This window comes from Benincasa hispida, chromosome 2 (genome assembly GCF_009727055.1).
Source record: "Benincasa hispida cultivar B227 chromosome 2, ASM972705v1, whole genome shotgun sequence".
Taxonomy (NCBI): domain Eukaryota; kingdom Viridiplantae; phylum Streptophyta; class Magnoliopsida; order Cucurbitales; family Cucurbitaceae; genus Benincasa; species Benincasa hispida.
The window spans coordinates 40,067,867-40,139,955 of NC_052350.1; the positions used below are offsets into that span (position 1 = coordinate 40,067,867).

General features: G+C 34.1%; 3 protein-coding genes across 14 annotated transcripts; 2 read left to right on the top strand and 1 right to left on the bottom strand.

Annotated features, from left to right (window-relative positions):
- Positions 1-12,005: 12,005 nt before the first annotated feature.
- On the top strand, positions 12,006-19,213 carry LOC120071465 (integrator complex subunit 3). Of its 11 annotated transcripts, none has more exons than XM_039023769.1 (6): positions 12,007-12,224; positions 13,226-14,262; positions 14,365-17,485; positions 18,103-18,538; positions 18,635-18,712; positions 18,788-19,213. In XM_039023769.1, the coding sequence occupies exon 3, from the start codon at positions 14,496-14,498 to the stop codon at positions 17,454-17,456; it is 2,961 nt and encodes a 986-aa protein (XP_038879697.1). In that variant the 5' UTR covers positions 12,007-12,224; positions 13,226-14,262; positions 14,365-14,495; the 3' UTR covers positions 17,457-17,485; positions 18,103-18,538; positions 18,635-18,712; positions 18,788-19,213. The 11 variants fall into 11 exon arrangements, with proteins under 11 accessions (XP_038879700.1, XP_038879701.1, XP_038879697.1 ...); XM_039023768.1 differs by having other exon boundaries at positions 18,644-18,712; XM_039023771.1 differs by having other exon boundaries at positions 14,365-16,956; positions 17,116-17,485; positions 18,644-19,213.
- A 1,714-nt stretch (positions 19,214-20,927) lies between these two features.
- Positions 20,928-24,709, top strand: LOC120072237 (annexin D8). The gene is made up of 6 exons (XM_039024652.1): positions 20,928-21,217; positions 22,003-22,148; positions 22,259-22,477; positions 22,638-22,850; positions 23,780-23,869; positions 24,300-24,709. The coding sequence occupies exons 1-6, from the start codon at positions 21,145-21,147 to the stop codon at positions 24,519-24,521; spliced, it is 963 nt and encodes a 320-aa protein (XP_038880580.1). The 5' UTR covers positions 20,928-21,144; the 3' UTR covers positions 24,522-24,709.
- A 674-nt stretch (positions 24,710-25,383) lies between these two features.
- LOC120070676 (mitochondrial fission 1 protein A-like) lies at positions 25,384-29,191 on the bottom strand. 2 transcript variants are annotated; one of them, XM_039022516.1, is made up of 6 exons: positions 29,021-29,149; positions 28,026-28,094; positions 27,282-27,420; positions 26,985-27,106; positions 25,904-25,967; positions 25,384-25,686 (listed from the first exon to the last, which is right to left on the bottom strand). In XM_039022516.1, exons 2-6 carry the CDS (start codon positions 28,026-28,028, stop codon positions 25,601-25,603), a joined length of 414 nt encoding a protein of 137 aa, XP_038878444.1. In that variant the 5' UTR covers positions 28,029-28,094; positions 29,021-29,149; the 3' UTR covers positions 25,384-25,600. The 2 variants fall into 2 exon arrangements, with proteins under 2 accessions (XP_038878444.1, XP_038878443.1); XM_039022515.1 differs by lacking the exon at positions 28,026-28,094 and having other exon boundaries at positions 29,021-29,191.
- Between the last annotated feature and the right edge of the window lie 42,898 nt (positions 29,192-72,089).

The window sequence follows — 72,089 nt, forward strand, 5'->3', positions numbered from 1 at the left end:
TTTCCTCGAAGAACCACAACGCTTGCTCCGATCTTCTTCATGAACGACTCAAAACTCAAACAGACTTTGAATATAGACTCAATAACGATTATTAATGCCCAAAAAAACATAGGGGCCTTTACAAACAACCGCAAAAGTAAAAGCATTAAATCAAACCGAGGCTAACATCCACGAAAACATCCATAAATCCGCACATCCACAGCAATTTAATGATTAAATAGTGTAAAAATGCACCCATTAGGAACGTATTTGCAATTCTTTTGCAGCAATGAATTGGAATATCAGAAAATCGAGTGCTCTGATACCAATTGAAGGAACTCTTATTCAAGAGTACCTACGAGCAGAAGCAGATCTTTCCAATTCATTGTGATAGAATTGCCACATATATATTCAAACATACTTTCATAATGCTAAAGAGATCAAGAAATCATACCAGATGAAGATTTCTTCTTCACAGCGAGTCTAAAACCCAATTGTCTACCTCGAACAATCACCACTCGAACAGAAGGAAACGAAGAAGACAACACCACTCAGAGCCCTCAGTATTTTTGGAGCGAGAATCCAAAGTGTGGGTTTTGTTCGGATTTGGTTGAGGGAAGGAGGAAGATCAACTGTACACAGCGATCAAGCAAGTGGGAGAAGAGGTTGTCTATCGTATAGACAAGATGCTTGATCGTTTAGGTGAAGTACACGATCGTGTAGGAAAAGTAAGCGATCGTTTAAACGATCATGTAAGAAAAGATAAACGATCGTCTAAACGATTGTGTAGGAAAAGGGTGAGCAATCGTCCGAACGATCGCGTAGGAAAAACTAAGCGATCGTCTATACGATCGTCTAGTAAATACCGAGAGCTAAACGATCGCTTAGGAAAAAGGTAAATGATCGTTTAGATAATAGTGCATGACGGTGTAATCGGTATGCGATCGCTTAGCAATATCGTATATGTAAGCGATCATGCAGTTATTATCGTATAGGCACTGCTTTTAAACGATGACACTATCTTTTCACAATGTCCTCGCACACCGAGATCAACACACCGTCTGCTATTTATAATGCACTCATTCGTTATTTAGAACAGAAGAGGCACCTTCCCATTTCCTTTATAACCGTCCAATGAATGTGATCTTATCACATTCATAACATATAAATTAATATCATATATTAATTATAATATTTTCCTCTACTAGATATAAATCATATTTAAATCCAATTTCCTCCAAATTAATGTATTTCATACATAAAGTTAATTATATCATATTTAATGAACTCGTTCAATTATATCATATATAATCTAACTTCCTCTTGTCAATTTGAACATTTCAAACTGACCCAAAAACTGATTCTCAACTTGTATCCAAGCTACTAAGGGGACCTTATGGACCTATGGCTTGAAGCTCCAACGATACGTGAATAGCTGACTAAACTCTTTAGTCACGATATCCACCATCCGTTAACTTCTAGGCATTTCACTAAAGACCGACAGTTAAACTTTTCTTGCCATAGATATATTTTTATGTCCATTGGATATAACCAATCATCAGTACGATGACCCTTCATAGATGCTCGTAATTACAGCAGGCCAATTTACCGTTTTGTCCCTGTAATTACATCTTCCTCCTTAAGTACCACTGATTCCTCTAATGAACAATACAACATAGTCCTACTATGGGTGAACACCTCTTAGGTCATGAGAAGGTACGCGACACCACATCGTTCAAGCCCTGGAACAGCCCTTAAAGAAGATATCTATCTACTTATCCCTGCCTCGGGGAAGGAGTGAATTCCATTTTGTGTAGTTGAGTTCCCAGCTCCCAAATCAGACAAATCCCCAAAATGGTAGGTTTGAGTCGGTGTTCTGGCCACTCGCACCCATGCAAATCAAAGGACCGCCCTCAATGGCAGAAGTTCCCAATTCACTCAGGATTGAGATCATGTTACCTATGGTCATCCTAGTGAAGTGAAGTCTCAGTCATGAACGATGTTATATGACAGGACATTAACACTTTGAGGTCAAGTATTATACAAACTCTTTGTATAGGACGTCCCTGCTCGTATGTCCGCTACATGAATGATCAGGATCAGACCATCTGTGACAAGTCACAACATTTGAACAATTCCACAAAGCGAGCCGCGTCCATAGTGTTACCAGGATAAGGTTTCCCTTCTATATCCATATACTACAGACTATTTTTTGTTGTCACTTAAGACATGATCCACTTGTATGTCACTACATACGTGCTTAAGTTACATAAAGACAACCAGAGATATTAAGTTTATTGGTTTGTGGTAAAATGAAAAACATCTAAATGTGCAAAGTCAAGTAGTGAAGTAAATATCATTTATATTATACATCAAAAGTGTTCATACAAAGTTGTTTACAAACTACTGGACACGAGACTTTAGGGCAAAAACCCCAACAGGCAGGACCTATCGTATAGGTCGATGCCCAATCGTTTAGGAAAAGCTAAGCGATCGTCTAGCAAAAACTATGCGATCGTTTAACTCATCGCTTAGCTGAGTGTTTATCGCTTACTAATAATCCATGATCGTTTACCTTATCCAAGCTCTCGCTTAGTAAATCCTATTTACTTGACAACTTCCGTAAGAATATTTCCTAGAGAGGAAATCACAAATTCATAAAATCTCAAGCTTTTTAAAATTAGGAAAACATTTTTCTTTTTATCTCACGGTTACCATGAAACAACCAATAACCTCCCACTCAATTGGTTATTAGAGAAAAAGAGTTAATTATCCAATAACTAATATTAAAATAAATATAAATGATAACTAACTTACCATATTATATTTATAACCTATAATTTTAATATTTCATCTCATGAAACATATAAACCATAACTCTTTTCCTATTCCATGGTACTTAATGTAAATCTCATTTACATTACTCATCCACTAGATATATCTCATACATCATACCGATCATATCATATATAATCAAATTACCTCTTGTCAATTTGAACATTTCAAATCAACACTAAGAACTGATCCTCAATTGAATCCATTGAGCTACCAAGGGGACCTTATGGACCTGTAGCTCGAAGTTCCAACTATACGTGAATAACTGACTAAACTCTTTAGTCACAGGATCCACCATCTGTTAACTGCCAAGCACTCCATTATAGACTGGCAACTGAACTCTCCTTATCACAGATATATTATGTGTCCATCTTAACCAATCAACAGTGCGACAACTCTTCACAGATCGCATGTAAGGATAGCTCAGCCAATAACCGTTATGCCCCTGTAGTTACATCTAACTTCTTAAGTACCACTGATCCCTCTAATGAACATAAATCATAGTCCTACTATGACTAGTCCTCTCTTCCAAAGAGAAGTTGTGGCCACTATGTTCAAGCCCGAAATCAGCCCTTAAGGGAGCAATATCTCTACTTACCCCTGCTTCGGGGAAGGAGTGAATTCCATCTTGTGTACTGAGTTCCTAGCTCCCAAAGCAGACAAGTACCCAAAAAGGTAGGCATGTTGAGTTTGCAATCTGACCACTCTCACCCATACTAATCAAAGGACCGCCCTCAAAGGCAGAAGTTTCCAAAACACTCAGGATTGAGGTCGTGTCACCTATGGTTGTTTAGGTGAGATGTAAGTCTCTAGTATCAACGGCGTTATATACAAAGTCTAGTTATCTCATGGTCTGATCTAATACAAACTCTTTGTATAGGACACCCCTACTTGCACGTCTCCACATGAATGGTCAGAATCTACCATCTGTAGTAGTTTACAACACTTGCAAACCTCTACAAAGTAGGTCGTATCCGTAGTGTCACCAGGATCAGGTATCCCACCTTAATCCTTATACTACATACCTATTTAGGTTATCACTTAAGGCATGATTCACTTGTATATCACATATACATGCTTAAGTTTACATAAGATAACCAAGGAGTTTTGAATATTGGATATGAGTAAATTCCAGAATGAAATAACAGTTATTTTATTCATGAAACAATGTGCATCATTACAAACAACGAGACTTCGAGAGAATTAGGACACCAAACCCAATAATCCATTTATCCCACAGGGTCGGGGCCCGTGGGGATACGTCCCGAACAGGACAGGGAATCACTGATTAGACGGGGAATGGGAGAAAGAGCGGGGATGATTTTTTTTTCTGTTGGCTAAATGGGGACGGGGACGGGATTATATTCCCCATCCCCAACCCTGCCCCGATGAATATATTATATAATTATATTTACATAATAATAATAATAATTTTATTATTATTATTAACTCATATTCTGTTTATTAAACAAAATTGAGTTTATAATAATAATAATTACTATAATTATTAGAATAGTTATAATAATAATAATAATTATTATTAATTTTATTATTATTATTAACTCATATTCTGTTTATTAAACAAAATTGAGTTTATAATAATAATAATTACTATAATTATTAGAATAGTTATAATAATAATAATAATTATTTTATCTATATATTTTTTACAAAAATTGTGGTATAAAAAGTTAGTTATTTTCTAATTTTCATTTCAACTTTTTCGTACTTTAATATATTTCTAAATTGTTTTAACATTTAAGACTTTCTACCTTAAGCCATAAATGTTGTAGTATTTAAATGGAAAGCAACTATGATATTGTAATATTTAAATTTTAACTTTTAGAAATTATATGATTAAATTATATTTTTACACATATAATAGTATTATTTTTATAATGAATTTTTATACTATTTTCTTTGAATGAAAAATTTATTGGAAATAACTCATTTAATATATATAATTTTATTTGGTTGAGGAAACAAAATTGCTAAAAATGAGTATATTAAAAAAAAAAACAAACAGGGAAAATTTCCCCGTGGGGAATCCCTGCGAGGAATTTTGCGAGAATGAGAAATGAAATAGAGGGGCGGGGAAGGGAAATTTGGGCTGATGATCTAATATTTCGGCCCATAATGCCAAATGACCCCATTTTGTAAAGAACTGTCAATTGACTCTATGCTTACGTCATCACGGTATGAGATTACAAAAATATCTCTCTAGTCTATACGATACTCGTGCGCTCAAACTCAACGGTCGTCCCACATTCAAAATTCTCGTGCAAGTGTCGTTCAATCTCGCTCTGCAAAACCATCGTCCATCTACAGCCGTAATCGAAGTTTTTGGGTAAGTGAATTTAATTTTTGTCTTGCATGTTGTGTTGCGTCTATTTAGGTTGATTTCGTTTGATTGATCGTCACGTTCATAACTGGTTTCGGAGTTTAATCGGTCATGTTTGTTTTTTATTTTGGGTTTCGATGTGTTCTACATTGGTTGAGGACAGAGAAGATATAGTTAGAGTCAGACAAGGTAGTGGATGAGTTTTGCGAGAGCGAGACGGGGCGAAAACGAGATGAGCTAGGGCGAGACGGGCGAAAGCGAGATGGGCTAGAGCGAGACGGGCGAAAACAAGATGGGATAGAGCGAGACGAGTGAAATCGAGATGGGCTAGAGCGAGATGAGAGAGAGCGAGATAAGCGAGAACGAGATGTGCGAGAGCGAGATGAGCGAGATTGGCGAGAGTGAGACTTTAACAGTATGTTTTGTTAGTGATTTTTAGTACGAACTTGTTAATTGATAAATTGAATGTTCATACAATGTAGGAGTAATTTAAGATGTCAAAATCTTTTAAAATTCGTGAAGTTGATATGTTTCCCGGGCAAGTAACGTGCCTGGCCCACGTTGCCAATACCAACAAGATTGTAAAGGAGAAGCTTACCGAAATGCAGTTAGAGATGTTTAAGAGAACATTTTTTGGGCGATTTATAGACACTGAACTTGTATTCAACAACCCACTAATCCACCATATGTTATTGAGGAAAGTGAAGAATTTGGGAGCGGACTCGATTAGTTTCTTTGTTAGAGGAAAGGTCGTCACATTTTTTAAGGATGACTTTCTATTGATCACTTGTTTGTGGCGGTCTCCTACGCGAGTTGTACGAAGTGAGGAGTCCTCACAAGAACTTTTGACTATGTACTTTGTTAATCGATCGACCTCATACGCATTCCACTAGAATTTACTGGAAAAAGAATACAAAAATTAGGTATTTGAAAATAACGATGATGCTATTAAAATTATCCTAGTATATTACACAGGGGTTGCGCCAATGGGTAAAAACAAGAAAAAAATGTTGTCGATCACACTCTATTTGACGATGTTGAAGACGTAGATTACTATAACAATCTTGATTGAGGTACAATTATTTGGGAGAGGACACTCGATGCCCTGAAGACTGCACCGAATGACAAGGTTGGTTTATACAAGGAAAAGGTGGGGGGAAATAAAAATTATGTTGTGAAGTACTCACTCCGTGGATTTCCCCAAGCATTACAGGTAGATGTTCCTTAACTTAACTTTATCTTTGGTTTATTTGGCTTAACATTAACATAGTTATAAATACGAGTTGTTTGGATTTAGGTGTGAACGTACGAGATCTTATCGTCAATAGCAGGGAACATTGCCACTCGAAAGAGCAAGGTAGTTATGCCTCGTATATTATAGTGGTCATGCTCGCACTCGGTGTCATTCAAAGTATTTGAAAGAGACATTTTTTAATCTCAAAATGTAAGTGTAATCTATCTAGTCAGAGTATGTTTATTCGGTTGTTAAATGTACACTAACCATCTTACTGGGTTCCTTAATGCAAATAAAAGTCAAAGAGGGTCTTGTCATGTCCTATGCTGAGAAGAAGTTTCGGAACATCCCAATTGATAGATGAGCCGTAAGACAAGTACACTCCGACACTGAGAGTTCAGAGAGCTCTAGTAGTTCAGAGAGTGGTAGTAGTTTAGAGAATAGTTCAGAAGGTGGGGAAGGTGAACAACAAGGTAATTCAGAAGGTGGAGTGAGGGACGACGAATCTATTGGGACCAAAACATCCACCAGCCTACTTACACCTCTAACGAAGATATGTTTCATGATGTGCTAGTGGGTGACGTACGTTCTGAGCCTGAGGGGGAGTGTTCTGTCCTGGAGGAGGATCGTTTTGAGCCTGAGGTTTTCGGGCCACAGGAGGGAGGCAATGTTTGATCCAATTGTGTATTTGTACCTATTAGAGCATTGATAGCTCAATATCGAGCTTGTGATGCCTATGTATTGAACCTGGAGACGGACACGAAAGACATCAAAGCACAATTGTCAAACTATTTTGTCTCTATTATAGTCTATGAAGGGTTCCACGGTGTTTGAAGCAACGAGGTCCCCCACTCCACAGATAGGCCACGATGCCACCATGTCCCCCATCCTGACTCTATCTCGGTCACCCACCCAACCTATACGTAGGTCACCTACCCCACCTCCACTTAAGTCACCTACCCTACCTTCACCTATGTCACCTAACCCACCTCTATCTCTCAATTCATCTGTACAACTTGATATCATGACCTCCTCTAATACCATACATCTCGATTCACAGGTATGATCATTATGTGATTCGAAAATTTCTTTCTTCATATTTTGTTATATTTCTGTAGGTTATGGTTGAGAGTAGAAAAACAACACGTAAGAGAAAGGTTGTTGATAAATGCACACCTCCCGTCTAACTAAAAAAAGAAAATAACAAAAGAGAAGGAAATTAAGGTTCAACTTCCTTTGGATCATCTAAATATTAAGTACTTTCTCCTTGGGGTACCTACGATACAGTTTAAAGCGACGATCCAATACTCCTTGAAGCATGAGGTTCTAGTTGCTGTATTCACGGAAATGATGAACTAGATTGTCGATAAAAATATAGACAACGAGGTTCGAGAAAATGTAGTAAGTCCTTTTTCCAGGAGTTGACCGAACCAAGTTCATGGGTTGAATGTGACGTAAGTTTACGATCCTTGTTCTTTTTACCAAGTACATAAAGTTTACTCCCCTCTCCTAATATATATCTTGTTCTGGATGCAGTAAATATCCTATTTCAATTCATAAAAGATAAATTCTATAGGCGACCAGATATGTGTATGACCAACTTCACCATCCTGCCAATTGGAATAACGATAACCATTTACTGCACTTCTGAATAGGAATACACTGGTCGACTATTATGTGTTTTTAATGTTCATTTCGCTGTGTAGAGTCATCTAAATTCTCGAGATGGGGTCTACAAACATATTAAGAACAAGTAGACTTTACATGCTGCCGTAGTATGGAAGGAAGAGATGTTTCCGGATTATGTCATGGGTAAATTCGATGTCAAGTGGTCAGATGTGGACTTCGTGTATACGACAATAAACATCGATCAACATTGGATGTTGATTGCATTCGATCTAAATAGAGGCCGATTGTTCGTATTTGATTCACTATCGTCCATGACATCGAAGAAGAAGCTGGAATCTTTCCTTGAACCGTTGACTTACATCCTACTATCGCTTCTTCACTACTGTGACTTGAAACGTTGGAAGCCAGACATAGAAATGTCTTGTTGGAAGATATCCCGACCTACCTCTACGAATACATAACATGGGTCGTTAGATTGTGGAATATTTGTTGCAAATTTTTTAGAACATTTAGTGACTAGTAGTGCCACATCTGAAATCACTCAGGAGAAGATGAGTGACTATAGGATGCAATTAACATGTCAATTATGGACAAACACTCCATATTATTGATGTACATGTATATTATTGATATAATTTTACTAACATGTTATTTAAATTATTAGTGTAGAACTAACATGAATAGACAAACATTTGAGTAATATAAATAGACAAACTTGAGGAAAGTTGTGTAAGTGATAGCGAGATTAGCGAGGGCGAGATCCAGAGAGAGCAAGACATTTCCAGGAAGATTCATTCATGAATAGCCAACAAGTTAATTAAACTTATAAAAGGGAGAGCGAGATAAGTGAGACATTTGAAAAGATTCGTGAATAGACAAAAATATCCCGGAGGTCACCGACATTTGAATCATTTGGATTAGAATCAGCAGGTCACTTGGACGTGAGCGGTTCACTGCAGTTTTGTCGATTATGCCCGTAGTTTCTACACCTACCACATTTTATTTGTCTGTGTTGTTCTCTTTTTGATGGTATTCTTTGTATTCTTCGTCGCCTGACCTGTACCACTCTTCTAGAAGGTGCAATATATTTTTCCACATATCTCGGAGGTCTCTTCCATTCAGATATGTGATCGAGTGGATTTATGGGCTCTGCATATGCAGCCACGAGGAAGCCAACGCTATAAAATGGACTACACAAACCTTGGATGGGGATGTTTCGTTCTCACGCAACCACAATTGCATGTGAACATGGGATACCGAGTGAGTCAAATTCCTTGCACGTGTATTCCTTCGTATAGAGGTTCACAATACTGTCCAATCGATTGTCCTGCACATGGATCCTATAACAATCAATTGACTCAACTCGATATCGTCTGCCCTTGTCACACTCAGTTGCTAATTGTTTTCACAATAGTCTGAGTGTGACGTCGTTTGAGATGCTCAATAATTTCTCCATTCATAAAACCATGACTGGATGAGGCCTCGAACATGTTCCAATAAGCACATTTGGGCAGCTGTCGATATTCTTTGGTCAATGAGTTGAAACACTATGCACTATTGGACGTCACGTTATCGTATCTTTGTTCTTTTTGGTAGACACGCGCCCACCTTTGAAGACCAATATCCTCCAAATATTTTGATACAACACCATTTCAAAAAGTACGTAGTTGGTCCTAGTATGCTGGAACTCTGACATGCGAAATGCCCTGGATGCATCCTTGAACATCCCAACAATCGTACTGCCCTTAAAGTTGGAAAGAATATTATTTTTCTAGGTGGTATGTGCACAATCCATGAAATCTCGTAGGAAAAACTGCATAAATGACATTGCCAATAGATACCGCTCGATCGGACATGAACACCAAGTTAGAGGGTTCTCCAATGATACACTTTAAATTCGACATAAACCACTTCCAAGCTCGATCAATTTCATTGTCCACTATGGCATATGTTAGTGGGTAAACTTGGTTGTTGCCATCCATGGAAAAACCTCTAATACAAGACCCTAATGCCATAAACATGTACTTGAAATGGACATCATTTTCAAGTTCGATTTCAAATCTTGTACATGGATTTTCCATTTTTAACGCTTCACCATATGCATGCAAAACAACGTACGACTCTTCTAGAGTACCCCTAGTGAGAGCATAAGTGGTTTCCTTTGCACGCCACACCTTATCGTAACTTATGTTTACGCCGTACTCTTTCCTCATATCCTCAACGATGTGACGAGGTTTATAAACACATCCTATGCCTGTAAACTTATCTTTGATTAGTTCATCAACTACCGCAGCCGTTGCTTGTCTATGGTCATTATTTAAAATTCCAATAGAACATGTGTGTGACCACATATACTTCGTGATCTTAAATATGTCACACCCTGGAATTTTCGCTGCACGAAGGCTCCATTTACAATTATCCTCTATACATTTGACAGTAAACAAAGACTTAGTTGACTTCCTTACCTTATATTCAAAATTATTGTTTATGGACAGAATAGACAATCTCATTTTTAAATCACTCTTACTAAAAAAAAATTGACCAACTTCAACATCTGTTTCAGATGAAGAGGTACCAGGCATAATCAATTCCCCTCTACGACATGAAGACATGGAATTTAATCTTTCTGATCTCTCAAATAGCCACTGCAGGTCTATGCACCTCTGAAGGACCACAGTCCGTAGAATTCAATCCTATTGATATTTCATTATCAACCACGAAAGAATCACGCTCTTCTAAAGGACCACAATCCATAAAATTCAAGCCTGCCGATCTCCTATTATCAACAACGAAAGGATCACACTCTTCCGAAGGACCACAATCCATTGAAGTAAGTCCTCATGATCTCTCATTACCAAACACAGGTCCGTTACATTGAGTTTCTCTTTCCAAGTCCACTGCATGAATGTTGTCATTGTCTATTGATAATGTTGATGGTTGAGTGTTCATAGACAATGGAATATCACCCTCTTCTCGATTAAGCTCATATGATACCTCGTATTGTTTGTATACACCTGTACCATCATAGCTGAACTCTACAAAGATCTTCCTGGAAAAGAAGAAAGTGGACATCACCGTCATTCCGATATACTATGGAGGGGCTTCAAAGTCAAACTTATATTTAACTCTCATAACAACATTAAACTCTGAGCAACTTACATTTGCAACCCTATAAATGTGAGCTTTAAGTTATTCATACTTCAAGATAATAGGCACAATGATTCCTGTTAACTCGTCTCCAACATACAAATTTTGGTTCTCATCCTAATGACCTCCGTATCAATTAATACACACTTTTCTGTCATCCTATAAAGCAAGAGAACATTTTTTTTATTAAGCAGATAGTAATACACATGGATCTCTCTCGTTGTTGCTTTCAATTGCTCTCACTCTCGCGACTCTCACTTCCAATTGCTCTCGCTCTCACGCTGTCGCTCAATCTCGCTCTATCTTGCTCTCTCCACCTTTCTCGCCATCGTTCTCTCTCTCCACTTTTTTCGCTATCGCTCTCTTTCCACCTTTCTCGTTGTCCCTCTTTCTCACACCCCTTTCGTTATGTTATTTACATACCTTTTTTGAGACCACGTTCCTACAAACACCAATGAAACCAGGTTCAAGAAAAGTTCGTTCTGAAAACTCCGTTTGGTTCCCAAAAACTCCGTTCTGGAAAACCTTGTTCAATAAATTTTCATTCAACAAAATGATGGTTCAAATGAAGTTTAGATTTTAAAGAATTAACCTTACATATTTGCTATGTATTAACGATTTTAAATTGTAGACAAATTTCGTAAAAATTGTCAAATCAATCGTATAGTGACAAACAATCACATCACGATGGAAGATAGACAGACAACAAGAGCGAGATAGTTATCGACAATTCTTGTAATCTCATACCGTGATAACATCAGGAGAAGGTCAATTGACAACTTTTTAAAAAATGGAGTCATTTGACATTATGAGCTTAGATATTAGGTCATTGACCCAAATTTCCTGAAAAGAGAACCTTTCTCATCCCCATCCTGCTTCTAATCAAGGCGCAACAAATGTCATCGTGGTCAGTCGAGAAGGTTGTAGTTCACCCTCTGGTTTTACTCAGCATCGTCGATAACTACAACCGAGTCGCTAAGGAATCCCGCAGACGAGTTGTAGGAGTTTTACTCGGTGGCTCTTTCAAGGGCACCGTCGATGTTAGCAATAGCTAAGCAGGTCCTTATTCTTTTCTCATACAGATTTCTCTCTCGCCTTTTGTTAAATATTTTGTTGTATTCTGTTTGGATCTGAATTTTCTAGTCGTTTGATTCGGTTTGATACCTGAAAGTGGATTCGGGTTGATTTTTATTTTAAGGGTTTTAGGAATCTGGGTATTTTGTTGGGTATTTGTCTGAATTTGACGTTAGTTGAACATAAATTAGAATTGGGCTACAGAGACTGGGAATGTACCTTTCTCGTGGTTGCCATGATTCGCCAAAAGGGCATGGAAAGAAGCGATTGTTTGAGCTTTGGTTGCCCTGGTTCACAAAATCTTTTAGGTTGCCTCTCGTTATGAACTAATTAGGGCATTCAGTTGCCTGCTTCTTACACCTGCTGTGGCTGTTACTCTTTTCACTGGAAATTCGTTGGTAACCTATACACGATTGATTCGTGTAATTGGGAATTGCAGGTTTGAGGGTTTTGATAGCCGAAGTTTTCAATACTTTAGGCACACACTGTTTAAAACTTTGAATATCTTTATAACATTAGTATTATCCATCTAACTCGTGATTGTTTGGACCTAGATCGAACTATTTTATGTTTTATTTTAGCTATCGTCTTTGTACATGTTTCAGGTAAGGATGATCTAGACTTAATCCAAAACTCAATCTTAAACATGTTTGACTTCGAGCTACAATCTTGATATATGATTTCCTTCCTTGTAAATAAATCAAACACAAACTTAGACACAAAATGGACTAGAAAAAAAAAAAAATCTACAAAGAATCTCCTGACGCCCCAACTTGAGGGGGAGTGTCGAAAATAGCAGTTTGATCTATGGACATTTTTGTAATTTCTCATGCTTTTGGGGTTTTCCATTGTCTATTTATTTGAACAGTACCCTTGTATTTTGTATATCAATTCAATAATAAAAGATCAGTCTTTATCGTGGTTTTTTCTCCCTGTTCTAGGGTTTTTCACGTAAAACATTTGTGTTCTTCTATCTTTTTCATCAGGCCCCTTGCTTACAGAAGCCTTAATACTCTTGACAAGCTTCAACATTTTTCTCTTAGTCCTTCAGTCTGCTGCCTTTGCCTTAAAAATGAGGAGTCCCTTGACCGTTTGTTTCTGCATTGTGACTTTGCCAAGAAGGGTTGGAATTTATTGTTTGGAATTTTTGGCTTGGAGTGTTGCCTCCCAAGCAAGATAGATGATTGGTTGATTGATGAGCTAGATAGTAAAGCTTTTGGTCCGTGCATTTGGAACGAGAGGAATAGTATAATTTGAAGATAAGTTCGGTTCTTTTGATTCATTTAGAACTGTTGTTCAACATACAGCTTCTTGGTGGTGTACAAACTACACCAAACACTTTTGTAGTTATAACCTTTCGATGATTTTTAACAACTAGAAGGCTCTTATTCACTAACACCTTTGGGGGGTCTTCTCAACCCCCACCCTTAGGTTGTTTTCCTTTGTTATTTTTTGAATACAAGTCTCCGTTTCTTATAAAAAAATCAATTTTATGCCTTATTAACTCCTTACATTGTGGGCTTAGAGGTTCACAACTCATTGGAATTCACAACTCTATTCCTTGCCCCCAAACACCCCTAAATGTTTACTTAATTTAGTTTCAGACGTGTGCTGCTTTGATATTTTTGGTTTGAAATTGATCATTGTTTTGGTTTATGATGGTTAGCTTTTATTCAATGTACAATTGGACATAAGTTTGGATTCGGTTGAAAGTACTGGCATGTTCTGCTGTGTTTTTTGGCTCTGGCATGTTCTGCTGTGTTTTTTGACTGTGGAGCTATATCTCTCTGATGATTCTTATGAACCTAACTATGTAATTTTGGCTGCATAATAATGATACAGGCAATGTCTTCTCTTTTGGTTTAGGAAGATCATAGGGCTCAAGACCTTGCCTTCTTCGTGTCTGAGAAGGACTTGAATAATGCGGCAAGAATATTATAGTAATCTTCTACCCTTGTCAAATTACTAAAGGGTCTGCAATAATCAAGAAAAGGTGGTTCTGTACCTGTTGAATGTAGTCAGAGTGAGTTCTTGTACTTGAAACCAATAATTCATATTGTTACCTTTCAAGTCAGTTGCTATGGAAGCTTATTAGTAATGCTTTGCTCAATTTGGTATGCCTCAGTTCTATGCTCCGCCTTTTCCAGACTAGTTGCTCAATCTTGAGGAACAAGCAGAATTACCATCTCTCAGCTGCTTTAATTAGCGATCACCTTTTTTTCTCCATCTGCATCTCACCATATTTTTGTACAATAGATGGTTTCCAAACTCATTCACGTGGCTGCATATGAAGCTGAAAATCATTTTGAGCTCTCTTTGAGACAAGCTTTCGAGCTTCTTGAACCAAAATTAAGACCTCCATTTTGTTTGAAGATCCCAAATCCACAAGAATACAAGGAGCTGAATTGGGCTATTCTTTATGGGATTTTATGTGAACCACATTTGGCTAAACCTCATATTAAGCATTTGCATGCAATTGTCACAGATGGTTATGGTCTGATTTGTTATCTGCTTCGAAAGGTTGTTAATGAACTGTATCTTAAACTCGTTGATTCCGCAAAATGTCAAATATTTATGGTGACTAAGGAAATGATAAATGTATGTGCTGTAGGGGTTGATGCTGTTTTGATATCCCTGTTGAGGCAAATTGTTGGTGGGGATTTTGGTGAAGGGAATTTATGGTTGTGTTTTGAATTGGTGAGTCTACTTTTGAACAGTTGGAGTTATTTGTTGGAAGAATTACCAGAGGTTATACCAAGTGCATTATATACGTTTTTACGGTTATTGGCAGATCACTGCAGATTATCTGATGCAAAATTGGAGCCTTTGAAGCAATTGGAGATTGCGTTTTGCATTAAAGTAATAAGGGAGCAATTTCACTTTTGTTTGAAGATTGGGAGAGATTTTATTAGACTCTTACAAGACCTAGTTTATGTATCTGAATTTAGAGCTGTATGGAAAGACTTATTATTAAACCCAAGCAACTTTAGGAGTCCTGGGTTTTTTGATATTTCAAACTTTTACTACACAAGAACTTCAAGTCGATATTTCTTACTTCGTATTTCTCCAGAAATGGAGGCCCAACTGCGATTTTTAATGACCAATGTGAAACTGGGCTCTCAAAACCGCTACCAGATGTGGTTTGCCAAGAAGTTTCTACATGGGTCTGAGAGTGAAATGATCATTTCTGACATTGTTCGATTTATATGTTGTGCACACCATCCTCCAAATGAAGTCATTCAGTCTGATATTATTCCAAGATGGGCTGTTATAGGATGGCTTTTGACATGTTGCAGGAAGAATTATATTAAAGCCAATGTAAAACTTGCTCTATTTTATGATTGGCTTTTCTTTGATGATCAAACTGACAAAATTATGAACATTGAGCCTGCAATGTTGTTAATGGTATTTTCCATACCTAGATATAATGATATGGTTCACACTCTTCTTGAATTTTTATTCCTTCTTGTGGACAACTATGATGTGGAAAGGAAGGATAAAATAGCATTGGGCGTCTCTTCAGCTTTTAGTGCACTTATCAAAAAAGGAGTAATTTCCTCATTGGACACTTTGATTTCTTTTGACGGCCTTTCTCCATTACTACGAGACAGGCTTAGGGTACTTTCATCAGGTAAGAAGTTTCAGGTTCCAAATGAATTGCAATTATTTATACCCAATCACTCTGTGAATCCTCTGCCTTCTTCGAGTAAATCCTGTGCAGGCTTTATATATTCAGAAAGCCATCCTAGCTGCATTGTAGGCAATGTAAATGCTACACCTGTTGGTTCTTCTGTTCCTATTGTGGTAGATGTATCTGCCCCTCATCATTCAGTTGTGACGGATGTTCAGCAATGTGACAATATAGAAATTTTGGTGAAAAATCTTGGTGCAGTTACTAGAAAATCCTATAAAATGGGCCTCAAAACTCTGGAAGAACTTCTAGTTTTATTTCTCTCGCTTAATGACAATGGACAAGCTGGCAGAACAATAAACACTGAAATTCTGTCTTCCAGAATAGTAAATACCTACGACTTGTGTGGGTATAAACTATTTTGTGCTCTTGAATTACCTCCAAATGGTTCCAGTTATAATGATGAAATAGAATCTGCCACTGCCTTAATAATCCGTACGTTCATCTTTTATCATGAGAAAAATATACAAGAATTGCTTCTGTTTTGTTCTAGGAATGGTTTGCCTGTGGGAGCGCGATTGTTATCTTATGTATCTCGTCTGGCTTATGAAGCGAACAAAGCAGGTTTAACAGGTAACGTTGAGTTTGAGAACATCGATAGTGCGGAAATTGATTCGAAGCCGCAGTTATTGTTGTTCCATCTGAATGGGTACTATTGTTTCAGGAATGGTATGGGAGGAAACCCCCAAGATACAGTTGTCTCTTTTTCTGAAATAGACAAGGAGGTGATTGCTAAGTTGGTAACAAATGCCTTTTCTGCTTATAAATGTTTCCTTGTTTATTCAAAAGATATTTTGCACAAAGATGCAGATGTATCTTTAACCAAGCTCTTTTATCTTGATTTGATGTCCTGTGTGGAATGGAATGCGAGGAGAGTGAAATTTTTATTCCATTGTATTTTTTATCTTCTCTCAGATCTATGCATATGCAAGGAGGAGATTGTTAAATTACTTGTTACTCTGTTGGATGACACTGATCTTGTTAATATGCAGTTCGAGATTATTGCAAAGAAATTTTGTGTGTTTGGTAAGGACACTAAATCTATTTTTCTTTTAGTTAAGAGCTCTTTGAATTGGGGTTGTCTTGAACAACGTAAACTCTGGGGCTTGATAAGGTCAGAGCTTATAGTTTCGAAGGTTCAAGTCGAGAGCTTAGTTTTGAAACTTTTCTGCTTGGGTGTATTAGATGCAAGCAAGCATGCCATTGCCATTGAAGGTCTTCTAAACTTGTGCTGTTATAATGCACCATCACCTGAGCTTGTTGAGGCAATCATGTTATTACCCAATGATGCATTTCATGGTTTCTCTGCCGCGGTCTTGGCTTCCTGGGTTGTATCGAACGAGTCAATGCTATTTGATAGCCTGGTTGATTTTGCAGAGAAACTTGGGAAGATGAGTGAGAGTGAGGTTGTGGTAAATCATTCTGCAATCTTATGGCTGGTGAATCATTTTAGGGCACAAGGACTGAGTGACTCAACAATTTACAGCAACCTGTATGGAAATATTGTGGGTGGAAAAGGAAAGTAGTGATGGAAGTGTGGGGTTTTGTATCAAATGTAAGTATGAGACTGACTTTCCTAACTGTTTTTGGTTGCTGATTTTCCTTGAAAATTTCTTTAGGTTTAGATTCATGTTTTCATGTTTAAAATCTATGATATTTGCTAATAGTTTTGGAATTCAATGGTGGAGATAAAAAATTTCATTCATATTCCAAGTGTTATGAGTTATTGAGGGGATTATTTATTTATTTATTTATTTTTTAAATTTTGGGATGTGTCTTGTGTGTTTGTTTTTAAGTAAAAATTTTAATTTCTTTACTAGCCCTGAAGATTTGAATGATTAAGCTTTCGAGTTTTGGGGAAACGAATCCAAAAGTGTTTTTAAGTGTAGAAAAAAAGTGTTATTAAACACTTAAAAAGTCAATCTAAACATACCCATAATTTCACACCTACACAACTCTAAATCAGTTTCAATCCTACTACTATGATGTAGGAGAAATGTTAGATAGTTATTAATATAATTAGTTTATATTATTTTTTTTTGTTAATTATAGGTTAATTAGCATTTTAGATTTATTTAGTTATTTTTCATATATTTTCTTGCAAGGCAATAAATAGCTTATGAAATTAGAATAATTTTTGTTCTTAGAGTCTCAGGTCTTGATCTGTTGCAGGTTGTATTGTGAAAGAAAGCTATGGTTCTTCTAGACAACAATATACATCTATGATTGAAGTATTTGGGAGTAAGGGTGAGAAAAACCCCTTCCTCCACTTCACCCCCTTTTAATCATGGATCTTCGATTTCCCATCCCTACCGTTGTACTCAAAATCAAGGGTTGAAAACTTTACCAGATGAAGAATGTGATGACAGACTTAAAAAGATGAAGGAGAAAGGCAGAAAGTTTTAATGGAAAAACATGCTAGGGGATCACTTGCAAGATCAAATAGGGAAGCAACCCACAAGGAAAGAAGGATTTAGAGACGATCCTTCTCACTCAAATCCATCTTCAGCAGGAAACAATGTTAGCTGTATTCTACGGCGAAGTTATCGGTTGACTCGAGAAAAGTGGTTCATCGACATCAGGAAGGACGTTTGTCCGAGTAATTCAGGTAAAGCATTTCAATACCAATAGTCAGAAAAACTATCTAAGCAAACAAATCAGATTTGTTCATTGATCATAGTAGACTGCCACTTATACATCCCAGCATTTACAGAGCTGATGATGCTGCTTCTGTTAACGAGGTTCTTGATGGTACAAACTGCACATCGCCTGCACATTTTTGGTAAATAACATTGTTTCGGAGTGCTTGTATCGGTTTCGGTTTTCCTCGTGACTGAATTGTCAATTGTCAATTCAGCATTGTCAATTCAAGGCAATCGAGGTCGAAGTGACTGAAGAAGACATGGAGAAGTTTCATAATCTGTTTAGGTTGGTGGTTTCTTACTGGATTCACTTTGGATATGAAAATGTAGAAGCATAGTACTTAGTTGTGGATATTATCATATGAGTTTTAGGTGCATCCCGAACATCACCCATCTTTATGCATCCCATTCTCATCACATTCATAGAAAAATAATTAAAATATTTCAAAAAAGGAGAAGAATTTGTCACATGACAAATTGTGATTGGACAATTTAGTGGGATCACAAAGATAGGTATTGTTTGGAATGCACTAAAGTATTTTTCTTATCATATAGCTTGAAATGTGAAGAAAAATTTATATATAGATGAAATTTATACAAATTTGCAGCTCCATACCTTCAGCTGGTTAGAACTTGTACTATTCTGAATTTATCAATCAAAGCCTTCTTTTTGCTTACATTTTCTCTTCCATCCAACCATTCATGTTCTCTTTTGTGTCATCTAAATTGATCCATCTTGCTTGTGCATATGATTCTTCCATGTCAGATATTTTATCTTGAAAAACGTGCTTCATGGTTTTGATGAATAACAATTAGGACGACTTTATTTATTTAAAGCATGTATACAGCCTATACTTCTTTAAGGAAAAACATCTAGTAGTAAAAATTCATTGTCTATATTTGTAACTTGTACACATTTGAAGTGAATGAGTGTGTTACTCCAGCCTTTTAAAAGTGTTTATTGGTATATAAAAAAAATATTACTGTTTTTTAAATTTTGTAGGGTTTGGCTAAAATTTGTGGGGTAAAAAGTTTCTTTGGTTAGTGTTGTGTTGGTTTACTTTTAAAGATCACTATGAGGGTTAAAAAATAGAATTATCTAGAATTTTACCTAAGGTGAACAATCTTTTGGTAATTATTTTGTTTTTTATTTTAGAAAATTAAGCATATTTTCTCATTTTCTTACGATTGTTTGCATTTTTTTAAGTATAGGACTTGAATTTTTAGTCAAATTTCAAAAACAAAACAAGTTTTCAAAAACTATTTTATTAAGTTTTTGAAATCTAACTTTGTTTTTTAAAATATTGATAAAAAGTAGATAACAAAGTAAGAAATTTAGAGGTGAAACGGGGATTTTTAGGTTTAATTTTCAAAACTAAAAATTAAAAATCAGATGATTACCAAACAGTTTGAACGTTTGCCATGTTGGTTGGAGTAAAGAGTACAGCGTTGCTCAATTGAAAAGTGTGTCGTGAACCAACACATCCAAAGAAAGAAAGGGAAGGAGGAAGGGTAATAACTTTGATATAATGTGGTATAATTTTATCCAAACTTATATCTATGTGGTCCTCTCCAAAGAAACAACAAAAAGTGGAGGTGAGAGATTCAAATATCTCATCTCATGATTGAGAATGCGTAATTTATAATAGTCGAGTTATATACACTTTGGCCAAAAATGAAATTTATTACTATAAAATATACTAAACAATCACTATGATATCAAGGTTTAAAATGCCAATATTGACGAGAATTTCAAGATCTCAATTTTACGAAAATGTCGATGGAAATATCGATGAAATGTTAATGTCGATATATATTTTTGAAAAGATTATAAAACTAAAAAAATCAAATAAACTAAATAAATCAATAAATAACATTTTATGGCTTTTAAAGAAGCAAAAAAATGTTTATCTTTATATTATATTCATATTATTAATATTTTGTTATTTTTTTTAATGAATTTTGTATGATACAATGAAATACCACTTCACCTTTGTACCAATGTCAAATGCATGGAAATGAAAAAAATTCAATATATCAATAGAAATTTAATACTGCATATAATATATATATCCAAATTAACTCAATTCGGTTAAGACATATGTCTTAACATTTAATTTGAATGTCATTATTTATTCGAAGGAATGAACTAAATAATGATATTTTTAATATCATGCTTTTTTCGTAGATCATATATTCAAAATTAATTACTTTCGTATTGTAAAAATAACATTCCCCTTCTTGAAAAGGAGAAAAAAAAAAAAAAAAAAACTCCCTTTGATCATAACTTCACATTTAAATAAAACTTTAATTGAAATTTTAACGATATGTGTCATTAAAAAGTCCAATATGAAAGTGTGAAACAAATTAAATTACCTTTAGAGATAGAACTGTTTTTTTTCAGTAAAATTAAATGGACTGTTAAAAACATAAAAAAATCAACCGTTGAGCATATTTTTTCCATTATAAAAATGGTTGAAGTTGAGTACAAACTTCATCAACAAAGTTCTTCAAAAAATAATTTTTTTTTTAAAAAAAAAGAGGAAAATTTTTGATCGACAAAGCACAAAGAATGGCCACTTTAATTGCTCCCAAGTATTTCTCTCCTGTTGAAGATGCAGAAAATATCAAGAAGGCTTGTCTAGGTTTTTCTTCTCTCTTCCTCTTCCATTTAGTGCTTGTCTAATTTAAGTATTTGTTTTAGCTCAACGATCTAGAATAGATCAAATCATCGACTTTTGAAATGATAATTAGTACATTATCTATTGAGTTATGTTGTATAAAGACTTTTGAAATTACTAAAACGAAAAACGAAAAACGATATACGTTTTGGTTTTATTAATTCTTATACTATTAGTTTTCTTTAGGAATTAATATTATCGAGTTATGCTGTGTAAACACTTTTGAAATAATAGTTATAAATGTGTCATTTATGTACTTTCTTTGACGGTGGACTTAAGGACTAGAAAAAATAGTTAAAAAATGTATTTATGATAGTTTTTTAGAGTCATGAAAACATGTTTTAGTAGTACTAAATCCTAGAGTTCATAAAGGATATTCTAACAAAAGAGTAATACTTGCAACTATCTTCATGCATCTTTTTAATTACATAGTAAAAAAAGTTCAGTATATTATTTATATATATATATATATATAATATATATATATATATATATATATATTTGCCACATGACAAATATTAATTGAATATCTGGGTGAGCTGCACGAAAATGGGTGCAATCCGGGTGCAATCCGAGAAGCACCTAAATAATTTTCTTTAACAAATGTTTGATGCTTTGCCAAAGTGAGTACAGTTCAACGGTAATTGATACGAACTCTGTCTTTTGAAGTTGGAGGTTCAGATCTTCATATCCCACTCGTACTAAAAAAAGTGTTTGATGGTTTAGAGATTTGTGTATTTATGTTGAAGGTTTGGGGACAGATGAGAAGGCCATAATATCCATTTTAGGCCACAGAAATGCAACTCAAAGGAAGCTTATAAGGTTGGCTTATGAAGAAATCTACAATGAGGATCTCATTCACCAACTCAACTCTGAACTTTCTGGGGACTTTGAGGTATATATAAATATATATATAATGTATGTTTTTATTGTGTTCTAAGTTTAATTTTGTAACAAATTATGATTGATGAATTTTGAATAATATGTTATGGTATTATCACACAGAGAGCTATATGCCACTGGACACTTGATCCGGCTGATCGAGACGCCGTTTTAGCAAACAATGCATTGAAAGCATCGACACCCGATTACCGTGTTATCATCGAAATAGCATGTGTTCGGTCTGCTGAAGATCTTTTAGCAGTAAAACGAGCTTATCGGTTTCGATTCAAACATTCTCTCGAAGAAGATGTAGCCTTTTGCACAACAGGAGATATCAGAAAAGTAACTTATTTTATAACTTTCTAAGCATTTAAAAAGGTGTTTTAAAGTGAAAAGTAGAATTTTTAACACTTGAAAAGTTATTTCAAACAAGTCCAAAAGTTCAAAATCTGTGAAAAGGGGATTATTATTAGAGTATTTATAAAAATTAGCCATTTTGCAGCTTCTTGTGGCAGTGGTGAGTGCTTATAGATATGAAGGCAATGAGATTGATGAAAGTATTGCAGAATTAGAAGCAAACATTGTTCATAATGAAATCAAAGGCAAAGCTTTTAAGAATGAAGATATTATTAGAATTCTTAGCACAAGAAGTAAGCCACAGCTTAATGCAATTTTCAATCGCTATAGAGATATCCATGCCACATCCATCACCAAGGTATTACAATACAAAATTTTATAATCTTAATCGAATATTATAGACCTATTTGGTAATGTTTTCGTTTCTTGTTTATTGTTTATCATTTTCTTTTTTTATCCATAGTTTTTTTTTTCTTGAAAAGGGAAACCATACATTTTTTTGTAACCATTTCTGTTTCTTTGTTTATTTGAAATTTAATATTAAAAATGTAAGAACTTTACATGAAAAATAAGTTTTTCAAATAAAATAAAAAAATTTATGTTTTATTTATTTTCAATATTTATTATTAGAGAAATTTTCACATATAGAAAAAATGTCAAATTATTTACGAAAATAGTAAAAAAAAAAAAAAAACATTGGTAGACACTAATAGACTATCAACTTTTATCATAAAAATATTAAAATTTTGTTATTTTGTGTAAATAGTTTCATTTATTTTTCTATTTTTGAAAATCCCCCTATATGTGATGCATTTTATAAGTGAAAAATGGTAAATAAGATTTTTAATATTTATGTTTGGAAAAAAATAGAAAAAACCAATAAATTTAAAACTTGAATCGTTAATTTCTAGAATTCTTACACAAATTTAGAAACACTTTTGAAAAATGAAAAATAAGAAACAACTAGTACCAAACACTTCGGTTTTTCAAGAACTAAAACGAGAAATTGAAACACAAAACGTAAACGTTATCAAACGGAACGTGTATTTCTCATCTCCAATATTTTTCTTATGCTATTATTCATAACTCTAATTACTTTGAAATGAAGAAATATAGTTAGATCATTTTGATAGCGTTTGAATATTTATTTCTTAATTTCTCTTAGAGCTCTAAATAAAAGAATTATTTCTTTGAAGTGGGTGAAGTTTTTAAAATTTATTTTTTTCTTTTTATTTTCCACTTTAAGATTCTCATTAATGCATGTGGGTTTTGATTTTTGAATTACAGGGTTTGATAGGTCACCCAACTGACGAATATCTTGCTGCATTAAGAACTGTTATAAGATGCATTAGAGATCCAAAAAAGTATTATGCAAAGGTACATAATTTAATCAATCCACACAATATTTGTTAAATTTAGTTGATTAGAAGCTTAATTAAAATATTTTGATGATGGTTCGGTCGCAACAAAGAAATTAGAGGTTATCGAATAATCTCTAACTAATTAACATATATACTCTCTTAAAGATACATATATATTTTATCAATCCGTCCATTGCTCTTTAATGAAAATTAAGTCATAGATAAGATGACACTAAAAAACTGTCATAAACGTTACAACATCCATTTTTTTTTTTTTTTTTGTCGAAAGTGCTTTTTTATTTTCATATATATTTTATCAATCCGTCCATTGCTCTTTTCTTTTTGTTTAATGAAAAGTCCAATTTGTTGTAGTGACACTATATCAAGCTCATTTTTTTTTCTTTCAACTCCTATATCTGTGCTACTAAAACCATGTTGATGTTTAGGTTTTGCGAAACACGATGAACACGGTCGGGATCGACGGAGATGCTCTTAGTAGAGTGATAGTGACAAGAGCAGAAAAAGATTTGAAGGAGATTATGGAACTGTATTTGAAGAGAAACAATACATCTCTTGAGGAAGCTGTGAGTAGAGAAATAGGAGGAGACTACAAAGCCTTTCTTCTAGCACTCTTGGGCAGTGATGAACATTTGAACCTTATGGATTAAGTCCCAAAATTATTATTATTATTATTTTCCCATATACTTTTTAGAATAAGTTTTATTAAACAACATAGGGTTTTGGATGGTGATTCTATGGTTCTATAGGAAATTCCTAAACATTTCCTTTTCCATTTATTTTCTTTTGTGATATTCCTAGTTTCTATCTTTTAGATGGATTCTAGTCATAGGTTTGCTTTAATAATAAAAATGAAGTGCCTAATTTTATTATTTATTTATTTATTTTATGTTAAGTTACATTTTTGAAGCATTAATCTTGATTTATAATTTAGCCTTTGTGATCTTAGGAGTTTCATAATGTCATTATCATTTATTAAAAGTTAAAAAAACACATCTGATCCTTAACTTTAATGAAAGTAACAATTTGGTTTTAAAACTTTAGTTAGTAACAATTTAGTCCTTACACTTCCAGAATTATAACAATTTAGTTTATTTATTACATAATAAAAATTGACACTTAGTTTTGATGAAAATTTTCATGATAAAGTCTAACTTGTTACAAATTTCAAAATATAGAAACTAAATTGCTAGTTATTAAAGTTCAATGACTAAATTGTTATAAATTTGAAAGTACAATGACTAAATTGTCACAGATTATAATTCAAAGACTAAATTGTTACTTCCATGAAAATTCAGAGACCAAAAATGCTTTACAACCTTGAGAATAAAGATATTTCAATGGTGTGATTTTAAACAACCAACATTTTTTTTTGAAAATAACAACCAACAACTTTTATCGAGAAGAAAATGAAATAATACAAGGACGTTAAAAAAAAGGACAAGCCCAAAAAAAAATACCCTACTGAGACCTATCAAAGTTTTCAGAATGTTTTTGCTCAACTCCCCAAAATCAAATTGAAAGAATGTGTATAATCTCAAATAAACTACCAATGCAGGACAAAGAACGTAACACAATGTTTATACAATATGAAATAGATCAATATAACAGAACAAACATTAGTAATAGCTAAGTAGCATTATACATCTCAAAGTTCTTTCAAGTCTGGCAACTCTAAAACTGGGTTTGATCAGACAGTGATCTCTTATATACAAAGCAAGTAATTGGCTCACTTCTTTCTGGAAACAGCAGCAGCAATACCACCAGCAAGCAGTCCTACAGCAGTCGCTGCAATGCCGATGCCGATCACACCATCTATATTCCCCAAGCAAGAGTGATAATGAATGAAAATGTTCAGTTTTAAATGAATTTTTGGTTAAATTGGGATAAAGAAAGATTAGAAGTCCGGTAGAAATGCCATAGCTCAATTGACATAGTCTTTGTACTATCAACCTCGAAGTCAAAAATTCGATTCCTCCATCTTACATATTGTCAAAAAAGAAAAAGAAACAAGTCTAGGAGAAATCGATACCTTTAGTGATCCGGTCTTCGATTGATTTCTTCAGTGTCCTTGCCTGTCTCCAGTCTGGTGCAATCTGAGAATCAAGCATCAAAATGGTTGAACTCCAAAGTTCTAAAATTCAATCATCAATGGTTCATAAGAAGTGCCACATTCAGTTTCTGAGAGTTCCAATTTTATGAAATGTTATATGTATGTCTCATTTTGGTTACTAAATTTATAAAACAATCTAGATGTGTTATCCCAAAAGTCATAATCATAAATTAACACATGTCAATCACGTCGAAAGTTTACGAAAAAGAAGTGGCACATATTAGGGGGGTCAAATATGTATCAAGGCCAAAGTTATGTCTTTCTGAATTGTAGCCTCAAGTATCAAGTTTAAAGTGCACGAGAAAAAGCTCAAGAAATTAAGCATCATTTGGTAACCATTTGGTTTTAAAAAATTAAAACATATTTTCTCTCATTTTCTTAGGATGGTTCTCATCTTTCTTAAGAAAAAAGAGTTGAGTTCTTAGCTGAATTCCAAAAACAAAAACAAGTTTTAGAAAATTACTTCTTTTTAGTTTTAAATTAAGCCCATTACTGTTGCTTGACTTGGTTTTTGAAACATTGGTAGAAATTAGACAACAAAGTAAGAAATTTGGAGGATGAACGATGTTTATAAGTTTAATTTTAAAAAAACTAAAAACCAAAAACAAAAAACTAAAGCCTTGTTTGATAACCATTTGGTTTTATTTTTATTTTTTTTAAATAAGCTTATAAACACTCCTTCCACCACTACATTTCTTACTTTGTTATCGATTTTTTACCAATGTTTTCAAAAACCCAAAATTTGAAAACTAAAAAAAAAAATAATATGCAAAAACTTGTTTTATTTTTTGGAATTTGGTTAAGAAATGAACTCTTTTACTTAAAAAGATGCAATCATGGTAAGAAATTGAGGGAAAATAGACTTAATTTTCTAAAAAAAAAAAAAAAAAAATCACAACCAAATGGTTATCCATTGGGGCCTAAATGTTACTAAATGGAGCCCAAGTTAATGGTATATATATTATTATGCATAGAATCCAAGCCAAAGATGGAATCATACCGTTAAGCATTCTTCTACAAGTTCCCTACTCCTGGAGTAATCACCACTTCTGAAATACCCAACAGCAAGAAGATAAAGCTTCTCTCTCATCTTCAATGGGCTATCATCACCAGATAGTGCAGCTGCATAATAACAAAATGACAGAAAAGAGAGAAAAAAAATGTTGAAGAGTATCAGACAAGCAAATAGCTAACTATAGGTTAACATTGGCACTTTGAAAGCCACATTTTGGAAACTCAAAGTTAAAAGAAAATAATAGTAGTACAAAAAGATGTCTAATTCCTTGAAATACTGTACCTTCAAGCATTGCGATCCCACGTTGTACATCTTCGGGTTGCCTTGAATGAACAAGTGCCCAAGATAAACGCATAATGCTTTCCTTCAACAGCTCATCAGACGAGCCCTTTTCGGCATCAGCAGCCTCTCTTTCGCAACTCTGCAATGCATCACCATATCAACTTAAAAAGGGGTGCCATTCAAAGAATAATATGAGAGATGACATTATTAAATAAAGATTAACAATAAAAAGTTTGACCTTCTACTTTGTAACTAAACAATGGAGAGAAAGGTATGACGAAGTCACGGAGAAAAACAAGAATCTATGGCTCCAATGATAACAGCGACGACAAACTACTGTTTGTGGTTGTTTTCTAAAAAATGTTCTGCAGACTAATTTTTAAAACAGAAACTGTTTCTGATGTTTTTTAATTCAAAAACTGTTTGGAAAAATATTTTCTTTTATTGTAATTCCATTTACTTCTTTTACCTATTAAATTAAAAATATAACACATTCAAATCATGCTAAACTTAATAAATATACGATAACTAATTGAGAAAACATAAAAAAAATGTGAAAACAAATAACTTTCAGTTTTCTGCCACAAATAAGTACATGTCATGAAAAACTCTTTTTTAAATCTAAAACCCAAAACAATTCTTTAATCTGATTTATAAAAAGACGTAGAATTTTCAGGATAAAAATGTATATATTTTTTCTTTTTCTGTTAATGAGTATGGATTTTTGAATTGGATTAAGCATACCATAACAAATTTCACTAGACATGTTTATTGGTGCATCAACTGTTGTGCTAGCGTCTGCCATCTAATAGTCTGATACAGAGAGAGGAAAAAAAAAAAAGGATATGGAGATAGCTATCAAGAAGGAGAAAATGCAGGGATAGAAAATCTAGCCTCATAACTCCCACCTAAATGGGCAAGATAAAATGAGTATTCAATAGTCTTGGTGAATGTTTCACAATGATCTTGAAATAGTTAAAATTACTTTTATCATGTTTAAAATCAATCTGAAACACACTTTTGATCACTGAAAACCAATTCAATATTTAATTTTACACTTTTAAACATTTTTTTTCACTATTATTAAAATTGGTTTCGAGTGATTTTGAAAATGATAAAAGTGATTTAAACCATTTCAGAATCACTCCTAAACATGCTATTAGCTAAAGAACCAAGTAAAACTGATGCTTTCGATTAAGCAATGGCATGCTGAAATTTCCATGACAATGGGTTGACCCATGAGTTAGGTGAAGGCAAAAAATTGGTCAAAGCAAAAATTTCAGTAATACCCATGAAAGAAATGGGGGAACCATTCATTAAAATTTAGTTAATGATGTTCAATCTTGCGAAGTAAGAAAAAGAACACGTACCCTAAAACAAGGAGTATATGAGTTTTCGTTAAAATTGGAAATATCAGGACAAAGATGAACAAGTTGAAAGGGGGAAATTTCAAGTTTGAAGTCCAAAAAGCCACAAAGCGCAGTTTAATAACTTCATACAAACACCCAATATTCAATAACTGGAAGAATCAACAGAAGTTACAACAAGAATTAGAACACTGTTTTACAATACAAACGCAAAGGATTCATACAAACACCTAAAATTCAATTAATTACACTAACAAATACAGCTCATTAGCGACAAAACAACCTGAATTCGAAAACAAACCGGAATCTAAACAAGAGAAGAAAAATGAAGCAACTAAAAGATGAGTAGCAAAAGAAAGAGAATAAACATACGGCAATAACATCGCGATCGCACCATGGTATGTGATCGCCACCGGAGAAGAAACTGGAAACCGAGCTGAAGAATTTGCTGACCTTAGCTTCCATCTTTCTCTGCTAATCTTCTTCTTCTTCTTCGTACTTCGTAGTCGCTATTTCAAGTAACGCGGAACCCTGTTTTATTTCCTTTTATTTTTCTACTTTTATGGAAACCACTAACTAAAGACTTGCAGTGACGTGTTTGTTTCACACGTTTTACCCACAGTTTTTTGGGATGAGAATTTTGTTTTTGATTCTCTGATCCAAAGCAAGTTTTGAAAAGATTAATTATTTTAAATGATAAAACTGTTGAAAATATTTTTATATAACAAAATATCATTTTTTATTAGTGATAGATAATGATAGATGTCTACCACCATTTATCGTTGTCTATCACGGATTGATAGTGATATTTTGTTATAAAATAAATAAGTTAACTTATTTTACTATATTTGAAAACAATGCTTCCAAATATAATATATTTATATTTTATGTATACTCATATTTTGAATTTAAAGTTTTAAAATGCACAATTGTTTTGAATATAAAACATATTGCAATTAGTAGTACTTTTAAAGTTAATAATTAAATATATAACAACATTTTTAATGAATTTTAAATAAACAAAGTTTGTTAGTGATAGACTCCTATTAGCGATATGATTAATTGATGGATTATGAGAGTTGGATCTAAATATTGTTATATTTGTAAATTCTTTTGTATTGTGCTATATTTGCTAATACTTTAAGTCTGATTGCTATATTTGTAACTGCCCTTAAAACAAAGAAACATTAGCAAATATAGTATTTTATGTCATAAACTCATTTATTTTTGTTAAATTAAATATGTATTATATAATATATTATAAAATATATAGTATTACAAAATAATAATTACACAAAATTTTAATGTCATAAGTTAAATAATAATGGTTTATGTTCAACCTAATACTTAGTGAGTAACTATAATTGTTTTATAGTTCATAAATATACTATCGAACATATTTTGAGCAAATTGTTTAAATTGAAATTTAATTTCTAAATTTATTACTAAACACAGGTATGAAAACATGAAATATAACTATATTTTCATTTAATCTTATTTCAAAGTTCTATTTTTAGATAGCTTACCAAAGCAGAAATCTGAAATTAGAATTTTGAAAATAAGGAATTCAATGAAATAGAGCTATATTTCATATTTTTAGTTATGTAATTGGTAGTAGATTTAGAAATTGGATTTCAATTTAAACAATTATTTTAAATGTATTTGATACTATATTTATCAATCATAAAACTAGTTGTAGTTACCCACTGAATATGATGTTGATTATAAATTATTATTAATTAATTAATGAACACATTTTATGTTAATTTTTTTGCATAGTTATTATTTTGTAATATTATATAATTTATAATACATTGCATAATATATAGGGCTGTTTTCAAATATAAAAAAATGAACCAAAATATTTTACAAATTTAGCCAAATGTCATTATACGAATAGTGTGACATCCCGAAATTTTGTTTGTAATGTAATTTCAATATTTTGTAATATTTGAGATTATTTTTGAATTTTGGAAATTTAATTAGATTACTGAGATTCAATTATTGAGAAAGGGATGTTTCAATTTAATTGTTTAATCATACCGAAATTGTGGGAATTAGACTTTATGTCACACAAATTTAATTTGAAATTAATGTCAAGAATTAATTTTACTTTGGAAGGGGGTTATGTCACACAAATTTAATTTGAAATTAATGTCAAGAATTAATTACATTTTGGAAGGGGGCTATGCCACACAAATTTAATTTGAAATTAATGTCAAGAATTAATTTTATTTTGGAAGGAAAGGGGTGTTTCAATTTAATGGTTTAATCGAAGGGAAGTTATGGAAATTGGATTTTAATGTCACACAAATTAAATTTGAAATTAATGTCAAGAATTAGTTTCATTTTGGAATGAATGAGTGTTTCAATTTAATGGTTCAATCGAATGGAAGTTATGGAAATTGGACTTTTAATGTCACACAAATTTAATTTGAAATTAATGTCAAGAATTAATTTCATTGTGGAAGTGAGTGAGTTAAATTCTTTGTGAATTGAAAATTTTAAGGGAGAAAAAGATTAAAAGTTAGAAGCAGGGTCTGATTGAAAGAAGATTTTGGAGATTGGAATCTTGAGGGTGGTTGTTGCTCAGGCTTCGTTGGGGAATTGAATTCAAAGATTGATTATTGAAGACTGCCACTTGGATCAATATCTGAATCTAGTATCGAGGTAAGTAATCTTACTACTAGAACTGCCCACATGCCAGGCAATGTAGTTATGATTTACTGAGGATTTGATGATGGTTTAATGTTTATGTATGCCTTGATGATATGAGGATTTAAAAGACTAGATGCACATATTTGATCTGAGGATGATGAGATGTATATGTATGTTATGGGACTAGGATGACGAGATGTATATGTATGTTATAGAACCATGTTATGATACTTGTGATGTTGAGATCGTGATAATGTTCTTACTGATTAGTTAGATACCCACCAGAGGTTGTGTTTTCCTTCGAGATTCACCAGGGGTTGTGTTTCCTTCGAGATTCACCAGAAGTTGTGGGTCATTTGGGATTCACCAGAGGTTGTGGGTCCTACGGTACTTACTAAAGATAGTGGGCATACTTAACTACAGAAGAACAGAACTTAGTTTTTTTTCATGTATGTATGTGTCCCATGAGGACTAGAGAAGATTATATGTTTCCACCAGAGGTAGACATCTAGAGGATATAAATGCCTAGCCTGACCCCAGTAGTGGGGTTACTTACTGAGTATTTTATACTCATCCTTTCTCATGTTTATGTTTCAGGTAAGGGTAGGGATGCACCGACGAATGACAAGAGCAATCCATGAACGAGCTACTGGGGACCAGTTTTAATGCTTCCGCTCATGTTTTAAGAGTTCTTTTATATTTTTAACTTTTGGTCTTGACATTTGAAACTTATTGTTTGAGATTTGTTTTCCGGCTTATTTATTTCCATTTATGACTTATGGGTACCTTATCATTTGATTTTTATATTTGAATTTAATGAAGATTTTTTAAGTTACCTTATTTATTTAGCATTTATTTCACTATAAAAATGATGTCGTTTTAACTTCTATGCATGCATGCGTCTAGTAACGACCTAACTTGAATCTTAGGAAGTCGAGTCGTTACAAATAGACTACTATTATCTATTACTGGTAGACAGTGATAGACACTAATAGATGTCTACCAGTATCTATCACGGATAGATTGTGACATTTTGATATATTTGAAAATATTTTCAGCAATTTGACATTTAATACAATTTCCTTAATATATATTTTACTTTAAAAATTAAACTAAGTGTATAACATGACATATTGTATTTTTAAATGTTTTTATCTTTATTCAATACAGTTTTTGCATTTTATAACTTAAAATTCAAACTCTAGATACAATAAAAATATAAAAATATATATATTTTTAAAATTTGTACTATTTGGATCACAAATTTTGAAATAACTTTTAGAAATATCTAGATTGTCTGCCAAATATAAAACAAAATTTGAATTGACAACCTAACGAACCATTAATAATATGTTAATTAATATTTGGAGAATTTTTAAATTTGCTTGACATAAGTTTCTAATACTTTCTATAAATATGCATAGTATTAATTTTCCATCGAGGAAATTTCTATTGATACGTTTATATTTTCAAGGTTTTAGCATTGACATGAGGAGTGAATCAATGTTTCTATTATATCATAAAATAATCTATGAAACATAAAAATAATAATAAAAAACTATTTTCGCCCTAAGTTTTGGTTTTAATTTCTATTTGGTTCTTATGTTTCAAATCTAACACTTTTGCCCTTGAGATTATAATAATGCTCAAATTTAGTCTTTATGATTTGAAAGAAAGACATCTAATCAAGGACTTGAAAACTCTAAAGTGAAAAAATGAGCAAAAGAATAAAAAACAGAAGGCAAAATCAACACAATCAGGTGAGGCTTTAGTAGGGGAAGGATTCATTCTTTTATTTGGATGCTTTAGCTACCTCTAATTAAAGGGTAGAGCTTGAAAATCTAGCAAAGAGCTTTGATTGGGTTCTATACTTTAGGTGTTCTTTTCATATGATATCTAATAAAGATTAGTTTAATACCTACAAGGAAATGGATGGAGGTTCAGTCTACATGGATAACAATAACTCATGTCCTGTGATTGACATTGGCTCAATCCCTCTAATACTAGAAGATGGATTAGTTAAACTACTCAGGAATGTTAGGCACATGCTCAAACTAAAAAGAAATATGATATCATTGGGCATGCTCGACTCAATAGGCTGTGAATATAGAGGGAAAGGAGGTTAGTGTGAAGTTTGGACAGATTCCAAGCTAGTGCTCAAAGAAGTAAAGATAAATGATGTATATGTGGTCTAAAGTGTTAAAAAATTGCAATCAACTTTAGTTGTAACACATAAAGAACCTACTGATGGAGATCTATGACACAAAAGACTTGTTCACATTAGTGCTAAAGGTCTACAAGCTCTTGCTAATCAAGACTTATCTAAAGGAGTCCAGCAAGACCTATCTTTCTATGAACATTATGTGGTAGGGAAAGCTACATGGCAGAGTTTGTCAAAGCTCAATATACAACCAAAGCAATCTCTGACTATATACACTCTAACCTTTGGGGTCCTTCACCAATTCCATATCTAAGTGGGTGTCAGTTACTTTCTAACCTTTACTGGCGATTTTTCTAGGCAAAGTTGGATATACTTTCTTAAAACTAAAGATTTTATTTGAGAAATTTAAAGAATGAAAAACAATGGTTGAAAACAGTCATGCTGTCAAATTAAATGCCTTAAAATAGATAATGGGCTTGAGTTTTGTGTAGAAGAGTTGAACAATTTTTGCAAAGAACATGAAATTCTCAGACTTAGAAACGTGAGGTATATACCTCAACAAAGTGGGGTGGTGAAGAGGCTGAATAGAACTATACTTAAAAGAGTAAGAAATCTTTTATCAGATGCCATCCTACTAGAGAAATATTAGAGATTGAAGCTGCCTCTTATACAGTCTACACACTCAATAGATGTCCTCATGTATCTCTTGACTTACTAACACCTGAAGAGAAGTGGACCACACACTCTTTTAACCTAAGCAACCTAATGGTTTTTGGGTGCATTGATTTTGTTCATCAGAATAAAGGTAAATTGAATGCCCGAGCTACTAAATATATGTTTGTGGGATTCACTGAAGGTGTGAAAGGGTTCATATTTTGACAACCAACTGAAAGAAAGTGTATAACCAACAAGAATGTAGTTTTAAGGGAAAATGAATTGTTTATGTAGAAAAACAATGCCTCTACTCAAACCCCTAAAGAGTTGACTGATAAAATTGAGATGGAGCACTCATTCATTCCTAATTCAACACACTCTAGCTTAAACTCTAGAAACACCAGTGATGTAATATCTCAATATGAAGAAGAAAAGGAAGAGACAAAAACTGAAACAGAGCTAGAGGGACTAAACCTAAGGAACTACTTCTTAGCTAGAGATAGGTAAATGAGAACTATAGTACCACTTATAGGTATAAAGATGACTACATTAACCTAGCATTGAATGCTTAAGAAGAAATGAGTGACCTAGAACCATCCATATTTGAGGAGGTAGTAAGTTGTGCTAATGAAGAAAGTGGATAGAAGCTATGAATGAGGAGGTTGAATCCCTAAATAAGAATGAAACTTGGGACCTAGTTCTTCTACCTAAGGGATGTAAACCTATTGCATTTAAATGGGTCTACAAGTATAAAGAAGGCATCCTTAATGTACAAAAACCTAGATTTAGCTAGGTTGGTGGCTAAGGGATTCACTCAGAGATAGGGGTGGATCACAACGAAATTTTCTCACCAGTAGTGAAACAAGCCTCAATCAGAATGCTTCTCTCATTGGTGGCACAACAGAACCTAGAGCTAGATCAACTTGATGTTAAAACAACCTTTCTTCATGGCTACTTGGAAAATACCATATACATGAGTAAACTTAAAGGTTACTAAGCTAAGGGGAAAGAAGATAACTACTACCTACTTAAAAAGTCCATCTATGGATTAAAGCAATCCTTAAGATGCTGGAATAAAATTTTTGATGAGTTTATTCTAAAGATTGGATTTCTAAAAAGCTCATATGATAGTTGTGTTTACTTCAATTCTAAATCCTTTAAGAATCCAGTCTATTTGATACTATATGTAAAAGACATGCTTCTATCAGGAAGCTTCAAGAAGGAGTTAAAACAAGTAAAAGACCTCCTAAAATCAGAACTTGAAATGAAAGACATGAGATATGCTAAAAGTATATTGGGCATAGACATAGAAAAAATAGAAAAGATAAAAAATTATACATCAGTCAAATCAAATATTGTGAGAAACTAATTCAGAAATCTCATATGATAGAAGCCAAAACAGTAATCACTCCCATTGCTTAGCATTACATTTTATCAATAGGGAATTCCTAAAAAAAAAAAAAAAAATAGATCACTTAAAAGAGAAATGTCTACAATGCCCTACTCCCAAGCAACAAGAAACCTCATGTATTTGATCATCTCTACAAGACCAGACATAGATTATGCAACTAGCTTGATCAGTAGATACATGGCCAACCCTAACAAGAGGCATTGGGAGGCCACCAAGTGAATTTTGAGGTACCTAAAGGGTATAAAAGAAGCAAGACTCCTATACCAACAATGCACTTATTCAAACCTTGAACTATTGTCTTTGTTGACTCAGATTATGCAGGAGATCTCAATAAGAGGAGGTCCCTGCCAGAATATATTTCCTATTTGGAAGTTGTGTACTAAGTTGGAAAGCTTCATTACAATTAGTGGTAACCCTTTCTACCACTGAAGTAGAGTTTATTGCACTATCTGAGGTTGTGAAAGACGACCTATGGCTACGAGGTTTGCTACAAGACTTCAAAATTACATAAATAAAACGAAGATTGATTGCAATAATAAGAGTATCATACATCTATTTAAAAGTCCCCAATTTCACAATCGTAATAAACACATAGATGTAAAATATCACTTCATCAGAGAGTAGATTGAAAGTGGAAAAATCAAAGTCCTTAAAGTTCATACCTTAGACAACCTCTCAGACATGATTATCAAAATGGTCACTCAACTCAAACTTCAAAAATGCCCCGACATTATCAGGTTTGAGCTTCTTGAAAAAGGTTGAAGGAAGAGTGATAAAAAAGAGGACCTGACTTTTATTAAACAAATTTTGAATTTAAGGTGGAGATTTGTAAAAACAGTAACTAATATTGTGAAATCAAGCATTTATTTTACTGTTATTCTCTCAACTAACTTGTAAATCTTATATATAAAGGACCAAAGAGAGAAATTAGAGAAAGAAGAACTTATATAATATTTATTTTGCCGTGTAATCCTCCAAGAATCTGAAATTTATAGCTCCTCTCATGAATGTAGGTCAAGTTATCAAACCACGTTAAATCTTTGTGTTCTTCTTCCCTCTCTATCATCTTCATGTTTTGTTTTCTTCTTCTTTCTCACTTACATGCATTCTTCTTCTTCCTTTGACAAAATCACCATTAGAGAGGGACATAGAGAGAAATCAAAATTGCAAAGTGTTATTACAAATAATTGAAAATAACTTCAAGGTTATTAGAAATTAGTTACATACAAGCTGTCTTTATATACTTTTGTATTTACTTGTACAAGTAAGAGAGTGAAAATACAAAGAGATCAAGATAACAAATCAGACTTATCTTGTAATAGTGCTTTTGTAACTCCCCGATAAAAATCATCAGCTTCTTTGTGGACGTAGGCTATCTTTAGCCGAACCACGTAAAAACCTTTGTGTTCTTCTTCTTCCCTGATCTTCTTTACTCTATCGTGTACCTTTTTAACACCGATCGTGTTCCTCGACACGATCTTCAGTAAAACCTTCATCGTCTAGACGAATATTGCCTTATCGTCTAGACGAATCACTGCTTTACCTTCAATTGACTAGATGATATCTGGCTTCATCATCCAAGCGATCTCCGGTGGCATCTCCCTCAGGTTCTCCCTTTCTTTTCTCTCGATTTCTTTATGCAACAAAGAAAAGAAAGAATAGTCATTGAAAGTATACAATCCTCAGAAGTGCTTGAAACTAATCTCGACCATCAAAGTGTATGGTGAAGATTATTCTTCACACGAATTGTGCTTTTAGCACACTGGTTTTGAGTTTAGTGTTTTTCCATCGGTGGTTTCTGGTTTTCACATTCGAGCCAGGCTTTCATTAAGCCCAAGATTAACTTTGTTTCAAGTTTACAGTGATATCTCACAGCCCATTAGACCTATCAAGCCCAACAAGTGGTATTAGAGCCTGCAAGAAAACTTCAAGATTAGTCAAGATTCTAAAGAAGCAAAATCTTGGAGCTTTTAGACAAAATTTGAATAAAAAATGGCAGTAGCAAGGTATGACATTGAAAAGTTTGATGGGAAAGGAGACTTTGGCTTGTGGAAAGCCAAGATCAAGGCCATCCTGGGGCAACAAAGGGCACATAAGGCCCTTGAGGATCCAACCAAGCTGCCAATTACTGCAACTGAAGAAGAAAAAGAGAACATGGAGCTAATTGCTCATGGCACACTTGTTTTAAATTTGTCAGACAGTGTTCTAAGACAAGTGATCGATCAAGAGATAGCATTCAAGATGTGGAGCAAGCTGAATGAGCTTTATGAAACTAAAAATGTGCCCAATAAGCTTTTCCTAAAGGAAAGGTTTTTTACCTTCAAGATGAGTGCTTCTAAATCCTTGACAGAGAACTTAGATGACTTCAAAAGGATTACTACTGAATTTAAGACTCAAAGAGAAGAGATTGGGGTAGATAATGAAGCCTTTGTGCTTCTCAACTCACTGCCAGATTTCTACAAAGATGTAAAGGCTGCCTTAAAATATGGTAGAGACTCTCTAACTACTGATATAATCATTTCAACCCTTAAAATCAGAGAGACGGAGCTTCTAACCAGCAAGGAAGATAAGCCTAGTGCTGAGGGCTTATTTGTCAAGGGTAAGTCAAAGCAGAATAATAAGAAAAAAGGAAAACAAAGCTCAACAGAAGAGGGAAAGAAAAATCCAAGGTTTGATGTAAATATTGCAAAAAACTAGGACATCTAATCAAGAATTGCAGAACTTTAAAGTGGAAGAATGAGTAGAAAAACAAGCAACCATAACCTCAACAGAAAGTCCAACCTAATCAGTTAGGTGAAGCCTCAGTTTGTGAGGATTCTTACTTCTATTCAGATGCTTTAGCTACATCAAATTGGAAGGCAGATGAAAAATCTAATAAGAACCTAGATTGGGTTCTAGACTCAGGGTGTTCTTTCCACATGACACCTTACAAAGACTGGTTCAACACTTATAGAGAGTTGGATGGAGGTTCTGTCTATATGGGTAATAATAACTCATGTCCAGTGTTTGGTGTTGGCTCTGTTTCACTTAAACTTGAAGATGGATCAGTCAAACTATTGAGGAATGTCAGACATGTGCCTAAGTTGAAGAGAAATCTGATTTCACTAGGCATGCTCGATTCTATTGGCTGTGAATATAGAGGAAAGGAAGGCTACTATGAAGTTTTAAATAACAGTAAGCCTATTCTCAGAGGGGTCAAGATTAATAGTGTCTATGTTGTTCAAGGAGTTCAGAAAATGCATTCAACCTTGATTGTAACTCAGAAGCAGCCTACTGAAGGAGATCTTTGGGACAAAAGACTCTTACACATTAGTGCCAAAGGTCTACAAGCTCTTGCTAATCAGGGAATTCTACCTAAGGGAATTCATCAGAGTCATCCTTTTGTGAACATTGTATGATAGGGAAGGCTACAAGATAGAGTTTTGTGAAGGCTCAGCACACAACCAAGGCCATCCTTGAATATGTGCATTCGGACCTATGGGGTCCCCTCACCTTTCCAATCCTTAAGTGGAGCCAGGTATTTCTTAACCTTTGTGGATGACTATTCTAGAAAATGTTCGATTTATTTTCTTAAATCTAAGGATTTAGTATTTGATAAGTTTAAAGAATGGAAGATTATGGTTGAAAAATTATCTAATAGTCAAATTAAGTGTCTAAGAACTAACAATGGGCTTGAGTACTGTGCAGAGGAGTTCAATGCTTTTTATAGACAACATGGTATTACTAGACATAAGACTGTTAGGTATACACCTCAGCAAAATGGGGTGGCAGAGAGATTGAATAGAACTATTATGGAGAGAGTAAGAAGCCTACTATCAGATGCAATACTTCCTGAAAAATTTTAGGCAGAAGCAGCCTCATATACTGTCTATACACTAAACAGATGCCCCCATGCATCTCTTAACCTTCTAACCCCTGAAGAAAGGTGGACCAAATAACCTCCTAGCTTAAATAATCTAAGGGTGTTTGGTTGCACTAGTTTTGTCCATTAGAGTAAAGGAAAATTAGCTGCCCGAGCTGTGAAATATATGTTTTTGGGTTTCATAGAAGGAGTTAAGGGGTTTAGAATGTGGCACCCTACAGAGAAGAGACATATCACAAGTAGAGATGTTGTTTTCAGGGAGGATGAAATGTATATGCAGGGATCTAACTCTAATGTTAAAGCACCTCAAATGAAGAATGATAAAATTGAGGTGGAGCAAGTTCTTAACCCTAGTTCTCATCCTTCAAGCTCTGAATTACCTTTTGATCAATTACCTCATCTTGAAGAAGAAGTAGAAGATGCTATATCTGATCCCGAGCAAGAAGAACCAGACTTGAGGGGGTACAACCTAGCTAGAGATAGGCAAAGAAGAACTATTGTGCCACCTTCAAGGTATGATGACTACTTAGCTTTAAATGCTTCAGATTTATGTAATGATTCAGAACCCTCAACTTTTGAAGAAATAGTGAGTTGTCCTAAAGCTAAGTTGTGGATAGAAGCAATGAATGAAGAATTTGATTCATTAGTTAGAAACAACACTTGGGAATTGACACTTTTTCCAAAAGGTTGCAAGCCAATTACATTCAAATGGGTGTACAAATTAAATGAGGGTTTCCCTAATGATCAAGGACCTAGATATAAAGCTAGGTTGGTAGCTAAGGGTTTACACAGAGACTAGGTGTTGATTTCAATGAGATATTCTCTGCAGTGGTCAAGCAGACTTCTATCAGACTATTATTGTCTATTGTGGCTCAGAATAACCTAGAGCTGGAGCAACTTGATGTTAAAACAACTTTTCTACATGGCTTCTTAGAGGAAGTTATCCATATGAGTCAACCTAAGGGGTATGAGGTCAGAGGGAAAGAAGACTATGTTTGCCTACTTAAAAAGTCTATCTATGGCCTTAAATAGTCCCCTAGGTGTTGGAACAGAAGATTCAGTGACTTTATGCAGAAGAATGGATTTAATAAAAGCTCCTATGATAGCTATGTTTACATAAACACTGATACCTATACTCATCCTATCTATTTGTTACTCTATGTGGATGACATGCTATTATCAGGAGCAACTATGAAAGAGTTAAATAAAGTCAAAGATCTACTCAAGTCAGAATTTGAAATGAAAGACATGGGCAATGCAAAGGGCTAGGCATTGATATAATCAGAAACAGAAAATCAAGTATTCTCAGCATTGATCAGTCACAATATTGTCAGAAATTGCTTAAGAAGTATCATATGACAAAGGCTAAATCAGTATCTACTCCTATTGCTAACCATTTCAAACTCTCAGCAGAGAATTCACCTAAAGAATCTGACATTGAACATTAGAAGGTAATGTCAACTGTCCTCTATTCCCAAGTTGTAGGAAGCTTAATGTATCTAATGGTGTCTATAAGGTCGAATATTGCCTATGCTACAAGTCTGGTGAGTAGATATATGGCTAATTTGGGTAAAAGGCACTGGGAGGCAACTAAGTAGATAATAAGGTATCTTAAGGGTATTTCAAGTGTTAAACTAATGTACCAATAGCTTCCAGACAGAGATTTAGAGCTGATTGGGTATGTAGACTCTGACTATACTGGAGATCTAGACAAGAGAAGATCCTTATCAGGCTATATCTTCCTATATGGAATGTGTTCTAAGCTGGAAGGCTACATTACAATCAGTAGTAGCCCTTTCTACTACTGAAGTAGAGTTTATTGCTCTTTCAGAAGCAGTAAAAGAAGGTTTATGGCTAAAGGGTCTCCTATGTGATTTCGGGATCAAACAGAATATAGTAAAATTTTTTTGTGACAATCAGAGCACCATACATTTATCAAAGCACTCATAGTATCACAACAGAACTAAACATATAGATGTTAAATATCATTTCATTCGAGAACAGATTGAAGCAAAACAAGTAGAAGTTTTAAAAGTACATACCTTAGAGAATGCCTCCGACATGTTGACAAAGACTGTCACTTAGCTCAAACTTCAGAAGTGCCTTGATATTATAGGGTTTGAGCTGAGAGACAAAGGTTAAAGATGAAGACAATCAGTTCAGAGAAGCTGAAGAAACACTTGAAGTTTCTTTCAAGGTGGAGATTATTATTACAAATAAATGAAAACAACTTCAAGGTTGTTAGAAATTAGTTACATACAAGCTGTCTTTATATACTTTTGTATTTACTTGTACAAGTAAGAGAGTGAAAATACAGATAGATCAAGATAGTAAATCAGACTTATCTTGTAATAATTCTTTTGTAACTCCCCGATAAAAATCATCAGCTTCTCTGTGGACGTAGGCTATCTTTAGCCGAACCACGTAAAAACCTTTGTGTTATTCTTCTTCCCTGATCTTCTTTATTCTATCGTGTACCTTTTTAACACCGATCGTGTTCCTCGACACTCCTATCATGTAGACTCTCCTCGGCCTCGAACCCCATCGTCTAGACAATCTTCAGTAAAACCTTCATCATCTAGACGAATATTGTCTTATCGTCACGAATCACTGCTTTACCTTCAATCGACTAGACGATACCTGCCTTCATCGTCCAGACGATCTCCGGTGGCATCTCCCTCAAGTTCTCCCTTTCTTTTCTCTCGATTTCTTTATGCAACAAAGAAAAGAAAGAATAGTAATTGAAAGTCTACAATCCTCAGAAGTGCTTGAAACTAATCTTAACCATCAAAGTGTAGGGTGAAGATTATTCTTCACACGGATTGTGCTTTTAGCACACTGATTTGAGTTTAATGTTTTTCCATCGGTGGTTTCTAGTTTTCACATTCGGACCAGGCTTTCATTAAGCCCAAGATTAACTTTGTTTCAAGTTTACAGTGATATCTCATAACCCACTAAATCTATCAAGCTCAACACAAAGTAAAAAAACGAAGTTGTGATCTTCTTACATTTTTTTGTGATAAGTTCCCTCTTCTACATGGCCAAAGGAGAATCATCCATCACGGCAACTGTCTTCCACTTCTCGATTTATCCAAAGCCCAACAATGATGTGGCTATCTAATTTTTTTATAGCATAGAAAAGTAACTAAAATAGAAACCTTAAAGATTATTTCAAGCATGCATTAGGAAAAACCTCCTTGTATTATGGATTTTTCATTTCCAAAGAAAGGAAGAAGCTAAAATGGAGATCCTTTTTTAATTTTTTTTTTATATAAGTATATATATCATCGTGCACGATCATTTGAAGATTATTTATTGGATTATATATATATATATATATATATTTAAATTATCTTCTTTAACGCTTCTATGTCATCTGTATTATTTGTTTCATTCAACTAGTCTTTTTCTGGTTCTTTTCTCCCTTTTATTTAGTGACCTAATTTGCTTTGTTTCTCTTGTCATCTTGTCCTTTTTATACTTTGAAACTGAAAAGATTGGTGTTTCAAATTTCACATCAGTGGTGACCTTGTTGAGCATTAAACTCAGTTTTTGGGCGGTTTTTAACAGACATTTAGAAGGTCAAACTATGTTCAAATTAAATGTGTGACCTATGGATGTTGATGCCCCAGATGTATACTTTCTGATGGTTCAAGTTTAAAGTCGTTTGGTATTTTCTATGAAAAGTTATGGCAGTTTGAGTAACGAAGGGTCAAGAATTACTGCAATTTTTGAAATTCTGTCTTAATTATTGTAATCTCTGGAAGAAATTTAGGAAGACACTTGGTGAGACTATATATAGTGGTATTGTATATTTTTCAAGACAAGGTTGAGAAAGAAATCAATAGAAGATTGAGTATTAGTGTCCATACTTTATTCTTTCTCTCTTCAATAAAAAGCTCGACCATTCAAATAATTTTGTTTTTTTTTTCAGACCTCCGTTCGTGGTTGGTTGTTACAAATTATCTTTCTTCTCTCTCAAAAATTGGAAAAAGTACTCCAAAATGAAGTTTCTTCCTCTCAGTATTGTCTCTTTTCCTTTTGTTGAACGAGAAATTTTAGACCAATCACAAATTACCACGTCATTTACTAAATTAATGATAAAATTCCAAATAATTGAATTTTGGACTAATTAGAATCACCACGTGTCCCAAATTGAAGTCGAAGACAAATTTCGATGATACAACGTGGTTTCATCATGACCGTTGAATTAGATTAATTTGACCCAATTTGATATTATTGTATGGGTTAAAGTAGCCAAAAATGGGCTGAATTTACCGAAATATCAAATCAAGCCCAAATCCAACTAATTGGGCCCAAAAGCCAGATACATGGACCAACCAAGCCCAAGCCCACAAGTGTTATGGTATTCAAGTGAAGTGGTTTAAATAGGCATTCAAGTGGGAGAGGAAATGATTTGATGCGTGACTCAAGGCAATGATGACACACGCGCAATAAATGAGATGGGAAAAAAATGTTAGGTGGCGTGTCCATTCGTTTACGATTCCCTCTTTTGCGATGAGTTTGATAAGGATGTGTTAGGTTACAATCCCATGCTCCCCTAAACTCATTGCAACACTCGACACATCTAAACCTTGATCCCCCACCTCAAAAAAAATTTATCCAATCCTACTGAGCAGTCAAATGTTCCAAAAGTAGTAAATTAAATGAAAAGTAAAGAAAAAAAAATAGAAGGATAAAAGGATACAAAAAAGGATATAATGCATCCCTGAAAAAGATGTCATTGCTTTTCAGCATCGGGACTCCTCACACTTCATTATTCAGGTTTTCCAAATCTATGTGTAACGCCCCGAGTTTTTTTCATAATTCAAAATTTGTTATTTTTGTAAAATTCGAGGGCAATTTTGCTCATTTCGAATCAGTTTTGTTTTAAATTGAAAAGTTTGGATTTATGTCTCATTAATTTAATTAAAGTTAAATTTAGTTAATGCCTAGATTTTTCTTTTTAAAATTTAAAATTTAAATTGGAAAAATTGATTTGATTATGATCTTTGGAATCTAAAGGAAAAAGGGATTAAAAGTTGGAAGAAAGAAATAAAATAAAAGAAGATAAGATAGAATAGAATAAAATTAAATAAAATATTTTATTTATTTTATTCACTTATATTTATTTATTTAAATTATTTATTTTATTATTCCTTTCCTTTTCCCTTCTTCTTCACGCACGTCCAGCGCCCCCCCTCCCCCCGATTTCTATTCCTATTCTGAGTACCCTCCCTCTTGTTCTTCCATTCACCGAACCCTAGCAGTGGTGGCCGCCCCATCCATCGTCGATCCGAGCCGACCTTAGCCACCTGCCGTCGGTTCGAGCTCTCCAGCCGAGGGCCAGGTCGCAAACCAGCTACTCGCCCTCGTCGGTGCCGCCTCGTTTGCGTTGCGTAGCCAACCCTCCAGCCACGAATGATTTGAATTATTCAAGTCAATTGATGGAATAGCATATTAATGAGATTAATATAATATGGTTAATTATAGATGTGATCTATAATTAAGAGAGAAATATTTGAATAAGATTCAAATATTAAATTCTTATGAATTAGATTCATGAAGAATTAATTAATTAATTTTGAGAAATGAAGGCAAATAAACATGTGATGTTTATTTATTAATTAATTAACTATATATATTAAATTAATTGACTAAATGTTATTTAATTAATTGGGCTCAAGGATAAATTAGGAAAGACTTGGAGAAGGGATAAACTCTTCTCCATATAAATATCCCTTTATGGCCAATTTAGGGGATAGAATTTCATTGTGAAAAACCCTAGCCTCCAATCTAGATTTCCTGTCAGATTTTTTATTCTCGACCATTCTCTATTATTCTTCCTTCTCCAAGGTGATAGAGACCACTCTTCTACCCTTGGATTCTTAGAGAATAACAAAGTTGCACTTGCGATGGTGTCCCTTGTTCATCGAAGAAACGCTCATAAGAAGACAGAGAGGAAAATGTAAGGAGTTTGGGATTCGACAAAGGTTTGTTACTTTATCCATTTGTTTCTTCTTTTAAAGCATGCTTCCAATAATTTTTATCCATTATTATTTCAGTTTTCTTTGGTGTTTTTGTTTCCTTAAAAGCTAAAAAACAAAATGCAAGGCGATCTCACGCTTCCGTGGAAATTTGATTCCCTACATGGAGATACTTAAATTGACGGTTTATGAAACACTTGCTACTTGGGGATGGAATTGGTTCTTGAGTCTTGTTAACCCGATTTTGCATGAGCGATGTGAGGTAATAAATGTTTTATCACTTAAACATCGTACATTAAATCCAGTATAAAATTTAAACTCAAATAAAGACCTAGACTTAAGTTATTTTTGGTCAGAATATACCTAAGTAAAAGTATACCTAAACTATCTAGAACACTTCAGTGAGAGATTAATGATATATATGATATATTATTTTTAGCTTTCACATCCCTAAGAGTTCACACCGTGAGATTCATGCTCGGTTTTCACGCATAGTGAGTTTCCCATGTTCTGCCTGCATGTCATTTTAGCGCGACCACTCATTCGGAGGGTTGTGACTTGGGGATCAGAACACCGCAAACTTCAGAAATGGATAGGGTCTCTTAGTTTCGTCTTCAGCATTGTCTGCCCCTCGATAGCTTGTTGATACCATTCTTTGAGATCTAAAAATGGAGGGTTACACTTACAAGAGTTACTAAGTGTTAGTAAGTTCTTGACCAAAAAGTTACTATAGGAGTAAGAGTTATTCTAGTATTAGTATTTAGTCAAGAATGTCTTGGTTCACTAAAGGAGTAAGTAAGTGTCCCTCAGTTGCGATTATTCTGACTCACTGAAGTATCGTTGCAATTAATAACGAATATGGGTATATTATTACTTTTTGCTAAAATTGATTGGATTTAGTAGCCTTTCACTAATAGAATTTGTTTATATCTTCAACATGTCAAACTCTATTATACAACTACTTGCTTCCGATAAATTTAACGGTGATAACTACTCAACATGGAAATCAAATATAACCACAATACTAGTGATCGATGATCTAGGATTATTTTCATAGAGGAATGTCCTCCGACTCCCAACTCGTCAGCAAACCGAAATGTTCGAGATGCTTATGACAGATGGGTTAGGGAAAATAAAAGGGCTCGAGCCTATATCATAGCAAGTATATCAGATGCTTGGACTAAGAAACATGAGAGCATGGTCATTGCTAAAGAGATCATGGATTCGCTGTAGGCAGTATTTGGACAACCATCCTCATCTGTCAGGCACGATACTCTCAAAGAGGTTTACAACCACCACGTAAAGGAAGGAGCCTCTGTTAGAGAACATGTTCTGGATATGATGGAGGAAGTAAACACTGCTGTCATAGATAATAAAGCTGAGAAAGTGAAACAAGGTAAATATGATTTACTCATTGTTGAAACATGTTTAGTGGAAAATGATAAACTGACCTGAATATTAGATTCAGGGGCCGTTAATCATATTTGTGCTTTCATTCAGGAAACTAGTTCCTAGAGACAGCTTGCAGAAGGTGAGACGATTTTCAAAGTTGGAATAGGAGAAGTCATCTCAGCTCAAGCAGTGAGAGACATGAAGTTTTTTTTTTGGAGATAGATTCATTTTACTAGAAAATGTATATTATATTCCACTATGAAAAGAAATTTAATATCGATCTCTTGTTTGTTAGAACAATTGTACAAAGTATCTTTTGAAATTAATGAAGTGTTTATTAGTTTAAGAGGTATTCAAATATGTTCTGCAAAACTAGAAAATAACTTATACACTACAAGAATTTTGGGCTTTAATGTCGGTTGGAAAAAATGAAACCGGATGTATAATGTCGGTTTTTTTTTTTTTAAAAGTGGATCTTTAATGTCGGTTTTAAACCGACATTGTACGTATACATTTAATGTCGGTTTAAAACTGACATTAAAGATCCGATTTTCTTTTTTTTCCTTAAAAAAAAAAAAAACAAAACCCATTCCCCCCCATTTTTTTCATTTCCCGCTTCTATCCCTATCTATCCTATCTATCCCTTTTCTAAACCCTATTTTCCCCATCAGCCAGCTCCTCCCCAGTCCCCCCCATTTTTGTTTCTTACGAAAATGATATTAGGTTACATTTTGTTTCTCTCCTTTCTCTCTTAGATTTCAGACAAACCTTCGTAGAAGAGAACTGAAACCAAAAGCTATAAAAAGTGGCGGCCAAAAGTGCAAAAAAAGCCAATCTCTTGGATCATCACTCCCTCAAACACCTCCTCGATGAATCTGTTTCTGAGGTAGAGAAGTAAGAGATATGTGGAACCAACAAGAAATGGTAGAAGTTGTAGATAGGTCGGCAATGCGGGTCCATATAGTACAGATTTGAAATCGATTTTGCATCTTTTCGTACTCCCGATGCCATTTATAAACAAGCAGCGAGAGTCATAGTCGATGCTTTGAGAAGATTCCAACGATGATTGAAAAAATAAATTGAAGAAAGAACAGAGAGATCGGTAGAGATATGAAGGATTTGAATCTATTTATGAGGTAATTCAATCTACAATTTCATTCCCCCTTTTTAGATCTTTTTCGCATCAATTTTAATCTAGGTTTGAGCTTTTTCCTTGCAGATTGTCACCAACCGTAATGAAGGATTTGAATCTGTTTCTGAGGTAATCGTATTTGGCTACATTTTAGTGTTTCTGAATATAAACCAGCTAAAAAAACCACAAAGTTCTAAGAGTTTTGGTAATGCGATACATTTTTTGTTTCGTCATTCATATGTACTTCTTAGGGGAGAGAGGAATACTAGAGCATTAGAGATTTGAAGAAAAGACTTTATTGATGTTTAATTCGTTGTTTAGTTCATGTCTCTCTGAAAAGTGTCAAGCTGAAGAAAAAGAAGAAACACAAGAGAAAGAAAGGCCCAGGTTGGTAATTCTTTTGACATTTTTTTCCAACACCATTTGTTACATAAGTGGTGCCATATTCAAGATATTCCAATCCTGCAGATGGTAGCAAAACTGCATGGAATACCGAGACCATTTCTACTTCGGAGAATGAAATCTGATGTCGAGCTAATGCTCCTTGGAAGAAAGAAATCATAATATATTGGTTATGATTGAAAGTAGCACTGTTTTAATCTAATTGTTATAGATAGATTCTAATAACCTGTGCATCAACTTCTCTTGTTTATAAAATCTTATTTATATATTTAGATATATATGTCCGCCCAAATCCCCCTCTCGCCCAATCCCTCTCGCTCTCGCTCATAAAGGCCAAATCCTCGCTCTCGCCTCTGCAGCGCAGCCCTCTCGCTCTAACTCGTCACTCCACTCTCGCTACTCTCGCTCTCTCTCTCGCTCTCCTCTTGCTCTCGCTCATACCTCCACTCTTGCTCTTGGACATAAAGTCCCCTCTCGCTCGCCCCGACCCGGCCCCGTTGCAAACCCTAGAGGAAACTGATCCTATTGAATCTAGCGCCTTGAGTAAGTGTTGTTTTTTTTTTCTTTTTTCCTTTTAACTTTGTAAATTGGTGGTTTTTTTCCCTTTAATTTCTTGGATTATATTCTTATCATCATGCGTTTGATAATTATTCCGTGCCTTCCAATTGGATTTTCTTTATGTTGGAGGGAAGGGGACAAGGACATGTGGACTAATTAGTATTCTGTGGTGAACTGTTAATATCACCATCACTTGTCAAAATTTCTTTCTTGACTTACTTTTCAATGGTTTGCACAAGTTTGTTTTAATTCATAAGTCTTGTTAAATTTCATGGCTGAAAATACAGTTAGCTATGTGTCGTGGTTGTTTGTTCCACAATAGTCCATGTGTGCTCAATTTGAATCATGCCTTTTTGAGTTAATCCTACTGGTGCCCGCTTTATGTTTATTGTGTGGTGGTTTAATATTTGGTGATTGATCCTTGTTAACAAGAATTATTGGTACAGAAGTTCACTTTGGGAAATGATAGACTTCGACACCATTATTGTCCTCCTGTTTCAAGGTATGCAGTTTAATATTGATCCAGAAACTTCTCTGTTGCTTTGGGATTTCATACTGAAAACTAGTCCCTTATGTTCTTGTAGGTTAGTTTATGCCTAGTATCCTCGTACAATCAAGTGTGTGAAGTGTTCAAGAGAGAGCTTGGCAATGAAACCGGATAAGGTATATTTACTTGGCTAAACCTGTTTTCATATAATCAGATTATGCATTCATTATGTTGAATGGAGATTACTTTTGCAATCTGACAGAAATTGGTTATTTGATTGTTGTTATTGTTACATATGAGTTGACACTTCTGTTTTCTGTATTCTGATCACATTATAGCATGTTTCAATGTGCGTAAACAGATTGAAGTTTCATTAACATTTGGCCTTTCATATGATTATATAAATGTGGTTATGATTATAATATTAATTTTCTCCTTGGATCAGAGTTTTGCATGAGGTTAAAATTCTTAATCTCAGGCACATTAACTTGTTAAGTTGAATGTTAAATTCTAAATCTTTCCAATTCTTCTATAGTTGCTAGATGAGCTGAAGAAGAAGAATCCTGATAATGAAGTCCATCTCAACAACGTATATTACATCTCTTAATCTCTCAAACCCTCCCAAATTTGTAGACAAATAAAATTATGTTGCCCTTACACGGAAGATTCTGTTGCCCTTGTAAAATCATAATCTTTGTATTACTTGTAATTTGTGTTTTCAAGGCTTGAATTATTGTATGTCTTTTAAATTATAATTCTATAGCAGAATTTGTGGATTAAATGTAATAGATTTACAATCCATACATGAATAATGTCATAGCCATAGTGTTCGATGATGATGTGTCATGTTATACTTTTTTACCGAAAAAATGGATTTGGTAAGGGAACTTTAAAAAACGGAAAATAATTGATAAAATGGACAGATTCAGGCTTCAATGTCGGTTAAGAATCCAAAAAAAAAAAAAAAGCTTTAATGTCGGTTGCAACCAACAAGCTTTAATCACTAAAGACCTTTAATGTCGGTTGCAACCGACAAGCTTTAATCACTAAAGGTCTTTAATGTCGGTTGCAACTGACATTAAAGGCTGGGTTATTGGTGTTATTGAAGCCTTTTAATGTCAATTTAAAACCGATATTAAAGGCAACCGACATTAAAAGACTTTAATAACACTATCTTTAATGTCGGTTTAAAACCGACATTAAAGCTAGAATTTCTTCTAGTGATACGTGTTAAAACCAACTGAGTCTAAAGCTATTTTGAATACTGAGATGTTTAAAACAATTGAAACTTAGAATAAAAAGCAAAAATTTTCTCCTAATGCCTTTCTTTCACACTTGAGACTTGGACACATTAATCTCAATAGGATTGAGAGATTGGTTAAGATAGAGTCCTAAGTCAGTTAGAAGACAACTCTTTACCTCCATGTGGGTCCTGTCTTGAGGGTAAGATGGCCAAAAGATCTTTTACGGGAAAAGGTCTTAGAGCCAAAGAACCTTAGAACTCATGCATTCAGACCTCTGTGGTTCGATGAATGTTAAAGCACGGGGATAATATGAATATTTCATCAGTTTTATTGATGATTATTCAAGGTATGACTATGTTTACCTAATGCATCACAAGTCTGAATCTCTTGAAAAATTTAAGGAATATAAGGCTAAGGTTGAAAACCTATTAGGTAAAACAATTAAAACACTTTGATCAGATCGAGGTGGTGAGTATATGGACTTGAATTTTAAAGACTATTTGATAGAACATGGAATCCAGTCCTAGCTCACTGTATCTGGTACACCCCAGCAAAATCGTATATCAGAAATGAGAAATAGACACCTATTAGACATGGTTTGTTCAATGATGAGCTATGCTTATTCAAAACTAAATGCAACGGAAGAAATCAAAATCAATAAGCACTACAATTACAGTTAATTTGAGTTTATAAAGCATGCTAAAACAGTTTTGCAGAAAAGAGGGTTTCATGTTAGAATATCTTTGATGAACAGCTGAAATTCTTCTTCGAAATTTTTCTTCTCCTCTACGAATTTGATCTCCAAAACACCTGGACCACCACAAGGCTCTTCTCTACTATCCTCTAACTTGGAATGAGAGGTGGAATCATAGAATTGAGGTTAATTGTATTAGAGAAGATAAGGGTTTGGAGAGAAATTCTGGAAAAAAGAAATTCAACTTGCATGATGCTCTAAATATGATCAAATTAGATGTCTTTAAGCAAATTAATCATGCAAGAATTTTAATTTTAGCTTAATGACACCTCAAGAAGTTGATTGTGAGTGGGCTAGGTGTATCAAATGGGTGAAACCACCTCAATTAGAAAGGAAAAAGTTGGACAATTCCACTCAAAGTGGAATTTTCCATTTAAGATTCGATTTTGAATTTAATTCTTATTTTCACTAAAATTAAAACTATATTTTGATTTTTAAAAATTGAAAAATGTTTTGTTTTAATATTCTAATCTCTCCAATTTTAATTTAAACAAAATTAAACATTTTAATTATATCGAATATAATTAATCAAACCCTAAATTGAATTTGAATATTTTAAATTCAAAACCCTAATTCCGAATTTGAACATTTCAAATGTACTCAATTCACTAATTCAAGATTATTTTACGAGCTAGTAGAGGGACCTTATGGACGTATAGATCATGAGTTCCAACAATTTGAGATTAATTCTCTAAACTCTTTAGACCAGATTAAATCAATATTCGTTAACTACCGAGACACACCACTACAACTCGATAGTTGCACTCTTCTCATTGTAGATATATTTTTATCCACTTTAACCATGATTATTAAGTCAACCCTTCACAAGTTGTTTGTATTCACAGCTAGGTCAAAATAACCGTTTTACCTCTGTAAATATATCTTGCTCCTTAAGCTCTCACTAATCCTCCATTGAACAATTGGTTTATAGTCCAACTTATAAACCATGACCCTCTCGATCATAAAAGGGCGGGGCCTCATTGTTCAAGATCAGGAATCAACGCTTAAGAGAACAACCTATCTGTTAACCCTAAGTTGGGTAGGAGTGAATTCCATCTTGCAGAACTATCTCCCTAGCTATCTATCCGGTCTTATCCACAAAATGGGATGCTTATTGAGCAATGTTGATGGACTACCCTCACCTATGTAGATCAAAGGATAATCTCGAATAAACAGGAGTTCATAATTATCTCAGAATTAAGATCAAGTTACCTTAGATCATTGAATTTGAAATAGTAAGTTTTAATAGTTAATGGTCATTATAAAGAAAAATGACTATTTCGAGGCTCGGTCTTATGAAAACTCATTGTATAGGATGCCCCCACTCACCTGTCTCCACACAAATGATTTTGGAATCACATCATTTGTAGTAGTATACAAAATGGGCTGCATCCAATAATGTTACCAAAATGAGGTACCCAATCTCATCCATATACTTATAGTCCATTTTGATTATATACTAAAAGTTGATCTTTTTTTTTATGTTGCCACATAAAGTTAAAGTATTCATATTTATAGCCATGGATTCGTTTTTTGGATTTTTATTACAGAATGCAATATCAATAACAATTGAATAAAAAACTCAATAATACTTTTATTGATAAATAAAATATGTTAATCATATTTATGAATTGCGAGTTTAGGACATTCCTAACATGCTCAGTTTCCTAGTTCATTTTGGGGATATGCAGTAGAGACTACGATATATAGTTTGAACGTGGTTCCTTCAATGAGTGTTTTTGAAACATTTTATGAATTATGGAGAGGACGTAAAGGTAGTTTACATCAATTCATGATTTGAGGGCGTCCGACACATGTGTTGGTACAAAATCCAAAGAAGTTGGAATATCGTTCAAAATTATGCCTACTCGTAGGATACCCCAAACAGACAAAAGGAAGTCAGTTTTATAATCCTCAAGATGACAAAGTGTTTGTATCGATAAATGCTACATTCTTAGAAGAAGACCATATAAGAGATTATCAACCTCGCAGTAAGCTAGTATTGAATGAGATTTCCAAAGAAGCTACAGATAGACCAACAAGAGTTGTTGATCAAGCCAGTCCTTCAACAAGAGTTGTTGATGGAGCTGAAACATCTGGTCCATGATATCCTTCTCAAGAGTTGAGAGAGCCTCGATGTAATGGGAGGATTGTTCAACAACCTGACTATTACATGGGTTTAACAGAAACTCAGGGTTATACCTGATGATGGCTTAGAGGATCTATTGACCTTTAAACAGGAAATGGAAGATGCAAATCGAGACCAGTGGATCAAAGCCATGGACCTCAGAATGAAGTCAATGTATTTCAATTCGGTCTGGGAACTTGTAGATTAGTTAGATGAGGTAAAACCTATTGGTTGCAAATGGATCTACAAGAGGAAATGAGACTAAGCTTGTAAGGTACAAACCTTTAAGGTTCGACTTATGGAAAAAGGGTTTACCCAAAGAGAAAGGGTGAACTATGAAGAAACCTTTTCTCCTTTTGCCATGCTAAAGTCGATAAAAATACTCTTGTCCATAGTTTTTTTTTTTATGATTATGAGATCTGGCAAGTGGATGTCAAAACAGCCTTTCTGAATGGCCATCTTGAGGAGAGTATCTAGAGGACTGAGAGTGACTCAACATTGAACAGCCTTAAAGGTTTGGCAAGTGGATGTCAAAACAGCCTTTCCTACATCATTCTAAATGGGTCAACTAGAGGGGTTCATTGAACAGGGTTAAGAGCAAAAATTTTGCAAGCTAAAACGATCCATTTATGGATTGAAACAAACGTCTAAATTCTAAAATATGAGATTTGACACTGCGATCAAATCTTATGGCTTTGAACATAATATTGAACCTTGTGTTTACCAGAAGATTGTCAACAAAACTGTAGCATTCTTAATATTGCATGTTGATGATATCCTACTCATTGGAATGATGTAGGATTCCTGGCTGACATTAAGAGATGGTTAGGAACACAATTCCTAAAGAAATATTTGGGAGAAGCACAATATGATCTTGGAATCTAAATCGTTTAAAATCGCAAGAATAGAATACTAGCCTTATCTCAGGCATCTTATATAGACAAGATTTTGTCTAGATATAAAATGCAGAATTCCAAGATGGGTTTGCTGCCTATCAAGCATAAAATTCATCTGTTTAAGGAACAATGTCCTAAGACACCTCAAGAAGTTAAGGATATGAAACGTATTCCCTATGCATCATCAATAGGTAGTCTGATCTATGCCATGTTGTGTACACGACCTATCATATGCTATATAGTGGGAATTGTCAGTAGGTTTCAGTCCAATTCTGGATATGATCATTGGCCTACCGTTAAAAATATTCTCAAGTATCTTCGTAGAAAAAGAGACTATATGCTTGTGTATGGTGCTAAGAATATGATCTTTATAGGATACACTGACTCAAATTTTCAAATCGATGTAGATTCAAGGAAATCAACTTTGGGGGCAAGGTTCACTCTACATTGAGGAGCTATAGTTTGGAGGAGTATAAAGAAAAGTTGTATTACTAACTCCATCATGGAAGTAGAGTGCGTGGCTACATGTGAAGCAACAAAGGAGGCAGTATGGATTAGAAAGTTCTTAATAGATTTGGAAGTAGTTCCAAATAGGCAATTGTCTATCACTCTCTATTTGATAACATTGGTACAATTGCAAATTTCAAAGAACCCAGAAGCCATAAGCATAGAAAACACGTTGAGCGCAAATATCAACTCATCAGGGAGATAGTACATCAAGGAGATGTGATCGTGACGCAGAGAGCCTCAGAAGACAACCTAGCTGATCTATTTACAAAGACCCTCTTGGCTAAAGTGTTCGAGGGTGACCTAGTGAATCTAAGACTATAAGTTATATAAATCTAGGGCAAGTGGGAGAATTCATGGTATGTGATGCCCTAGTTTATTGTATTTATGTTCTTTCTCACACACTCAACATTGTATATGTAATCCATTGAACTTTCAGCCCAAGTGGGAGTTTGTTGGTTTGTATGTCCAGAAACTCATGGTCTGTAAACATTAAACATATCCTATTTTACAATAAAGATTTTATTAAGGTTTATTTAGTAAAGTTGTTATTAAATATGTGAATTTCACCTTTTTAAACCTAAATCCAATAAACTAAGAACCCCTAGCTATAGCATGAATATTTGAACTTTATGTGGAGATATAAAAGTGGATCAAGTTTGAGTAGTAGCTAAAACGGTCTATAAGTATAGGGGTTAGGCTGGGTACCTTATTCTGGGGACACTATGGATGCGACCCACTTTGTAATTGTTACAATAGTTGTAAAGTGTTACAATCAATGTGATCCTAAATCGTTCGTGTAGAGACATGCAAGTGAAGGCATCCTATGCAATGAGTTTGCATAAGACCGGACCACGAAATAGTCACTTTTACTTTATAACATCGTTTACTAATAAACTAACTATTTCAAATCGATGACCTAGGTAACTTGATCTTAATCCTAATGTAACTATGAACTTCTATTTATTTGGGACTATCCTTTAATCTGCATGGGTGTGAGTGGCTCAACATCGCTGACTCAATAAGCCTCCCATTTTAGGGGTAAGACCGGGTAGATAGTTGAGGATATAGTCTTGCAAGATGGAATTCGCTCTTATCCGATTTCAAGGATAGTAGATATGTTGTTCCCTTACGTGCTGACTCTTAGTCTTGAATAGGGGGCCCACCCTCTCTATGGCCTAAGAGGGATTTGGTTTTGTGGTAGGATCACAAACCAATTGTTCATTAGTGGATTAGTGGAGACTTATAGAGCAAGATGTATTTATAGGGGTAAAACAATAATTTTGACCCAACTTTATTTATGAATAATTTGTGAAAGATCGACTTAATGATCATGGTTAAATTAAGTGGACAGAAATATATCTACAGTGAGAAGAGTGTAGCTATTAGGTTTTAGTGGAGTGTCCCCGCAGTTAACGAATGTTGGTTAATTTGGTTAAAAGAGTTTAACCGGTTAATCTCGAATCGTTGGAGCTCTTATCAGACTAAACCTTGGAATAGTATATTGAGAGAATTTGAAATGTTCAAATTCGGTTTTAGGGGACTAAAGTATTTATTATATGAAATATAATTAAAATGTTTAATTATCTTTTTAGACGAAAATGAAGAGTTAAAATATTTAAATGTGATTTAAATATTGTTTACATGAATAGGGATTCATGTTTAGGATTGATATTTTATTAATTTAATATTTGATATTAAATTAATTAGATTAATTAAATTATTTAATTAATTATTTAAAATTATTTTAAATAGGTATTAATTTTATTTAGATTAATTAGTTGAAATTTGTTTAAATTCATTTTAAATTGAAATTGAGAATTTCAATTTTTAAAATGAAAAAAATAGGTTAGTGGCTTTTTTCCTAAAAAATAGACTAAACCTAACACCTAATCCAAGTTTTATAATGCATTATTTGGTGTCATTTGGTGGGAAATTCACTTTGCATGTAAAGCTTTTCTAAATAGAAGTTTTTATTGATGAGAAATGGGGCAGCCAAGTTGAATTTATTAGGTTATATGTCATAAAATTCGCAGTTTGTAAACTTTAAACATATTCTATTTACAATAAAGATGTTATTGAGATTTTTTCAATAAAGTTGTTATTGAATATGTTAATTGCATACCTAAATCCAATAAACTAACAAACCCATGGCTATAACATGAATATTTAAACTTTTTGTTTAGACATAAAAGAGGATCAAGTCTGAGTATATAGCCAAAACGGTCTATAAGTATATGGATAGGGTTGGGTACCTTATCCTGGGGACACTATGGATACGACTCGCTTTATATATTGATACAAATAATGTGATCCCAAAGTCGTTCATGTGGAGACATGCAAGTGGAGGCCCCCTATGCAAGAGATATTTGCATATGACCGGACCAAGAAATAGTCACTTTTCTTTGTAACGATTGTTTACTGTTAAAACTGACTATTTCAATTCGATGACTTAAGGTAACTCAATCTCAATCCTGAGCTAACTATAAACTTCTGTTTATTTGGGATTATCCTTTAATCTACATGACTGAGAGTGACTCAACATCACCACTAAATAAACCTCACATTTTAGGGCTAAGACTGGATAGATAGTTAGGGACATAGTCCTGTAGGACGGAATTCACTCCTACCCATCTTAGAGTTAGTAGATAGGTTGTTCCCTTAAGTACTAAATTCTGGTCTTGAACAAAGGAGTCTCACCCTCTCTGTGGCTGAGAGGGACTCAGTTTATTGGTAGGACCATAAGTTAATTGTTCATTAGAACATTAGTGGAGACTTAAGGATCAAGTGTTGGGATTGATGTCCTAATTCTCCCGGAGTCTCGTTGTTTTGTAAAGATGCACATTGTTAAATGAATAAAATAAGTGTTATTTTATTCTAGCATTTACTCATATCCAATAAACAAAGCTCCTTGGTTATCTTATGTGAACTTAAGCATGTATATGTGATATACAAGTGGATCATGCCTTAAGTGATAACCTAAATCGGTCTGTAGTATAAGGATTAAGGTGGGATACCTGATCTTGGTGACACTACGGATACGACCCGCTTTGTAGAGGTTTGCAAGTGTTATGAACTACTACAGATGGTAGATCCTGACCATTCATGTGGAGACGTGGAGCGGGGGTGTCCTATACAAAAAGTTTGTATAAGACCTGGACCACGAAATGACTAGACTCTGTATATAACGCCGTTGATACTAGAGACTTGCATCTCACCTAAACAACCATAGGTGACACGACTATGTGTCCCCATGAGTGTTTTGTGAACTTCTGCCTTTGAGGGCGGTCCTTTGATTAGTCTGGGTGAGAGTGGCCAGATTGCCAACTCAACATGCCTATCTTTTTGGAGACTTGTCTGATCTGGGAGCTGGGAACTCAATCCACAATATGGAATTCACTTCTTTGCCGAAGCAGGGATAAGTAGAGAGATTACTCCCTTAAGGGCTGATTCCAGGGCTTAAACATAGTGGCCACAGCTTCTCTTTGGAAGAGAAGACTCAGTCATAGTAGGACTATGATCTATGTTCATTAGAGGGATCAGTGGTACTTAAGGAGACAGATGTAACTATAGGGGCATAACAGTTATTGGCCCAGTTGTACTTACGAGCGATCTGTGAAGGATTGTTGCACTGCTCGTTGGTTAAGATGGACACATAATATATTTGTAGTGAGGAGAGTTCAGCTGTCGGTCTTTAGTGGAGTGCCGACAGTTAACGGATGGTGGACCCCGTGACTAAAGAGTTTAGTAAGTTATTTACTTACCATTGGAGTTTCGGATCTACAGATCCATGAGGTCCCCTTGGTAGCTTGGCTTCATGTTAAAGGATCAAGTTCTTGGTGTTGATTTGAAATGTTCAAATTGAGAAGAGGTATTTTGATTATATATGATATAATCGGTATGATGTATAAGATACATCTAGTGGAGGATTAATGTAAATGAGATTTACATTAAGTACCATGGAATAGAAAAAGTACTATGGTTTATATGTTTCATGGGATGAAATATTAAAACTATAGGTTATAAATATAGTATGATAAGTTGGTTATCATTTATATTTATAATAATATTGATTATTAGATAATTAATACTTTTTCTTTTAAAATAACCAAATGTAGTGGGTGGTTATTGATCATGGTAACCGTGAGTATAAAGGAAATCAATTTTCTATTTTGAAAAAGAAGAGTATTTTACAAAAGATTGAAAAGTTTTGAGTTCTCTCCAGCGGAAAGAAACTCACAGAAGTCATCAAGTAAATACAGATTTACTAAACGACGGTTGGGCTAGGTAAACGATGCCCGGTGCTAACTAAATGATCGTGCAATGTTTACTAAATGATCGCATAGCTTTGCTAGACGATCGCTGGCCCAAGGTAAACGATCGTGTAGAATCGACCAAGCTAAACAATAGAGTTAAACGATCGCATAGCTTTTGCTAGATGATCGCATAGCTTTGTCTAAACAATTGGGCACCGATCTATACGATAGATCCCTTACTTCTCCCACTTGCCCAGTCGTGTACACGATCGTTCTTTCCTCCGTTCGTCTGCCTCACACCAAGTCTGAATAGAGCCCACCCTCTGGATTCTCACACCGAGAATACCAAGGTCACCTTGTTGGTGGTGTCAGACTCAACTTGACATCGTCGACGTTTTCCGGAGGACATTCGTGGTGCTGCGGAGGCCGTTCATTGTTGCAGAGGAGTTCGTGACTGAGGAGATCGTTGAGGACGAGCACGAAGTGTTCGTGCGGTGTTGCGGTCGTGTTTATATAACCGTTTGTATTGAAGTTGACTGTAAATGTATTGTTGATTCATGATTGTAATTTGGAATAATCTTGCTTCTGCTGCTCATGAAAATCTCGAGTGTCGATTTCTTTCAGCAAGATGTATTGTAGGGGTAAAACGATAATTTTGACCTAGCTATAAATACAAAAAACCTGTGAATGATTGACTTACTAGTTATGGTTAAATCAAGTAGACAAAAATATATCTACATTGAGGAGAGTGTAACTACTAAGCTATAGTGGAGTATCTCGGTAGTTAACGAATATTGATTAATTAATTTTACAGAGTTTAGCTAATTAATCTCAAATCGTTGGAGCTCATGATCTATAGGTCCATTAGGTCCCTCAACTAGCTCGTAAAAGGATTAAACCTTAGAATAACATGTTGAGAGAATTTGAAATGTTCAAATTTAGTTTAGGCTTTTGATTATTATATTCGATATAATTAACGTTTAATTAACAAAGTAATCGATTTTGGAGAGTTAAAAATATTTAAATGAGACTTAAATATCAATTACATGAATAAAGGTTCGTGTTTTGGATTAAGTATTTAATTAATTAATTATTTATTTAAAATAAAGTACTTTAAATAAATTCGAATTTGAAAATTTTCTAATTTAGTATTCAATTTCCTATTTAATTTTAATTTGATTTCTTTTTGAAAATTAAAATTGAACTAAAAGGGAAATTAATTAAAAAAAGGTGAAAGTGGGCTTTTCCCACTTTTTACACCTAATCCACCTTTCAAAGTGGGAATTTTAGTGTCAAATTCTCCTTTTCTTTTAATTTACATGCATAAGTTGATTAAATACCAGCTTAATCAATAGATTTTTCGTGCATGCAAAACTAAAGTTGAAGAATTTTTCTGAATTTTTTTTCTCTCCATCTCTCCAAAACTCATCCCAAAACCTCACTCAATTTGGATCCCACAATCCAATCTAAGGTCCGAGAATAGTAGAGAAGGCTCTCGTGGTAGTCTAATTCAAGGATTGAAGAAGAAATCCGTGGAGATTTTGGGCAATCAAGAGGAATCATCAAATGTTGTATTCTTGAAATCTTATTTCAGTTATTATCATGAACATGCATGCTAATCCACTAAAATTGATATAGTTAGAGTGCTTAGGATTCTAATAGCTTTTGTATGTTGAATTTCAACTCCATCAATTGGTATCAGAGCATGATTTAAGCACCCCATTCATGTTAATTTTAGCTTGGTGGGTATCTTTCATGAGTTGCATGAAATGGGTGCTAAAATAGATATATTATGGTTTTGGCATTAGATTTCTCTTCAATTCTGATGTAATTGTTGTAATTGGCTCTTTGTTTATGGGAGTTAATGTGTGACTAGGAGTTGGTAAATTTGTTAGAGTTAATAGAGTTGCAATTAGGTTATAATTGAAGAAGGTTTGAAGCATCCTCCATAGCAGAAAGCAGCAGGGCAGCATTGCAACGTTGTTTTTCAGGCAACCCAGAAGATGAAGAGAAGCTCCGCGGCATTGCAACACTGGGGTTGAAACATTGGAACGTTGTTCATCCTAGCCTAGAACACATAAGCGTGAACGAATCGACAATTCAACTGAAACAATTCAGTTGGTTTGGGTTGTAGAGGTTTGGTTCAACATGTTTTAGATTGATTCAACCCAAATTTCTTCCTTGGAGGTATGGTTCAGGTGATTCGGAGTCGGTTCAAGACAGTTCGGGTGGTTCAAGACCTGTATTAAGTTTTTTTTTTTTTTTTTTGGGTAATAATTTTAGGCTTTCTCTTGTGTAAGATGCCAAAACTAGTCTATTTTAGTATATATTTCATTATTTATGCATTTTGAATGTATGTTCAATTAAATTAGATCTTGTATGTGCATAAAGTATGCCATGTAGATTTAAAATCCCACCATAGGAAGCATGTATCATGCATTGAAAGTATGTTATAATTTGTTATAGCATGATTTAGGGTTTCATGTATTTAATATAATTGTTATAATAATTATGGAATTCTTGATGATTTTTATAGCATATCTATAATTTTATAAAGTGTTATAAAATGAATTAGACGTTTAGAATCTATAACAAAGATAAGATGCATTCATTTAAGGTTAACAAATAACAACTTGTTTTAATAGTTAAAATAGGTCGTTATCTTGTAAAATTCTGGTCACAAACTCAACCAGACTATAATTATGTCTAAGACTGGAGGTACTTAAGTTGACAGTTTATGGAACACCTGCTACTTGAAGAGTATAGCCGAATTTTTTAGCGTTGTCCGATTTTATGAGCATGCGTGAGCGATATGAGATAATAAAATAATTTTATCACTTAGACATCGTATGTTAAATCCAATTATAATCGTTATACTTGGATAATCATCTAGACTTAGGATGTTTTTACCCGGAATATACCTAAGTAAAGAATATACCCAAACAAATAGAACGCAATAAGAGATTAATAATATATATGATATATTGTTTGTAGCTCTCGCATCCCTAAAAGTTCATATTGTGGTATCCATGCTTGGATTCGTGTCGCTTTTACCGCGACTACTCCATTCGGAAAGTGTTTGCATGGGTCAATAACAAGGTGAATAGGGGAAGTAGTTCATAGTAAGTGGGTGAAGGAAATGTGTCAACATATCCTACAGTCTCTTCCATAGTTTGAACCATGAGATTTTTATGTTGCGCCTACTATCGTTTTTAGGCGGCATTAGCTAGTCACTTTTTAGTGACTATCCCCTCGAAGGGTTGTAACATAAGATTCACAACAATTCAAACTTTAAAAATGAATAGGGTGTCTTAGTTCATCTTCAGCATTGTCTTCTAATTCAGGGGCTTGTTGATATCTTTCAATGAAATCTGAAAATGGAGTGTCACACTTACAAGAGTTACTGAGTGTTAGTAAGTTCTTGATCGAAAACGGTAACTAAATAACTAAAGGAATAAAGAGTTATTTTGGAATTAGTATTTAGTCAAGAAGGTCTTACTTCAGTGAAGGAATATTATCCTACCCCTCGGTAGCATATATTCTGACTCATTAAAGTATCATTGCAAATAAATAATGAAATCTGGGTACATTATTACTTTTGCTAAAATGAATTTGGATTTAGATGTAGTTTTCTGATAGAATTTGTTTATGTTTCAGCATGTCGAATTCAATTATCCAACTTTTAGCTTTCGATAAATTTAACACGAGGATTATTCAAACTGGAAATTGAATATCAATACGATACTAGTTGTGGATGATTTGAGGTTCATTTTAATGGAGGAATGTCCTCTAGTTCAAAGTTTAACTGCAAACCAAAATGTTCAGGATGCATGTGATAGTTGGGTTATGGAAAATGAAAAAGCCCAAACCTACATCTTAGCTAGCATATCTGATGTGTTAACTAAGAAGCATGATAGCATGGTCACCGCTAAGGAGATCATGGAGTCCTTATAGGCGATGTTTGGACAACCGTCCTCATCCGTACGACATGATGCTATCAAATACGTTTACAATTCCCGATGAAGGAGGGGACCTTTATTAAAGAACATGTCCTGGACATTATGGTCCACTTCAATATCGTAGAAAAAATGGAGTTGTCATAGACGAAAAGAGCTAAGTAAGTTCATCATGGAATCTCTTCTGAAGAGTTTATGACATTTCGTACAACTGCTGTGATGAATAAAATAGAATATAATCTGACTTCTCTTTTGAATGAGCTTCAGACTTACCAATACTTGATGAAAAATAAGTGTCAGGAACGGAAAGCAAACGATGTAACCCAAAGAAAATTTCAGAAGAGATCATCATTTGGGACTAGACCTTTTGATAAGAAGTCTGGACCTTCTAAGAATAAGAGTATTCAAATGAAAAAGAAAGGGAAAGGGAAAAAGAGAACTCCTGCAAAGAAAAGCAAGAACAAGGTTGCAAAAGGAAAATATTTCCATTGCAATGAAAATGTGCATTGGAAAATAAACTACCCTAAATATCTTGCTGAAAAGAAGGCTGAAAAAGGAAAAACAAGGTAAATTTGATTTACTAGTAATTGAAACATGTTTAGTGGAAAGTTCTCATTTGATATGGATACTAGATTCTGGTGCTGCTAACCATATTTGCACTTTCATTCAGGAAACTAGTTCCTGGAAATAGCTGACAGAGAACAAGATGACTTTGAAGGTGGGAACATGTAAAGTAATTTTGGCTTGTGCAATGGGAGATCTAAAGTTATTTTTTGGAGATGCTTACTTTTTGTTAGAAAATTTATATTATGTACCTGATATGAGAACGAACTTAATTTCATTCCCCTGTTTATTAGAACATATGTATAAAGTTACTTTTGGTATTAATGAAGTGTTCATTAGTTCAAAGAGGTATTCAAATATGTTTTGCTAAACTTGAAAATAACTTGTATGTATTAAAACCAACTGAGGCAAAAGCTATTTTAAATATAGAGATGTTTAAAACAGTTGAGACAAAAAATTAGAAACGAGAAATTTCTCCTAACGCCTATCTTTGGCACTTAAGACTTCGACACATAAATCTCAATAGGATTAAGAGATTAGTAAAGAATGGACTTCTAAATCAGTTAGAAGACAATTCTCTACCTCCGTGTGAAACATGTCTGGATGGTAAAATTACTAAAAGATCTTTTACAGGTAAAAGTATAAGAGCCAAAGAACCTTTAGAGCTTGTACGTTCATATCTCCGTGATCCGACGAATGTTAGAGCTCGAGGAGGATCTGAGTATTTCATCAATTTTATTGATGACTACTCAAGATTTGGCTACGTTTACTTAATGCATCATAAGTCCGAAACTCTTGAAAAATTCAAAGAGTACAACGTAGAGGTTGAGAAATTATTAGGTAAAAAAATTAAAACACTTCAATTAGGTTAAAGTGGTGTGTATATAGATTTAAAATTCTAGGACTATTTGATAGAACATGGATATCAATCCTAACTTACTGCACCTGGTACACCACAACAAAATGGTGTAGCTAAAAGGAGAAATAGAACCTTGTTAGACATGGTTCGTTCGATGATGAGTTACGCCCAGTTACCTTAGTTCTTTTGGGGATATGCAGTACAGACTGTAGTATATATTTTGAACATGGTTCCCTCGAAAAGTATTTCAAAGATACCATACGAGTTATGGAGAGGACATAAAGGTAATTTATATCACTTCACAATTTGGGGATGCCCAGTGCATATGTTGGTGCAAAATTCAAAGAAATTGGAACGACATTCTAAAGTATGCCTATTTGTAGAATACTGCAAAGAAACAAAAGATGGTATGTTTTTATGATCCTCAAGATGATAAAGTGTTTGTATCGACAAATGCTACATTCTTAGAGGAAAACCATATAAGAAATCATTAACCTCGCAGTAAACTAGTACTAAATGAGATGTCTAGAGAAACTACAGACAGATTAAGAAAAGTTGTTGATCAGGTTGGTCCTTCAACAAAAGTTGTTAATGAAACTTGTCTATCACATCCTTTTCAAGAATTGAGGATGCTTTGACGTAGTGGGAGGGTTGTTCAATAGCCTGACTGGTACATGGCTTTAACAGAATCTCAGGTCATCATACCTGATGATGACTTAGAGGATCGATTGACCTTTATGAAGGAATCTCGACATGAGGAGAACCTTGAGCGGAAGTGGATTGACCAAATTTCGTTGATTATTGAATATAAAATTTATATTAAACATTAAAATAGATACACATTCAAAAATAAATTACAACATGCTTTTAGATGAAAAAATAGGTTTCAAGAAACCTCACCTTTGAAGAACCTTTCTTCAAGTAATCCCTCGTACGAGCCACGAACAGAACTCCTTCCTCTTGGATCTCCTTCTTTACGCACGGATACTACCAGTCGAGAACCCTCTGTATTCTCTTTTGGGATTAAAGGATTCAAGCAGGTTGTGGGGTTTGCTTGAATCCTTGGAAGAAGGAAAGATAAGGAGATAAGGAGAGGGAAGATTGTTTAGAGAACCTTTCTCTTTCAAAGAACTCTTCTCTGTGTGAAAAACTTGGAAGAAGATGATCCTTTTTCAACCAACTTGAAAACCATGTTCGTCATTGAGAGAATAATGGGAGGGAGTTATAACTCCTTCCCTTTTATTAATTTCAAATAAAATAATAAAATAATAAATATATATAATAACTACTTTATTATATATATAAACACTATATGTTATATCAAATATAACATATAGCCTATAGTTTTATATTGCACCAAATACAATATAAACTATAAATTTTATTCCCTCTCAACTATACATGACATTTAATATAAATCACATTTATATTAAATCCACTTATATGAATCTCATCCATATGATATTTGAATCATATCCAAATATTTTATTCCTCTCAATATAAATCATATTTATATTTAATTACACGAATCTCATTCATATAATTGGTATTTGAATCATATTCAATTTCCTCTCATATATAATATATCAAATACATTATAATTAATTATATCATATATAATTAATTTCCTCAATTAATTTGAACACTTCAAATTAATCCAAAGATTAAATCCCTGTTGAGCTACACTAGGGACCTTATGGACTTATAGATTGAAGCTCCAACGGTACTCGGATAATCAATTAAACTCTTTAATTAAATTACCCAACAACCGTTAACTACCGGTCACTCCACTAAAAACCGACAGCTTCACTCTTCACACTACAAATAAATTTCTGTATCCATTGGATATAATCAATCAACAATGCGATGAACCTTTACAAATTGCTCGTAAGTACAGGTGCAAAATACTGTTTTACCCCTGTAGTTACATCTAACTACTTAATTACCACTAATTTCTCTAATGAACAATAAGTCATAGTCCCACTATGACCAAGTCCTCTTGAGCTAGGAGAGGGTATGGCCAGTATGTTCAAGACCTGGAATCAACCCTTAAGGGAGCAATTTATCTACTTGCCCCTGCAACGGGGAAAGAGTGAATTCCTTCTTGTGTAGTTGAGTTCCAAGCTCTCCAGTCAGACGAATCACCAAAATGGTAGGCTTTTTGAGTTGATAATCTGACCACTCTCACCCATACAAATCAAAAGACCGCCTTCATGAGCAGGAGTTCACAACTCATTCAGGTTTCAGGTCATGTCACCTATGGTCATCCTAGTGAAATGTAAGTCTCTGTTATTAACGGCGTTATATAAAGAGACTAACCATTTCATGGTCTGGTCTTATACAAACTCTTTGTATAGGGTACCCTTGCTTGCATGTCTCCACACGAATGATCAGGATCAGATCATTTGTAGCACTTTACAACACTTGTAACACCTACAAAGTAGGCCATATCCGTAGTGTCACCAGGATAAGGTATCCAACCTTATCCATCTACTACAGACCATTTAGGTTATTATTTAAACAAGATCCACTTGTATGTCTCTACATACTTGTTAAAATTTTTGGGTTTTATGTCATAAAACTCGTGGTTTGTAAACAATAAAACTTATTCTGAAAATTCAATAAGTTGTTATTGAATATATGAATTTCTTATTTCTTGTTTTAGAAATAAATCCAATAAACTAAAAGATCCATGACTATTATATGAGTACCTGAACTTTTTATGGAGACATAAAAGTGGATCAGGTTCGAGTAAATAGTCAAAATGATTTATATTATATGAATAAGGTTGGGTGCCTTATTTTGGTAACACTATTGGATGCGACCCACTCTGTAGTTGTTACAAGGAGTTGTAAAGTGCTACAGACGATGTGATTTTAATTCGTACATGTTATGATATGAGGGGGGCGTCCTATGCAATGGTTTTGTACAATATTGAACCACGAAATTATTCACTCTTACTTTTTAACGTTGTTTACTGTTTAGGACTGACTATTTCAAAGCAATGACCTAAGTAACTTGACCCTAATCCTGAGCTAACTATAAACTCCTGTTTATTCAGGTTTATCCTTAGATTTTCATAGGTGAGGGTTGGTTCAATAGCGCCGACTCAGTTTAAAGCCAAAATTAATGAATTAGAATGCTTATTGATCTATTGTACTTCCGCTGCGCATTCTCTGACTCTAACAATTGGTATTAAAGCATCATTCAAGCATTCAATTTGGTTTAATTTTGGCTTGGTGGGTGTTTTTCATGAGATATATGAAAATGGTGCAGTGATATGGTTTTCTAAGATTTGGCATTTAAATTCTCTATGTTTGCTTGAAAATGCCAAAACTAAAACCATATCAGTATGTGTTTAATTATTTATACATGTGATGTATGTTATAATTAAATAAATCTTGTATGTGCATAAAGTATGCCATGTAAATTTAAAATCCCACCATAGGAAGCATGTTACATGCATTGAAAGTATGTTATAAAATGTTATAATATATAGTATGCATGTTTAGGGTTTCTTTTATTTAATATAAGTGTTATATTAAATATTAAATGCCTTTGATGTATGTTGTGGATGTTTAGTATGTCTAAAATTTTGTAAGTTGTTATAAAATTGGGTTAGACATTTAAAATTCATAACAAAGAACAGCTGCATGATCACGTAGGCTAACCACTTGTTTTAATAGTTAAAATAGGTCGTTAAACTTCTAAAACTAGGGTTACAAACTCAACCAGTATATTATCCTGTCGAAGGATGGAGGTATTTAAGTTGACGGTCTACAGAACACCTCTTGGGGATTATGGCATTTAATTGAGCGTAGTTAACCGATTTTATGAGTAATACGTGAGCGATGTGAGGTTTTAAAACTGGTTTATCACCTAGACATCGTAGGTCAAATCCAAATATAAACGTTATACTTGGATAAACACCTAGACTTAGGTTGTTTAATTAGCCAGAACAAGCCTAAGGAAATGTATACCCCATTTAATGTTAGAACACTTCAGTAGGAGTTTAATAAACATATATGATATGCTATTAGAACACTTCAGTGAAAATAAATAATGTATATGATATGATAGAATGCTTCAGTGGGATATTAATAAACATATATGATATGATTATTTTTAGCCCTCACGTCCCTAAGAGTTCAAAATCGAAATTCATGTTTCCCTTCGTGTCACCCTGGGAGTAACCTCCATTCGGAAAATGTTTACATGAATGGAGGAAGTTGTTCACCTTAAAATCAAATGTGATATTTTGATTTTAATTTTCACGTTCTCAAGATGTTCACACCGAGAGGTTCATGTGAAACTTTGTGTCACCCTAGGAGTGACCTCCATTCAAAAAGTGTTTGTGTGAATCGATCAAGGTGAATGAGGGGAAGTTGTTCAACGGAAAATCAAATATATGATATATTGATTTCAATTCTCATGTCCCTAGATAATTTCCATCATGAGATCCGTGCAGCACTTCGTATCACCCTGGGAGTGACCTCCATTCGAAAAGTGTTCGTTATGAGATCAAAATCAAAGCGAATGAGGGAAGTAGTTTATAGTAAATGAGTGAAGGATATGTGTCAACATATCCTGTAGTCTCTTCTGTTGGCTTGGACCGTGAGATTTCTATGTTGCACTTGCTTGTTGTCTTTAAGTCGTCCTCGCTTGTCGTTTAACGATGACTATCCCCTTAGAGGGTTTTAACATAGGATTCAAAATAGCTCAAACTCCAGAAATGGATAGGATTTCGAAAGTCGTTTTCAACTTTGACTTTCCAAATTCGGGAGCATCGTTAGGGTCAACTTCTGAGGTCTGAAAACAGAGGGTTACACTTACAGAATTACTAAAGAGTTAGTAACCTCTGACCAAAAATGGTAGCTAAATGACTATCAGAATATGAGTTATTCTGGAGATCGTATTTAGTCAAGAATGTCATGTTGTAGTATCGTTGAAAAAATAATCTTGGGTATATTATTACTTGGCTAAAACTTGATTAGGTTTAAAAAGCAATTCATGGATAAAATTTGTTTATATTTTTTTAGAATGTGAGTTAATTAGTACAATTGTTGGCGTCTGATAAACTTACTGGGGATAATTATGTCACTTGGAAAACAGACCTGAATACTATATTGGTGATAGATGATCTACGATTCGTTTTAACAGAGGAGTGTCCTTCCATTCCTAGCTCAAATGCAAATCGAACTATTCGGGATGCAGATGATAGATGGATCAAGGCTAATGACAAAGCTCGTGCCTATATCCTTGCCAACATATCTAATGTCTTGGCGAAGAAGCACGAAAGTATAGGTACTGCTAAAGAGATTATGGAATCTCTCCGTGGGATGTTTGGACAACTGTCCTTCTCCCTAAGGCATGATGTTATTAAATACGTTTACAATTGCCGTATGAAAGAAGAGGCCTCTGTTAGAGAACATGTCCTGGACATGATGGTCCATTTCAATGTGGCAGAAGTAAATGGGGTTATCGTTGACGAAAGGAGTCAAGTTGGTTTTATTCTAGAATATTCTAGAATCTTTTCTGAAGAGTTTTCTGCAGTTCTACACGAATTCACTTATGAATAAAATAGAATATAACTTGACTACTCTACTCAATGAGCTACATGCTTACCAGACTATGATGAGAGCAAAAGGTCTGGAACCGGAAGTAAATGTTACTAGCGCTGAGAAGAGAGGAACGTCCTCCAAAAAGCCTGATGTTGCTTCTTCTTCACAGAATAAGAGTATTCCTGTTAAGAAGAACAAATAGAAAGGGAAGAAGAAATCCGCTGGTAGAAAAGGCAAGACTAACGCTGCAGATAAAGAAAAATGTTTCCACTGTAATGGAGAAGGGCACTGGAAGAGGAAATGCCCTCAGTACCTTGCAGAGAAAGCAAAACAGGCAAACTAGTTCCTGAAGATTGCTTGTTGTTCTCAAGATTGACCAGTGAGAGATGTTGTTATTTAAAGATGATCTTATTTACTTTTATCATTGTAATAAGAGTTAGTTTATCTTGTTGTAAAAGACAAATTTTATATATATTTTTGTAAATGAAATGTTCATTAGCAAAATTTATGTTTGTTATATTGCAAAGCAACTTCTGTTAGAAACAACCTAGTTAAAAGCCATTTGCAAATATTTAGATATTTAAAATGGCTAGAAATCAATAAAGACAAGTAGTTATTTAACCTAAGTGATAAGTTTAGATCACTTGAAAAGTTTGAAGTGTACAAAACTTGTTAGGTAACATAAAATAGAAATACTTCGAATAAATCAAAGTATAGAAAGTTTGAGATTTATAGGACTATTTGATAGAACATGAAATCTAGTGAAAACTTTCTAGTTGCCTTAATTGTTTTTTGAACATCATTTTAATTTTAAGGTATTTCTGAAATCCATATGAGATGGAGAACTTATAAAAGTTGTTTATGATATGTAAAAATTGTTTACATAGTTCAGAAATCTAAAAAGATCGATATAAGTGTTAATATCGAACCCTTAAGAGTTGGAATATTGTTCGAGATCACCTTGTATTATTTGTTTCAATAAAAGCTTGCATACATCAATAAAGAGTTATTGATTAAATTGACCCTATAAACAAAAGGTTGTTTAGACAGGTCAAAATGCATCTTACTCAAAGAGTAGTGAGTACCTTGATGTAATGGGAGCCATGTATGACTTCTTAGCCATTATGAGAAACAAGTGTTGTGACAATAAGGTGCATTCTTCATATAGTTTAATAAGAAGTCTATTGTAAAATAACATGTTTACAACAATTCTCCCGACTAAAGCGTTTGAGAATCTCCTAGTAAGACTAGGAATACAAGGTAATAACCTAGGGCAAGTGGGAGAAAACTGGGTATGTGATACCAAATGGTAAACCATGGGTATGTGATACCCGAGTTTATTGTATTTCTCTATAAAAACTCAAAAACTCAGTATTATATATTAAGATATATATGTTACCACTAGAGTTTTCATCCAAGTGGGAGTTTGTTAGGTTTTATGTGCTAAAACTCGTGGTTTGTAAACAATAAAACTTATTTTGAAAATTCAGTCAGTTGTTATTGAATATATGAATTGCTTATTTCGTTTTAAAAATAAATCCAATAAACTAAAAGATCCATGACTATTACATGAGTACTTGAACTTTATGTGGAAACATAAAAGTGGATCAGGTTCAAGTAAATAGTCAAAATGATCTATAGTATATGAATAAGGTTGGGTACCTTATTCTGGTAACACAATCGGATGTGGCCCACTCTATAGTTGTTACAAGGAGTTGTAAAGTGCTACAAACAATGTGATCCTAATTTGTACATGTTATGACATGAGGAGTAGGAGCGTCATGTGCAATGGGTATGTACAAGATCAGACCACAAAATTAGTCACTCTTACTTTTTAATGCTATTTACTGTTTAAGACTGACTATTTCAAAGCGATGACCTAGGTAACTTGACCTTAATCCTGAGCTAACTATGAACTCTTGTTTATTCGGAATTATCCTTAGATTTGCATAGGTGAGGGTTGGCTCAACAGCGCCGACTCAATAAACCTCCATTTTAGAGGTAAGAATGGG

What these genes read in the sequence shown, in the direction of transcription:
- LOC120071465 (XM_039023765.1), top strand. Translation starts at nt 14,496, where the DNA reads ATGGTTTCCAAACTCATTCACGTGGCTGCATATGAAGCTGAAAATCAT.
- LOC120070676 (XM_039022515.1), bottom strand. Translation starts at nt 29,113, where the DNA reads ATGGAAGCTAAGGTCAGCAAATTCTTCAGCTCGGTTTCCAGTTTCTTC. An exon ending in TGGGATCGCAATGCTTGAAG is followed by an intron (nt 27,107 to 27,281) that starts GTACAGTATTTC and finishes GTTATTATGCAG; the next exon opens with CTGCACTATCTGGTGATGAT. An exon ending in CGAAGACCGGATCACTAAAG is followed by an intron (nt 25,687 to 25,903) that starts GTATCGATTTCT and finishes TGGGGAATATAG; the next exon opens with ATGGTGTGATCGGCATCGGC.
- LOC120072237 (XM_039024652.1), top strand. Translation starts at nt 21,145, where the DNA reads ATGGCCACTTTAATTGCTCCCAAGTATTTCTCTCCTGTTGAAGATGCA. An exon ending in AACTTTCTGGGGACTTTGAG is followed by an intron (nt 22,149 to 22,258) that starts GTATATATAAAT and finishes ATTATCACACAG; the next exon opens with AGAGCTATATGCCACTGGAC. An exon ending in ATGCCACATCCATCACCAAG is followed by an intron (nt 22,851 to 23,779) that starts GTATTACAATAC and finishes TTTGAATTACAG; the next exon opens with GGTTTGATAGGTCACCCAAC.